General features: G+C 56.3%; 7 protein-coding genes across 13 annotated transcripts in view; 4 read left to right on the top strand and 3 right to left on the bottom strand.

Moving 5' to 3' along the window:
* STXBP2 (syntaxin binding protein 2) overlaps positions 1 to 5,484 on the top strand; it is an 8,165-nt gene extending 2,681 nt beyond the window's left edge. The window contains exons 6-19 of one of the 2 annotated variants that reach the window (XM_046638392.1): positions 1 to 67; positions 470 to 618; positions 818 to 902; positions 997 to 1,127; positions 1,226 to 1,333; positions 1,617 to 1,674; positions 1,821 to 1,886; positions 1,986 to 2,066; positions 2,422 to 2,560; positions 3,071 to 3,180; positions 3,951 to 4,046; positions 4,638 to 4,723; positions 4,849 to 5,006; positions 5,334 to 5,484. The exon at positions 1 to 67 is cut by the window's left edge and continues 37 nt beyond it. In XM_046638392.1, the coding sequence (XP_046494348.1) occupies positions 1 to 67; positions 470 to 618; positions 818 to 902; positions 997 to 1,127; positions 1,226 to 1,333; positions 1,617 to 1,674; positions 1,821 to 1,886; positions 1,986 to 2,066; positions 2,422 to 2,560; positions 3,071 to 3,180; positions 3,951 to 4,046; positions 4,638 to 4,723; positions 4,849 to 5,006; positions 5,334 to 5,419 (1,420 nt within the window). In that variant the 3' untranslated portion in view covers positions 5,420 to 5,484. Of the gene's footprint in view, positions 68 to 469; positions 619 to 817; positions 903 to 996; positions 1,128 to 1,225; positions 1,334 to 1,616; positions 1,675 to 1,820; positions 1,887 to 1,985; positions 2,067 to 2,421; positions 2,561 to 3,070; positions 3,181 to 3,686; positions 3,924 to 3,950; positions 4,047 to 4,637; positions 4,724 to 4,848; positions 5,007 to 5,333 lie in introns of those variants that run through there. The other variant, XM_046638393.1, reaches the window with a different exon arrangement.
* Positions 5,485 to 14,214: 8,730 nt separating this feature from the next.
* Positions 14,215 to 15,685, top strand: RETN (resistin). 2 transcript variants are annotated; one of them, XM_046638115.1, is made up of 4 exons: positions 14,215 to 14,341; positions 14,518 to 14,645; positions 15,016 to 15,093; positions 15,417 to 15,685. In XM_046638115.1, the coding sequence occupies exons 1-4, from the start codon at positions 14,229 to 14,231 to the stop codon at positions 15,551 to 15,553; spliced, it is 456 nt and encodes a 151-aa protein (XP_046494071.1). In that variant the 5' UTR covers positions 14,215 to 14,228; the 3' UTR covers positions 15,554 to 15,685. The 2 variants fall into 2 exon arrangements, 1 of the variants encoding a protein (XP_046494071.1); XR_006885078.1 differs by having other exon boundaries at positions 14,329 to 14,341; positions 14,942 to 15,093; positions 15,417 to 15,486.
* A 4,545-nt stretch (positions 15,686 to 20,230) lies between these two features.
* Positions 20,231 to 22,990, top strand: MCEMP1 (mast cell expressed membrane protein 1). Its single transcript, XM_046638081.1, has 7 exons — positions 20,231 to 20,362; positions 20,641 to 20,730; positions 21,295 to 21,423; positions 21,618 to 21,668; positions 21,759 to 21,905; positions 22,191 to 22,253; positions 22,365 to 22,990. The coding sequence occupies exons 1-7, from the start codon at positions 20,275 to 20,277 to the stop codon at positions 22,376 to 22,378; spliced, it is 582 nt and encodes a 193-aa protein (XP_046494037.1). The 5' UTR covers positions 20,231 to 20,274; the 3' UTR covers positions 22,379 to 22,990.
* Positions 22,991 to 23,730: 740 nt separating this feature from the next.
* TRAPPC5 (trafficking protein particle complex subunit 5) lies at positions 23,731 to 25,945 on the top strand. 3 transcript variants are annotated; one of them, XM_046685950.1, is made up of 3 exons: positions 23,731 to 23,785; positions 24,980 to 25,122; positions 25,334 to 25,945. In XM_046685950.1, the coding sequence occupies exon 3, from the start codon at positions 25,343 to 25,345 to the stop codon at positions 25,907 to 25,909; it is 567 nt and encodes a 188-aa protein (XP_046541906.1). In that variant the 5' UTR covers positions 23,731 to 23,785; positions 24,980 to 25,122; positions 25,334 to 25,342; the 3' UTR covers positions 25,910 to 25,945. The 3 variants fall into 3 exon arrangements, with proteins under 3 accessions (XP_046541906.1, XP_046541907.1, XP_046541905.1); XM_046685951.1 differs by lacking the exon at positions 24,980 to 25,122 and having other exon boundaries at positions 23,733 to 23,785; XM_046685949.1 differs by lacking the exon at positions 23,731 to 23,785 and having other exon boundaries at positions 24,966 to 25,122.
* Positions 25,946 to 27,866: 1,921 nt separating this feature from the next.
* On the bottom strand, positions 27,867 to 35,565 carry FCER2 (Fc epsilon receptor II). 3 transcript variants are annotated; one of them, XM_046685815.1, is made up of 11 exons: positions 35,447 to 35,565; positions 34,286 to 34,408; positions 33,950 to 34,003; positions 33,384 to 33,437; positions 32,771 to 32,833; positions 32,504 to 32,566; positions 32,309 to 32,371; positions 32,127 to 32,216; positions 29,953 to 30,104; positions 29,712 to 29,818; positions 27,867 to 29,526 (listed from the first exon to the last, which is right to left on the bottom strand). In XM_046685815.1, the coding sequence occupies exons 1-11, from the start codon at positions 35,466 to 35,468 to the stop codon at positions 29,388 to 29,390; spliced, it is 930 nt and encodes a 309-aa protein (XP_046541771.1). In that variant the 5' UTR covers positions 35,469 to 35,565; the 3' UTR covers positions 27,867 to 29,387. The 3 variants fall into 3 exon arrangements, with proteins under 3 accessions (XP_046541771.1, XP_046541769.1, XP_046541770.1); XM_046685813.1 differs by lacking the exon at positions 35,447 to 35,565 and adding an exon at positions 35,125 to 35,192 and having other exon boundaries at positions 29,953 to 30,452; XM_046685814.1 differs by lacking the exon at positions 35,447 to 35,565 and adding an exon at positions 35,125 to 35,162 and having other exon boundaries at positions 29,953 to 30,452; positions 34,286 to 34,405.
* A 16,619-nt stretch (positions 35,566 to 52,184) lies between these two features.
* LOC124251795 (C-type lectin domain family 4 member G-like) lies at positions 52,185 to 55,406 on the bottom strand. The gene is made up of 9 exons (XM_046684673.1): positions 55,352 to 55,406; positions 54,919 to 55,020; positions 54,506 to 54,559; positions 54,256 to 54,318; positions 53,983 to 54,087; positions 53,597 to 53,686; positions 53,233 to 53,381; positions 53,004 to 53,119; positions 52,185 to 52,721 (listed from the first exon to the last, which is right to left on the bottom strand). Exons 1-9 carry the CDS (start codon positions 55,404 to 55,406, stop codon positions 52,583 to 52,585), a joined length of 873 nt encoding a protein of 290 aa, XP_046540629.1. The 3' UTR covers positions 52,185 to 52,582.
* Positions 55,407 to 65,064: 9,658 nt separating this feature from the next.
* Positions 65,065 to 65,971, bottom strand: part of LOC124251793 (C-type lectin domain family 4 member G-like) — a 3,257-nt gene continuing 2,350 nt past the window's right edge. The window contains exons 8-9 of the mRNA XM_046684670.1: positions 65,924 to 65,971; positions 65,065 to 65,616 (exon numbers count right to left, since the gene is read on the bottom strand). The exon at positions 65,924 to 65,971 is cut by the window's right edge and continues 68 nt beyond it. Coding sequence (XP_046540626.1) covers positions 65,475 to 65,616; positions 65,924 to 65,971 — 190 coding nt within the window. The 3' untranslated portion in view covers positions 65,065 to 65,474. The remainder of the gene's footprint in view (positions 65,617 to 65,923) is intronic.

The following is a 65,971-nucleotide window of genomic DNA, read 5'->3' as shown; positions in this document are numbered from 1 at the left end:
CCGCCTGGCAAAGGTGGTGAAGACGTTGAAAGAGATCCACCTTGCCTTCCTCCCCTATGAGGCCCAGGTACAGTCCAGCCTAGTCCTGGGCAGGGGGTGGGGGCCCGTGACCAAATGTCCCAGGTCAGAAACAGACACTGAGACCCATACAGGGGACACTGAGTCAGAAAGGAGAGAAGCTAGCACAGAATGAGCTCTTACCACTGTGGGCACCTGGGCTTCTGTTCCCCTGGGGACCTGCAGGGGGCAGTGTAGAGCCCCCTCAGCGTTGTCCCACCCAGGGGGAGGGGGTTGGGGTATTTCTCTACCTCCTCCTCCAGGCGTTGGTTAGGGGCTGCCCAGGCCTGGGGTGGGGTGGGGGGGTGTAACAGGCCCCAGAAACCTGGAAGGGGAAGCCCCCCAAGGGAGCGGCAGGTGCTGGCAGCTGGAGTCGGGCAAGTGTGTACCTCTTGGCACTGTGTCTCCCCAGGTTTTCTCCCTGGATGCCCCCCACAGCACCTACAACCTCTACTGCCCCTTCCGGGCGGGGGAGCGGGTGCGGCAGCTCGAGGCGCTGGCCCAGCAGATCGCCACACTCTGCGCCACGCTGCAGGAGTACCCAGCCATCCGCTACCGCAAGTGGGGACCCCATCCCCGTGCCGCCCCCTGACCTTGACCCCCTCCTGCGTCCAACCTTTAATCTCTCTTCTGACCCCAGCCCTGGTCTTCACCCTGGTCCCTCACTCCCATCCCTAACCCCATCCTTGACCCCTAGTCTGTGCCTGGCCCTCCCTGACCCCCCGCCCTGAGGCCCCTGTGTCTGCCCACCCACCCCCAGGGGCCCAGAGGACACAGCCCAGCTGGCCCACGCCGTCCTGGCCAAGCTGAACGCCTTCAAGGCAGACACTCCAAGTCTGGGCGAGGTGAGGGGGCCTGCTGGGGGGTTGAGGGGTGAGGCCCCAACCACAGCCAGGGTCAGTGTCCTCATCCCTGCCCATTCCCCATCCCACCCCCCAGGGCCCTGAAAAAATGCGCTCACAGCTGCTAATCATGGACCGGGCAGCCGACCCCGTGTCCCCCCTGCTGCATGAGCTCACATTCCAGGCCATGGCCTATGACTTGCTGGACATCGAGCAGGACATGTACAGGTGGGCGGACCCCGGAACCTGCCCCCGACCATCTCCATGGACCTGGGTCCCTGGTCCTCAGCTAGTGCTCCCAACCCTCCTGTCCCCCCCGCCCGCAGGTATGAGACCACAGGGCTGAGCGAGGCCCGTGAGAAGGCCGTGCTGCTGGACGAGGATGATGACCTGTGGATGGAGCTGCGGCACATGCACATTGCGGACGTGTCCAAGTGCGTGCACGTGGTGGGAGTTGGGTGGGAGCCACTCTGCACCGGTCCCCACCTGAATCCCCCTCCGCCATTGTGGCCTTCAGTTCTGGCTGAGCCACCCGTCCACAAGCCACACCCCTCAGCCAGACTCCTGGGTGTGTCCCCAGTGTGTGCTTGCACGTGGCCTGGTACAGGGACGTGTGTCCCCCGGCTCCCATCCCCCGGCCGTGCGACCCCCACTGCCTTCAGATTCTAGTCTTGGCACCAGCCCCCCAAACTCACCTCTGCCCGTCCTCCCCACCAGGAAGGTCACAGAGCTTCTGAAGACGTTTTGTGAGAGCAAGAGGATGACCACCGACAAGGTAGGGGGCGGGCCTGCATCAGGATGGGCAGCCTGGGAGGAAAGTCCCCACGCCTCCAGAGCAGGGGCCAGGCTCAGCCTGGATCCGGAGCCTGGAGTGGGACCTCAGGTGGGCAGGGCCTGGCCTCACGCCTGTCCTGTCGCCAGGCCAACATCAAAGACCTGTCCCACATCCTGAAAAAGATGCCGCAGTACCAAAAGGAGCTGAACAAGGTGAGCGCGGGCGGGGAACCTGGCCTCCCCTCCTTGCTCTCTTGCTCTCGGCCTTGACTCAGTCTCTGTTCCCCCCAACTCCCACCCCCCACCCCGCAGTATTCTACGCACCTACATTTAGCCGATGACTGCATGAAGCGCTTCAAGGGTTCCGTGGAAAAGCTGTGCAGTGTGGAGCAGGTGAGGGTGGCCTGGGCCTGGTGTGGGACTTTGTGAGGGGCGTGGTCTTGGAGAGGCGTGGCCTGTGTGAGGGGCGGGGCCTGTGGACAGGAGGCAGGGACCGTGAGGGGCGTGGTCTTGGAGAGGCGTGGCCTGTGTGAGGGGCGGGGCCTGTGGACAGGAGGTTAGGACTGAGGGGGCGGGGCCGTGGAGAGGTGTGGCTTGTGAGGGGCCGGGCCTGTTGGTAGACAGGGCTGGAAGCTTCCAAGGCCCGGTAGTATGGTAAAGCAGAGCCCAAAGGTCTTGTCAAGGACCTTGGGGATGTCCCTGCCCTGCCCCCTCCCCCCACGTACTGTCTGACCCCCACGCCCCGCAGGACTTGGCCATGGGCTCGGACGCAGAGGGCGAGAAGATCAAGGACGCCATGAAGCTGATCGTGCCTGTGCTACTGGACACGGCGGTGCCAGCCTATGACAAGATCCGGGTCTTGTTGCTCTACATCCTTCTACGGAATGGTGGGTGTGGGGCCTGGGGGGCCTCCGGATACCCCCATTCACCAGAGTCTCCAGTGATCCTGGGAATGGCTTAACCCCACAGTGCCTCTGTCCTTGGCATGCCCCCACTTCTCAAGCATGCCAGCCCCCACAGATACCTCTCTGGACTGTGGGACCCCCCCCCCATTGCCCTGGGGGACCCCTCATTGATATAAGGGCTCCACTGACATAGATGCCCCAAATCTATGACGCCTCCAAACTTAATTTCCTCAACTAACTCCAGAGGATCCCCCAGTGTACCTGCTCTGGGCTCACCATCCAGAATTCTAGCATCATGACACCCCTCACACTAGCCCCGGTGGCTCTCTCGGTCCTGAGGACCTCCCACCTGCAGGATACTCCCATCACAGCTGGGACCTCCTGACGGCACTCTCAACCCCCTTAACCCAGGAACCCATATGGCCACTTCCTGGTCCCCCCATCTCCCCCATGAGAATCCCACCCACCAAGCCTGCCCCTCCCCCCCTCCAGGTGTGAGCGAGGAGAACCTGGCCAAGCTGATCCAGCACGCCAACGTGCAGGCGCACAGCAGCCTCATCCGGAACCTGGAGCAGCTGGGGGGCACCATCACCAACACTGGGGTATGCTGGGAGCAGGCTGGAGGGTCAGAGACGGGGCAGAAGGCAAATGTGGGGGTGGGGCGGTTTCTGGGGTGGAGAGGGCGTTGAGTCAGAGCCTGGCCCTGTAGGGCGGAGGGCATGTCACGGGGCTGGGGTACACAGGGTGTGGTGTGGTTCTAGGGGGAGAGAAAGCACTGAGTGGGGTCTGGTGTGGGGACCAGGGGGCACCGGGCTGTCCCCAACCGTGGGTCACGCAATAAGCAGAGGAGTGACCCGTAGTCAGATCCCGGGTCCTGGTGGTGGTGCGGTGTGGGGAGTGTGGTCTGAGCCCCAGGGGCAGATCACGGCATCACCAGCATTGGGGTGCACAGCTGACCTGGGCTCCTAGATGTCTCCCAGGACCCCCCACCCACCCAACACAGACACACACACACACAGCAGCTTCTGGGCTCACCTCCCCTGACTCAGCCTCCACTGCTGAGGCACCCCTCTCGGGTCCCCCTTGTCCATCCCCCATCTCTCTCCAGGTCTGTCTGTCACTCTGTCCCCCACCTCTCGATTCCCTGTTTCTCTCTGTCCTCTCGTCTCTTTGTCTCACTGCCCCTGTATTTCTCCCTCTCTCCCTCTCTCCCTCTCTCGTTTCTCTCCCAGTCTCTCTCTCTTGTTCTCTGTTCCATTTCTCCATCTTTATCTGAAAACGCCACCCCGCCAACCTGCAAGCCAGAGGAGCCCCCAGCTCCAGCTGTGACCCCCCACCTTCCCCCTAATTCCCCCACCGGCCCCGCCTGTAGGGCTGTGGGACCTCAAGCCGGCTGGGGCGGAGGGAGCGCTCCGAGCCTACCTATCAGCTGTCCCGCTGGACCCCAGTGATCAAGGACGTGATGGAGGTACTGCCGGTGCGGGGTGGGCACCGGGAGGCTGGGGGCTGGGGCCTGACCTCTGCCTGCCCCCGCCAGGTCCTGCCTGATCCAGGCAGTGGCTCAGCCCCCTTCATGCTAAGCCCCAGGGCTTAACGGAAAATCCCTCATTATGGGCATCCCCCGGCATCCGAGCCGCTCTGCCAGGGGGGGTACCCCAAGTCCACACACGAGGAATTGGGATAGCACAGGGCCCCCCCGCAGGGGAACCTCGTTTCCTCTCTACCCACCGACCTCCTCTTCCGTCCCCCTCTCTTCTCTTCGCCCTGCCCCCCACTGACCCCTGCCCATTGTGGGAGCCCAAAGCAGCAGCAGCAAAAAGAATCAGGTTGGGGGCCCAGCCTCCTGCCTGCAGTCCCTCTGAGGTCCCAGCAATCTTGGCACCCCATCCCCAGGGACCCTAGGGGCCCAGACTCCGGGGTCCCCAAAGGGCTAGAGATGCAGATGATGGCTCCTATTTGCCAGGATCTTGGCCCCTGAACACAGCGGGTGGAGGGGGCTCCAGACTCTGGGCCCCATCACCCAGAGCTTCTCTCCTGAGCCTCCCTCTCCGGCCCCCAGGATGCTGTGGAGGACCGGCTGGACCGCAAGCTGTGGCCATTCGTGTCTGACCCTGCCCCCACGCCCAGCTCCCAGGCTGCTGTCAGGTGACGACCCGGGGACACGCCATGCCCCACGGCCCCCACCTCTGCACTCCCAGGCCCATGTCAGGTGGCGGGGGAGGGGAGTCTCCTGGCCCCCTCACTGACCTCTGCCTACCTCCCCTGCACAGTGCCCGTTTTGGCCACTGGCACAAGAACAAGGCGGGCGTGGAGGCACGGGCGGGGCCCAGGCTCATTATCTATGTCATGGGTGGCGTGGCGATGTCAGAGATGAGGGCCGCCTACGAGGTGACCCGGGCCACCGATGGCAAGTGGGAGGTGCTCATTGGTGAGTAGCCAGCACTGGGGTCCTCAGGGGGTTGGGCTGGACTCCTGGGTTTAGAAGGATAGGGGCTGACAGCTGGTCTCCTGGTCCCCAAAGCCTGGAGCCTCTGCAGGGCTAGTGTCTGGGGCCCCTGGGTGAGAGGACGTGGCTGGACACCTGGGTTCTGAGGGGTTTCTGAGCCCCCAGGGGAGGGTCACCTGGGGGCTGGATCCCTAGGTTTCTAAGGGGTCTAGACTTCTGAGTCCTCAGAGTCAGGGCCTGGTTTCCCGCAGCCCCTGGCTGGGGGTCCCGAGGTAGTGGCCCAGCTCCCCGCCCTCCCCTCTTGCCCAGGCTCCTCACACATCCTTACCCCGACCCGCTTCCTGGATGACCTCAAGACGCTGGACCAGAAGCTGGAGAATATTGCCCTGCCCTGATCCTCCTGCCCCCACCCTGACCTGCCCCCCTCCCTTTCTAGAGAAATAAACTCCCTCCTTTTTTTCTGCCAGCCAGTGGCCACCTCGCTTTCTTTCCCTGGGACCTGTACTGGGCCAGCCTCCCGTGGGTCCCATTCCCAGACCTGGGCCTCAAGCCCCACCACACCCTATTGTCCTCCCAGAGGGCATCTGAAGCCTGTGTGCAGGTTATGAACTTGGGCTGGGGTTTGAACACTGGCTCCAAGGTGGACTAGCTGTAGGCTTTGGCCGACCCTCTGGGTGCCCCATCCCAAACGCAGGGGCCAGTAATGGCAGCTGCTTTGCAGAAGAGAGGAGATGGTGCCAGAAGGCAGATGGCCTGGGAGCGTGACAGCAGCTGCTCCTCTCTTGTCACTAGAGTTATCTTACCCACTCCAATGGGACTGTGAGTTGTATTATTAACAAGCAGAGCAGGCCCTGTGTTCCGGCCCTCCCCAGCCCCCAAGGACTGTCCCTTTGGGTCCTGGAGCCACACAAGGCCAGGAGTTTTCTCCAGCTCCTGGGATCAGAGTCTGCATTTGTACGAGGACAGGCACACAGCAAACCATGCCTGGTCGCCTCCCCAGAGAGTGAGCATTCTCCCTGTTCCTCCTCCTCCTCACCCCAGCAGGTTCAAAGGAGCTCCTAACTGCAGGACTTATCAGAGCCTTTACTGGGTGTCTCAGTCTGTTAGGGGTGCTGGAGCAAAGTGCCATATTTCAGGTGACTTAAACAGCAGAAATTTCTTTCCTCACAGTTCTAGAGGCTTGAAGTCCCAGATCGAGGTGTGGGCAGGGTTGGTTTCTTCTGAGCCCTCCCGCCTTGGCTTGTAGACAGACGGCCGTCTTCTCCTTGTGTCCTCACATGGTCTCCCCTCTGTGTGTGTCTGTCCCCTCATCTCCTCTTATGAGGACACCAGTCAGATTGGATCAGGGCCCACCCTAATGACCTCATTGTAACTTAATTATCTTTTAAAAAACTATCTCCAAATGCAGCCACATTCTGAGGTCTTGGGGGTTAGAGCTTCAGCATGTGACTTTGGGGGACACCAGCCCCTAACACTCAGCTAGAATGAGAGGTGAGTCTCACAGCATGAATAAGACAGACGAGGACCCTACTCTCTGGGGCACAGACCCACAGCCAGGCAGACAATCCTCAGCAGAGGGGGCTGCAGGAGCCCAAGACACCCTAATCCACCATGTCTGGGGGCAATCAAGGAAAGCTTCCTAGAGGAGAAGTCCGAGTTGAGAAGGAAAATGAAGAAGAGTCAGGGAAGGGAGGGGAGGGTGCGGTGGAGGCAAAGAAGAGAGTGGACTGGAGCCAGAGGGAAAGGTATTGAGGGGCGACAAGATCGGGGAGCCACAAAGGCCCTCAAAGCCAGTGAGGATTCCGCTCCGCTGAGGCCATGGGAAACCACAGGAGGGATCTGAGCAGGGGCAGGTGGGGGTCCGAGTCTAATGCTGGCGATGAGGCTCTGCTGGGAGGGGCCCTGAGTGCATACCACCCCCGCCCCTCAGTGGAGCACTGCCTGTTTCCATTCTGTCACCTCTGGGGAGGTGGCCCATCCAAGGCTGGGACCAGGGCCCCGAGACCCTCCTTCCCCGCCCACTGAGGACTCCGGCCTGATTTTGAGTTCCCCTATCCTGAGAATTCCGGGCAATCTGAAGGGTACTCTTCCCAGAAAAAACGGCACACGCAGTTTTGCAGGTGGGGGAGGCGCCACCCCCTCTGATGCAGCCCTTCCGGGATTTACGGGGCCCTCCCAGCAGGGCCGAGAGATGGGCGTGCAAGGTTGTCGAGCGGATGCGGCGCCGCAGAAGAAGGGGGTCGGCGCGGACCGCTGAGACGCCCGCCCCGGACGCAGGGCTCCCACCCCACCCCCACCCCGGCCTCGACAGGGAACCCGTTGCGAGAGAGATGGTTTTAAAGTTGCGCGTTTCGACTCGCCTCCCCGGGGCCCGCGGGTAGGGAAGCGCCGTGCGCGCCAGGGGGCGCCGGGGCCCGGTTTTCCGGTTTCTTTGATCTTTCGCGTCGGTCCCTGGAGCTTGGGCGCCCTAATTAGAGACGGCGGGGAAGTGGGTCACGGGTGGCTCAGTGATTCTCGGCGGCAACGACAGCGATGCCTAAACCGCCTGGGCCTCTGCCCCTTACGGATACCCGGACGATGCTGCCATGTCTCCGTTTTAAGGACATTTGGTTCTGCAGATACTCGCGGGCCCCTATGGGCCAGCGCAGCCGGCAGGATCCGGCCGTCACGGTGTCCCAGGCTTCGTGCCAAGCCCTCCACGCGCGCGACACAGAACCCTCCAAACCCGCCCATGAGAAGAACCAGCCTCCCTCCCCCCTCTCTGCGTCCTGCGGGGTCCCCTCCCCACCTCGGGGTCTCCATGAGGTCTCCTCGCTACATTGGTGGATCGTGCATTGGCGACTTGGGGAGGGGTGGTCCCCGCCGTGGTCCCCGCCGACTGGCCACATGAGGGGGCTTAGCAGCCATGGATGCTGCCACCTGGACCCATTCGCTCCTGAGAATTATCTGCAACTTTATCATTCCTTCTGCAGGAATTAGCTGGGGTTCTTCTCGAAAGAACCGTCCCTCTGCTGCCAGTTGGTTTGTACAGAAAGTAACCTCCTGATCCTTTTTTTGGTGTATCTCTTGGGGGCTCCCCAGAGCTCCTCAGGGAGGCCTGGGGTGGGGACAGACCTCAGGGTCACTGGTGGTCACACTATAAGCATATAGGAAACACCCAGGAATCACTGGCTGCCATATAATAAATATTAATAAATATTCATATACGCTGTAATCATTTATTATTAATATATTATTATGTAACACCATAACAGGGTCTGGCCCTGGGCTGGGGGCTGGTCCCCAGTGTGTGCAAAGAAGGAGGGCCCCACCGAGTAAGCAAAAAGAATTCTCCAAGCTAGCATGAGTGCTTTGGAAGGTCAGAGGGCACCCCTGGGAGAAGCGAGCTCCGATGTCCTCGGGTCGGGAATGCCTTACGGGGGGTGGGGGGGGTGTCTCCACCGGGGCTTCTCAAGAAGCATATCTCATCCATCTAATGGGAGGGAAAGGCTTGTGGTCTTGAACTTGCTCGACTTAAAAAAAAAAGTGAGGGTCCAGGGCATGCTGGAGCTGCCAGTCGGGCCAGGAGGGGTGGAAGGAGGCAGAGAGAGAAGGGCTGGGGGCCTCCAGGGGAGGGGGCTTAGTGGCCCCGGGGCAGAAAAAGGAAGCGACCATGACTCCGTGAGCCCAGGAAAGCTCGTGGAAGTGAGAAAGTGAAGAGGGTGAGAGGTCAGCATCCCAGAAACCAGCATCCAGGAAGAAATGCAAGCTTCCTTTTTTTTTTATAAAGTTGCTCAAAATCTGAAAACATAAATTAACCAATAGCTGCTGCCAAGAACATTGTGAAAAGGCCCCTGGAATGAAGAAATGGCCCTGTGAGTGGGAAGGTTCCGCTCCTGAGGGGACAGAGATGGGGTCCCCAGTGCTGGGGTGCTGGGGAAGAGGAAGTCCTGGCCGGGCCCCCCCCCACATCTTGAGTGACCACAGTTCCCTTTGAGGCCTCTCAGAATCTCAATCCCTGTTGGTGGCTGGGGAAATTCTGGAAAAGAATGATAAACAAAGGCAACATTTATGAAGTACTTTCTATATGCCGTGCCCCATTCTGTATAATCTACGCGGATTCACATAAAGGACTTGCTTAGTGAGATAAGGCAGACGGAGAAAGACAAACACCATGTGATCTCACTTCTATGTGGAATCTATCTGTCTCCCCCCCAGCTTTATTGAGATATAACTGGCATATAACATTGTGTGAGTTTCAAGTATACAACATAATGTTTTTTGGTTTTTTTTTTTTTTGGTGAGGAAGATTGGCCCTTAGCGAACATCTCTTGCCGATCTTCCTCTTTTTTTTTTCTCCGCAAAGCCCCAGTACATAGTTGTATATCCTATTTGTATGTCTTTCTAGTTCTTTTATGTAGGATACTGCCACAGCATGGTTTAATGAGCAGCGTGTAGGTCCGTGCCCAGGATCCGAACCAGCAAACCCCAGGCCGCCGAATTGGAGCAGGAGAACTTAACCACTATGTCATCAGGCGCACCCCCTAACGTAATGACTTGATATATGTATATATTGCAAAATGATTCCCACAATAAGGTTAGTTAACACCTCCATCCCCTCACATTGTTACCTTGTGTGTGTGTGTGTGTGGTGAGAACTTTGAAGATCTACTCTCTTAGCAACTTTCAAATACAGAGGACAGTATTAACTATAGTCACCATGCTGGACATCATGTCCCCAGAGCTTATTCATCTTATAACCGGAAGTTGGTATCTTTTGATCAACATCCGACCCCAGCTCCTGGCAACTACCAATCTGTTCTCTGTTTCTATGAGTTTGGTTTTTTTTTTAAAGATTTATACATGGAATGAAAAAGCGCTGTACACCTTAAACTTACACAATTTCATATGTCAATTATACCTCAATAAAGCTGGGAAAAAAAGTCCTCAGTTAATCCTCCCCATGGCCCTGTGAGGTAGTCATTAAGAATGCTCCCATTTCACAGATGGAGACACTGAGGTTCAGAGGTGCTTAGCCACTTGCTCAAGGTCACACAGCTGGTAAGTGGCTGTGCTGGGACTCAATCCCAGGAAGGGGGCTGCAGCCGCCTCAAGCATAACCACCACAGCATCCTTAAATCTCCTCAAGCATCTGCTTTTGTTGCTTGGGTGTGCTGGGCAGGAGAGGGAGGCAGGTATGGCAGGAAGGGGCAGGGGAGGCAGCTCATCCTGGGTGGACAGGGCCCCAAGAGTCGGGCTGGGTGGCGGGGGGGGGGGGTCCACAGAACTGGTCCTGTTCCCCTTTATTTTGCCCTCCGCATGTCCCCCCTGGCCCGTGTCCCCCTCACCCTGTGGTATGGATCGGGGGAGAGCCTTGGTTAGAAGTAAGGACTACGGCATCGGACGAATCCGGGTCTGAAGTCTCCCTTTTGAAAATGAGGCAGCCTCGCCCAGCATCAGTCCTCCCATCTGTAACAGCGCACATGGCTCTTTCCGGAATTCTGGGAGGTGGTGCTCGGGGAGCATTGGCAAGGTGGCTGAGGCTGCCGGGAAGCTGTGGCCAGACGCTGCCCCGCCTCCAGTCCCTACACCATCCCTTTTTATTGACAGTTCCTCAGTTGGGGGGAGATGCAGGTTACCTCATAACCCCTCCCCCTCATTTCTTGATTGCTCCAGGTGAGTGGGGACATGGGGACCTTTTCTTTCGTAAACTTCTGCATTCTTTGAATTCCTTTTAAAATGGGGACATTTTAGTTCTGTCCTTACTTTAAAAGCAAAGAGCGGTATGAATATTCTCAAAAGAACGTCACCTTTTTCTTTTTTTATAAAGAAAAGCGGAGACAGTGGCTGTGACCATCTACAGACCCCGCCCCCCCAACACCACCCCCTCTGCCACACACTTCTTGGGGCTGAAATGTGCAGGTCCTAGAGCCAGACCACCCGGATTTAGATCCCAGCTCCTATGCCAACTGGCTGTGTGACTCCAGGCAAGTCACCTAGCCTCTCTGGGCCTCAGTCTCTCCTTTTGTAAAGTGGAGACGGTAATCATATCTACCTGACTGGGTGGTGGCGATTAAATGAGATGATATGTGTAAATCGCTCAACACAGGGTTAAGTGTTCAACAATAGAGCAGATACGATCATGTCAGAACCGGCCAGAGAGCCCTGAAGGGGAAGATTGTAAGGAGGCAAGAGGCTCAAGGAGCCAGGGGAACATGGAAAGACGGGAGTGGGGCTCTGCAAAGGAGAATCTCAGAGAGTTAACGCTGGAAATCGCCGTCATTTTTACTACCCAACCTCAAGACTCTAGACGCTCCTTGCCCCAAGGCACAGTGTGGTCCCACTGGGTCCTGCTAGAGCCACCTCCTGTCCTCTCCCAGCCTTCGCTGCTGGCAGCTGCTCAGAATCCCCTTCTGCAAGGGTCGATCCCCCCGCCCCCCCCCCCAACACACCCCTGACCCCCCAGGTCGGAAATGTTTACCTAAACCAGGCTGGGCTTTCCAGCTGTTGGTAAAGAAATCTAGCAGTGTTCTAACCGACAGGAAGCAAGCGTCAATGCTTCCTTTCTGATTTGGCAGGGGCACCTGTCATCGCAACATTGTCACCACGGCAACAAGTTATCATCTAGCGAGCAACCAATCAGAAGCGCAGGTTGCCTCTGCAGGTTAGTTTCACAGGAAGTGGCGACACTTGCCAGTCTCCCAAAGGATACAAGCCCCCTTTGTTCAAAATAACCCTTCAAGGACGGGATGTATATTAACAGAGAGGAGAACAAGCTGGTTACAGTTATGAATATTCACAAGGTTTGTAAAGCACAGGAAAACCAGTTGTGCCCGGCAGAAAAGTGCCCTCTCTGTGTGGCTTCAGGACACTGATTACTTTCAGATCTTTGGGAACCCCCTTTTTTTTCCAATTGTAATTTAAATTATAGACATTTGGTGGTGGTTACACAACTGTATGCATTTGTCGAAACGCACAGAACTCACTTAAAAAGGGTGGATTTTACTGTATGTAAATTACACTTGATTAAAAAGAAATACTTGGGAAAAACCAAACATTCATGCAGCAAGCGGGTATATACACTTGTCTAAATGCACCCAACGGAACACAGGATGGATGCATTTTATGGTAAGGAAATTATACCTCAATAAAGTTGATTTAAAAAATTTTAAGTACATGATTGTCCTGTTGTACTTATGGAAGTTTACTAGATAGCATTAGATGCAAAATTGAGGCCACTGGAGCTCAGTTTTACTGGTAGAAATCAGGAGGAATCAACAGTTTTTTTTTTTTTAGGGAGAATTATGGCACTACGGCTCTTTCCTGTTACTGAACTAAAGGTTTTCAAACTGAGCCCCCGGGGAACCCTAGGGGTTCCACACATGCCCTCTGCTTTTCACCCGACCTATAGTCAGGGGTGCCCACTTCCTCTGCATCCCTCAAAAGATTTTATCTGAAAAGTCCTGAGACTGGAGTGGAAAGTCTGAGCTCTCAAAAAATGATTTTTGCCACCTGCCAAGCTACCTTGTGCCCAAGCTGTGTCTGGGGGTCTTCAAGAAAGGGAACCCATGGAATTCATTTATCCCAACCAGGCTATCTGCCTTCCCACCCCACGAGTTTTCTTTCAGTTCCTCAAAACTGGTGCACTCTGTCCTACCCCAGGGCCTTGGGACATGCAGTGTCCCTCCATCCAGAATGCCTTCTCTGGCTTGTCCTCCTGGGTTACTCTTGTTCCAACTTCCGCTCAGCCATCCCTTCCTCCACAAAACCCTTCCTGGATTCCTCCAGTGGGGGCCCCTTTCTCATCAGTGTCGCCCACTCTCCAGGAAAAACCCATCCTCATTTCCAACAGCACTGATTAGCTGCGCTTGGTTGTTTTGGTCCTTGTTAATAAGTGGATTTGTGTGGTCCGTTCCCTTTTGCTTGCCATTATGTTGGTGAGAATCATCCAGATTGTTGCATGGAGCTGTAACTGGTACATCGCTATTGATCAGGGGTGGGCAAAATTTTTTTTCTGGAAAAGGCCAGACAGCAAACACACTCAGCTTTACGGGCCATCTGGTCTCTGTCACAACCACTCACCTCTGCCAAGGACACGCGGAAGCAGCCCCAGCCACTGTATGAAAAAGTGGGTGTGCCCGTGTTCCGAGAAAACTTTATTTATGGACCCTGGAATTTGAATTTCATATCCTTTTCATATGCCACTGAATATTACAGTTTTTTCCAATGATTCCAAAGCGTAAAAACTGGTGGTTCCTTAGAGTCAGACATAGAATCATCATTTGATCCAGCAAGTCCACGCCTGGGTATATACTCAAAAGAATCGAAAGCAGGGTCCCAAAGAGAGATGTGCACACCCATGTTCACAATAGCCGAAAGGGGGAAACAACTCGATTGTCCATCACCGGATGAATGGATAAACAAAATGTGGTCCATCCGTACAATGAGTTATTATTCATCCTTAAAAGAGGAAGGAGGTTCTGACACATGCTATGACACGGATGAACCTTGAGGACACCGTGCTCAGTGAAATAAAGCGTAAATGTTCTATGATTTTACAGCTTTGAGGTATGAATAGCCAAACTCATAGAAACAGAAAGTGGAATGGTGGGTGCCAGGGGCTGGAGAGGCGGGAATGGGGAGTCAGGGTTTACCGGGGACAGAGTCTCCATTTAAGATGATAAGCAAGTTCTGGAGATGGGTGCTGGGGATGGTGGCACCGCCATGTGAGTGTACTTGATGCCACTGACTGGCTGCTTCAAAATGGTAAATTTTACATTCTATGTATTTTACCACAATTGTAAAAATCCGTTTGTACTGGAAACAAAAATCCAAAGTGTAAAAGCCATTCTAAGCTCGTGGCTCATCCAAATATAGATGGTGGGCTGGATGTGGCCCACGGGCTATGGTTTGCCACCTTCTGTTGTAGATTGTTTCTTGAAGGAATAAACCCCGATTTTATTGATCCATTTTATTGCTGACGGGCATCTGGGTATGAACTGGGGTGCAATTCTCACCCAGGGACATTATTTTGGTTATGTTTGCATCCTCCACCCCTACAGGCAAATCATCCCCCAGGTACCACCTCCTGGTCCAGTCCCAGCCTCGATGTGGGAGAGGACGGCTCTTGAAAGGAGAGACTGTAGCAGAGAGGGGGGCAGGCTCCCCACCCGTGGGCCTCTGAAGTCTGCCCCACGGGCTTCCGCTTGGCCCCAGGTGTTGGCCATGGACTTATTAGCCAAGACAGGAAGCCTCACGCCCAGAGGCCTTAAAAAGGGAGATGTGGCAAGGGCGGGAAGTTCATGCCCAAGGTTTGGCCTGCTGAGTCCACCAAGAGGGTAAGTGACAGCTGCTCCTGGCCCTGCCTCGACCCCAGCCAGGGGACCCGGGGCAGAGCTGGGCGTCCAGCCCCGTCCTCCACAGGGACCCAGGACTCCAGATCCCACTCGCTCTGTGGCCCTGACCCGCCCCAGGATGGGAAGGGGCTGAGCCAGCTGTGGGTTCCCTCTCACAGCCCCTGCAGGATGAAGGCCCTCTCCGTCCTCCTCCTCCCTGCCCTGGGACTGCTGGTATGCGGTGAGACGCTGTGCCCCGTGGATGAAGCCATCAATGCGAAGATGGGGGCTGGTATCAGCTCGCTAAGTAAGGACCTTCACATTCAACCTGAGCACTCTTGACCTGGAGTGAAGAGCATCAGGCCAGCCCCAACCCCAACCCCAGCCGCAACCAAACCTCAAGTTCCAGCCTAACCCTAAGCAAACCTCAGCCTCAAACCCAACCTAACCCCAACCCAGCCCCACCTTTGACCACAGCCCCAAACCCTTCTTCCTCTAAAACACTCAAGTCAAGACAGAATCCAGCGAGGTAGTGAGCAACCCACCACCTGGGCATTCCCCAGGGGAGTTTTCCTGACCCCATGCCTCCCTCCAACCCGCTAGGGCCTGGGCACCATGAGAATGGGGCAGGGACAGCTTGGTCTCACAGTGCACCCCTCCATCCCTCCCGGCTCCAGTTCTTGGGGTAATAAGGCGTGTGAACCTGGACTGCAGGAGCATCAGTAACCGCGGGGACCTGGCCACCTGCCCCAGAGGTGAGTACAGAAGTCCACTGTCCAGGCTCTCACCTCTGTCCCCAATACCCTGGAACCACCTCCCCCCATGTCCAGCCTCTGTTTCTCTAGGATCCTGGACTCCCAGCGTGTACTCCCCTAGACTCCTGGGCCGAACCCCCAGCCTGCTCCCTCCTCCCCATCTCTGGGACCCCATATCCCCAGGACACTGATGTCCAAGCCCCCAGTCCCCCGCAGCCCACACATCCGGCTCCCATTCTCTGCCATGGGAGCCTCCAGCCCCGTGGACCCCTACCCCTGCCCCGGGCCCAAGGGGATCAAGCTCCCTCCCCCGACTCCCGCAGGCTTCGCAGTCACTGGCTGCACGTGTGGCTCCGCCTGCGGCTCGTGGGACGTGCGCGCCGAGACCACCTGCCACTGCCAGTGCGCGGGCATAGACTGGACCGGAGCGCGCTGCTGCCGCATGCAGATCGCCGCCTGAGGCCGCGCGTGCGCGGCGCGGGCCAGAGGGGTGGGGCCAGGCCTCGGGGGTGGGGCCAGGCTTCTGGGGGCGGGGCCAGGTCCCGGGGGGGGGCGGGGCTGGAAGTAAACCCTGAGAATATGATGGAAAAGATGTGGGCGCTGTGCTGTGTCTTTTGTGGGGTGTTGGGGGCTGAGCTGGCGTCTCCGAAAAGAGCGGGGCGCACAGACAGCGGAGGGAGGCGAGGAGGGGGGGTGACCGCGACTTTCTTCTGCGCCATCCCCTCTCCTCCCATGTCCCTTACCTCCACCTCTGAGAATGGGGCTTCAACTTCCTCTAATGCTACCCACACCCGAGATCCCGGCCTCCTTCAGGAAGGGACGTGAAGGTTACCTTTGAGCCACCTTGATGGTCACCCTCGGGTCTCGGGCCTCCCGGGAAGTTGCTGGGTCGTTCTCCCCCACTTCCCACAAGGAGGCTTTATCCGGGGTCTGGCTCTGGACGGCACAGGGACCCCCTTCCCCCACCCCACATACACTCCAGGGCCCCAAGCCCCCAGCAGCCCCAGGGCCAAGGTGCATCCCTGAATCATCTCTCAGCCCAGAGCCCTGAGCCCCCACGCCTCCCTACCCACCCGTGTCGAGGGACCCGCAAGCCGCAGGCAAAGCTGGGTTGTGGACAAGAAAGAATCTTCACAGGGGCCTACCTGAGGCCACGCGCCACAAGTTCACGTCTTCACACGTGCGGGAGCGGTTTCGCGTAGTTACAAGCTGCGGCACCCAGGGGCACGTGCGCCCTCGTGAACGCTCAGATATGGAAACTCAGGGCAGGGGACTTTGGTTGTTGGCGCGTGCCTGGTGCTTAGAAGACCACATAGTGGGAGGTCAGGAAATGTCTGTTGAATAAATAGCCACATAGGTGCACACCCTACACATACAGTTACACATGGCCATGTGCACACACAGTACACAACCCGCTTACATGGTCACGCAGAGACACTATGCCCACAGACACACACCTGGACACAGGAAGGCACCCCGAAGCACACACACATGCCCTTTGTGGGGGAGGGGGTCGGGGACACAGGGACACATAGATGCCCCAGAGAGACTCTCATGCTTCCAACATCAAGTCCCCATCTCAGCCTGGATGACACTGGTTCCAGTCTGGACTTTGCCCTTGAAGGCAAACCCCTAGCATCCCCCAACTCAGCTCCCTGGGGGCACAAATCCAGGTGATTTAAGGTTTAGTTTCTCCCTGGGAATCCTAACCCAGGAGTCTTAATATCCAGCCCTTGTGAGGGCTAATCTTCCTCAAGCAAAAAAAAAAATAAATAAAAATAAAAAAGAGCGAGGAAGATTGGCAACAGAGTTAGCTCAGGGCGAATCTTCTTCAGCAAAAAAACCCCCCCAAAATCAAGCCCCTGTGAGATGCAGACACAGACTTCAGAACACATGGTGCCCAATCTTAAAAGGGACCTCAGACTTAAATGTCACAGTTCCAGCAGCAGACTCCAGGGGCTGATGAACAGGTGTTAGGGTGGGGTCCTGTTGTTGGGGATGTTCTGGACTCCTCTCCCACTGCCACCCACTCCGTATGATGGCACAGCCCCTTGCCTGATCCCGGAGGCCATGAGCTGAGATCATGAACACTCTTGGGGCCTGTGGAGCCCACCCAGAACCCGACTCAGAGTTTTCCCTCCCCGGTCCTCCCTCCTTGCCCCACTGCGGCCATGGGGTTGGGGTGGGGCCACTGAGTCAGAAGTATGTCCAGGACCCCCTCTCTCTTCTTCATTGACGTAGAGGGGGGAGTCCTCCCTTGTCCCTAGACCCTGATGTTAATGCCTTTAACTCCAAGTTCCACTCAATTGTCCCCTGTTTCTGGACCCCACGAAGGGTCTTCTCAGAGCCCTCAGTTCCAACACAGTCATCCTCCTGTCCCAGGGTGCAGACGTAGAGATCATATCTTACTGCCTATGTGACCTTGGACAGGCAAGTCCCCTTCTTGAGCGTCTGTTTCCTCATTCATCAACAGCCCAGCCCCCTGTGGTAGCCAAGATTCTTCTAGTTGCAAGTGCCACAGACTCCACTGCAAGCTAACTTGAGCAAAAGTAAAAGGAAGTTTCTGGATTATGTAACGGAGAGGCCCAGGGTTAGAATAACAGACTCAGGTATGGCTGGATCCAGGGTCTCAAATTATGTCTCCAGGACCTGACTCCTTCTTCGGTCTGATTTCCTCAGTGCTGCCTTCATTCTCAAGCAGGTTCTCCCCTATCACAGGCCCTGGCTTACATCCTTCCAGCCTGACAGTGCCAGTGAAGGCAAAAAAGGAAAGAATGCCTTTTTTTTTTTCCCCCTGGTTAACCCAACAATCGTGCCAAGCTTGAGTTTCATTGGCTGAGTCTGGCTCATTTGCCCGCCCCAATGCCAAATCTTAGACCCTGATGGGCTGGGCCTGGATCCTAGGCCCATTCTAAACCAATTCCTGGTTTAAGGTTGGCTGGACTTGAGACATATTGTCTTTCTTACAGGAAAATCGAGACTATTACCCCATGAAAGTGGCTGGTCAGGAAACTTCACGGAGCCCTGTCAGGCCACAGTGACACGGTTGACGTGGGCTTCCGGTTTCGTGGCTCCCTTTTTCCCCCCTCTCCCTCCCCCCTCCCCGAAGTCGAGAGGGCTGGAGCCTGGTCTAAGCCCCGCCTGAGCCAGAGAAACGTGCAACGCTGAAGCCCCGCGCCTGCAGCCGTCCATCAGAGTAGAGTCAGCTCCCCATTGGTCCGTTTCCTCCGCGGCTGCTATATCAAAAGGCGGTCTAATGGCTCAATGGGGGAGAGAAGTTAGCATCGAATTACCACTAAACCGGTCTGCCTTGAGCTGACAAGATGAGCAATAACTGAGGAAACAAAATATTATCTTCACCAGATCTTGGGGACCATCCCAAAGTTATCTTGAATTAAATCACCTATTTTAAGCCTAAAACATACTTCCTGCACATAGAAAGTCTTTTACTTATTTTTTTTCCAAAGGGAGAAAACTGCAATTCTCTCGAAAAGCGCTGTCCAACGCGGCAGCCACCGAACACTTGAAATGTGGCCGAATTGAAACGCATCTTAAGTGTGAATACACATTTGATTTCAAAGACCTAATACCAACCCCCCCCCCCCAAAACAGGTTAAACATCTCAATTTTTAAGTATCGTCTACATCCTAAAATGATAATATTTTGGGTATATTATGTTAAATAAAATATATTATTAAAATGAATTTAGCCCGTCTCTTCTTATTTTTTCAAGGTGGCTGCTACAAAATGTTTCAACATGTGGTTCACATTGTATTTCTTTGAGAAGGCACTGCTGTAAAGAGAAAATTCCCTATGCACTTTGTGTTATTTTTATCCCCAGTTTTCAAGGTCACATAGACACAGGGAGAGCATTAAGATACCCTCTAGATACTAGGAACTCCTGAATATGTATATTTCTCTAGGCATTAAGCATATGAATGAGCGTGCGCTGTGTATACTGAGCAGATGGGTGACTCAGGGTGTTCGGGAGTGTGTGTGAGTCTGGGGAAGCGAGCAGATGTGTGGATGAGCGTGGGTGTGTTTCTGAGTGTTTCTCCGTCTGGGGTCTCCTGGTTGACGGGAAGCTGTACTTCCGGGATTGGGTCAAAGCCAGGGATGGGGGCACGTGTCTGGCCTTAGTCCCAGATGTGGGTGTGGAGTTCCAGTGGTTAGCCGGTTGCCTCACATCTGTTCCTTTCCTCCAGGGGATCTTGAAGAAGTAGAAAGTCTTGGGGTGGAGCTGAGGGGCGGGACTGGGGTAGGAGGGAGGAAGGTGTGGGGGGCCCCGGAATCCTGTCTTCAAGGCTGGCTGCCTCTACTCTGAGAGGTGGGACTCTGAGGTGTCACAGCCTCTCTCTTGAGAGCGAGAGAGGAGACGGGAGGATGAAGTCCATCCAGGTAGACACACACACACACACAGCGCTTCCTGTGAAGCTCCTGACCATCCTTTTTTTTAAACAAAAATTATTATTATTATTTTTAAGGTATGCTTTTTGGTGAGGAAGATTGGCCCTGAGCTAACATCTGTTGCCAATCTTTCTCTCTCTCTTTTTTTTCTCCCCAAAGCCCCAGCACATAGTTGTATATCCCAGTTGTAAGTCATTCCAGTTCTATGTGGGATGTCACCACAGCGTGGCTTGATGAGTGCTGTGTAGGTCTGCTCCCAGGATCAGAAGGAGAGAACCCCGGGGCTGCCAAAGTGGAGCACACAAGCTTAACCACTCGGCCATGAGGCCGGGCCCCTAAAAAAATTATTTTTATTGAGTATAATTGACATATAACATTGTGTAAGTTTAAGGTGTCCAACGTGTTGGTTTGATCATTTATATACTGCAATATGATGACCACTGTAGCATTAGCCAGCATCTCTGTTACAAGTTCCTAACTAATCTATTCTATCTCCATCATCTATGGACCCTTCTTGGTCCTCCCTGAGACCAAGGGTCTCCTAAGTCCCATCTTGATCTGGGGGGGGGGGGGGGGGGGGGGGGGGTGCGGCGGGGGGGGGGGGGGGGGGGGGGGGGGGGTGGGCGGTGAGGATGCTCCAGGGTGGGAGGGTCCTGGATCCCTGAAAAGAGGAGGCTGGCCTCTCCTTCCTCCCCACACCCCAACCCGGAGGTTTCCTCATCTGCCGCAACACCTTCCGGTGGGTGGGGATGTGTGTGGACAACTTGGTGCGCCATGGAGGCTGAGGAAATCTACATGAACCGGGAGGTCAAGATGCAGGCGGCAGCCTTCAAAGAGAAACGGGGGGCCCCAGCCAATAAAGGTTAGGCACTTCGGGGGCGGGGAGGGAGGGGAGAGACCAAGAGGGAGAAGTTGAGCTGGGAGAGAGAAGAACCTGAACGTGGGGACTAGAGAACTCCTTCCCCTACCCAGAATGTGTGTGTGTAGATCTTAGCCCCCCCACATCTTATCTTTTACCTCCAGAAATTTCTTGTGTGCAGGGGTTTGGTGAACCAAGATCTCTGAGCTCCCCTCCACCCTCACCCCCACCCCAGAACTCCAGGCAGCTTTCCACAACCCCCCCTACTGACCCATCTACAGGTGCAGGTGACCCCAACTATGAAAATATTGTCTTGAACTTCAGAAACCGGGACCAGCCAAAGAGTGCCCATTCATCGCCCAAGAATCAGGGTAAGTAGTCAGTCACCAGCCCACATCCCACAGGCTTGGGAGGGGCACATGGGAGGGCACTGCAGGGATGAGGGGCAGCATGTGGAGGTCAGGGTCAGTGGTGTGGGGTGTGGTGGCATCAAGGCTTGTGTGTGACAGCGGTGGGGGGCAGCTTTGCAGGTGGCAATGATGATGGTGGTGGTGATTGGGCTGGTGGAAGTGTTGGTGAAGGTTTGGGTGGTGGTGATGCGGAGTAGGTGACACTAAAGTGGATCAGGAAGGAATCACTGAGCGCTGATGAGGGTGCTGATGACGCCTGTTGATGGGGACAATGCTGGCAACAATGGGCATGGATACTGGTGGATGTTGGTGATGAGAGTGGTAAGGGGGGGCTTCATGGTGATGTCTGGTGATGGTGGTGGTCAGGGTGCATTTTGGTGGCAGTGTTGTTGATGGTCACAGCTGGTTATGGTACTGGGAAGAGAGGGTGTAGGTGACAGAGCCGTTGATGGCGTTCGAGTCAGTGCTGATGGTCCACGTGGCGGTGTTGGGCCCTGGAGGTCACTTGAGCTGCCTCTGCTCCAGTCCCCTCCCGGTCCAGGTCACTCTTGAAGTCTTCCCAGGTCCCCCACTGGTTACACACAGCCCTCCTGAGCCTGTACATTCTCCTCACCCTGGTCTGCATCATTCTCTTGGCCTTGATCCTGGTGAAGAGTGAGTGGGCTTGTTTTTTGTTGTTTTTGGTTTTTTGGTGGCAGGGCCAGGGGCTGGGGAAGGGCAGAGGGGTCCTCAGGAGCTGGGGGGGGGGGGCCCAGTGTTCCCACTCTCCCTTCCCCCACCCCTGCTCCCAGGACGGTAGAGCTGGGGCCCTTCAATGGTTTTCCTGCCTCTCCCCGTGTCCTCAACAGATTTGGAGACAAGCCAGGAGCTGCTGCACTTGAAAAGAGAGCTCTCCAACGGTGAGGGGAGGACCTGGGGCAGGCCCGAGGGGGCGGGGTGGGGGAAGGGAGGGCAGTGGTGACATAGACATCTCCACTCCGCACCCTCAGTCTCCCTCTTGGTGCAACAGTGCCAGGAGGAACAGAAGCTGAGCAGGGAAGACATCCTGAAGAACATCATAGCGGTCAAGAAGAACATCGGCATGGTCCAGGACAAAGTCCAGCACATGAATGACAATCTGAAGGGCCTGTCAAAAGGTGCCTTTACAGACCTTCACCAGGCAAATCTATCTCCGTGCCCAGTGTCAGGCTGGGTGCTGGGGATCGTGGAGGGGACAGCAGGGGTCCCGCCCTCCCAGAGGGCAGGGTTGGGAGGGGTGATGGATATCACCCTCTGTGTAACTTAGAGGGTATTTAAATGCTGCTGGGAACCCCAAGTACATGGGCTCGGCAGCACCCCAGGCTGGATGTCACGCAGAGAGGTCTAATAAAGATGGCGGCCTGTCTGAGGCCCCATTTCAGCTTTTCCTTCCACGCCCCTAGATGTAAGTAACATCACGACGAACGTAAAGAAAATCTTTGGGGAGCTGGAGAAGCAGGCAAACAGTAAGTTGGGGCCACGGGAGGTGGGTGACTGGGGAGCCCCGGATTCGGCCCCAGTTTCTCTCCGAGGGGCGGGATCTGCCTGACGTCAGGTCCCCACCTGCTTCCCCCCAGAGCCCACACCTTGATCAATGACATCAAAGCCCTGGCTGCCACATGGAGGATGGGGCGGTGCCTTCCCTTGAAGATGGAAAATGGGGGCCCCAGCCTGGTCTGAACCTGTTCTTCATTCCCACATATAAAAAAATCACGTGTCATGGTGAATGCGTGTTGTCGAGTTGTGGAATTGCGTGTGTGCCTGTGTGCGTGTGTAGGGTGGTTAGCATTTCATGGAGGGCGAGCATTTTGGTGCGTCCCACAGGAAGGGGTCATGGGTACATATTAAATGCAGGAGTCACAGCGAGTGTGGGGGCGTATTGTGTGTATTGTGATGTGTTGTGAGTGTAATGCACATCACGGTGGGTGGCTGTGTCACCACAAAGATAAGTCACTGTGAGTGTGGGTGCTGGCAACGTGTGTTGCCCTGTCGGTGTAAATACACAAGTGTCCTGTAGTATGTTGTATGTACAAATGTGTCATGGCGGAGGTGTGTGTGGAGCACACTGTAAGAATGTATCGCTGTAACTGTGGGTGTCATGGTGTGTCATTACCCGTTCCCGCACGAATGAATATGTGTCAACGTGAGTGAGCCTGATTATATCACTGAGGGTGTTTAGAGCATGTACACGTGTGTGTCTATGTTTCTGCACTCACATTTTGTGATTCATGAAGATAAAGGCCAAGGGAAAACAATGTGGCTCTCAGATCTGTTATTGGGGCCACTGGGGGGCTTTGGGACCCGGTGGGGCAGGGTCTCCAAGTGTTGGAACTTGGGGAATGGGGAAAGTCACACAGTAAACTGTGGGTGCAAGAGGGTGTGTGAGAATGAATGCCCCTGTGGGTCCCTGTGTGTCCATGAACATGGCCTCAGGAAGTAAGTGAGCCCCCGTGCCCTGGAGGGGGTGTCCATGAGGGTTTGTGACCTGATACGCATAATGTCTCCCTAAGTGTGCATGAGCCCGTGGATATATGAGCTTCTAAGCATGTACCCACGGGTGTATGTGTGTTTGTGAGCGTATCTGTCCACTGAGCATGTATCCATGAGTGCACACGGCCCTAAGTGTGCTATGCCCACGGCTCATGGATGTGTGTGCCCCTAAGAGAACGTGTGCCCAAGGACATACGTGCGTCCCTAAGACAAGAGAAAGTGTGCCCAAGGGCATAGGTGTGCCCCTGAGACAAGGAGACATACGCCCAAGAGCACACACGTGCCCCTGAAACAGAGACGTGTGCCCATCGTCAGGCGTGTCCCACTGAGCACGGGCTACCGAGACCAGGGAGGCACCACGGACACGCGCGCCCCCGCGCGGCCGCTCTCGGGAATCACTGCGCGTGCGCGCCCCGCCCACAAGCCCGTCCGGCCGCCGCGCCTGCGCACGCGCGGCCTTTTACGGCGCCGTAAAGCAGCTCGGCCGAGCCGACGGCTGCAGTTCTCGGTGAGACCCCAGCGTTCGCGTTCCCGCCCCGCCTCGTCCGCCCCTCCGACCGCTCCCCGCTGGCCTGTGGGTCCCGGGCCAGGGTCTCGGCGTCCGCGAGCCCCGCCCGCCCACTTCGGCCCACCCGGGGGAACCGCGAGGAGGGTGGGCTCCTCCCGGGTTCCGGCGCCCGGGTGCAGGCCGGGGCTGGGGTCTCGGGGCCCCGCCTTCCGCGGCTCAGCTCACCAACCCCCATCGCAGCCCGGGGCAGGGGTGTCGACATTCCCCTCCCATCCCGCGCCCTGGGCCCTCCCCATGGAGGCGGCGGCGGCCAGGAGTCCCCGGGACCCCGCCCCCGCCGGTCCGCTGGCCTCCCCATCCCCCACGCGGACCTCGTTGCCGCCATCTCTGCACCCCCAGACCCCTCCGGCCTCTGGCCCCGGCCCTGCATGCCAGGGGCGGGCTTCTCAGCTCCCCCTCGCGACCTCACCCTTGGCGGCGGCTTCACACCTGAGGGGGCGAGGTGGGGGGGCGGAGGGAGGGAGTCTCAGCGCTCGCTCTGGGGACCCCTTTCCGTTTCCCCCCGTCTCCCCTCCCCGCTGCCACTCCCTCCGGAGAGCCACAGTGTGGAGGTCTCGGCGCCCCCTGGGGGTTTTCCCCATCAGCCTCCTTCCAGTCTCTTCCCTCACCGATCGCTGCGGCTATATTCGCTGGAATGGGGCGACCACAGCCTCCCCGCCCCCTCAGGTTCCCCCAAACTCCGGGTCTGACAGTCCGCCCCCTCCCTCTTGTTTCCCACGGTCCTGCTAGCTACCTTGCTGGAGAGCATGGGAATCGGGGGCTCCCAACGCCTCTGCGCCCCCCCTTCCAGTCTTTGTTCCGAATGCAGGCTCATCCGCGGCCCAGGGGGGCGCGCTTCGTGCGTGGGGGCGCGGGCTTGGAAGGGTTCCCAGCGTCCCCTCTGGTCGGCCCCCTCGTCTGTATCTCGTCTGTGCCCTCAACCCTCCTGGCCTTTGGTCTTGACACCCCCCCCCCCCCCCCCCCCCCCGCCGTTTCTCTCTGCCTTTCCGCCTTGGGAAGTCAGCGCTGCTGGAGCGCACGGCGGGGGAGGGACAGTTGCCCGTGTCCTCGCACAGTCGCCCATCCTGGTCCCCTCCCTGCCCTAGGTCTGACGCCCCCCTCCCCCATGCATTAGTTTTCTAGTTACTCCCACAGGTGGCGGAGTGGGGCACGAAGGTGCTTTTCACATACGAGGAATCACCTGGAACTCGAGGGCCGGGGTGATTTCCAGCGTCCCCTCTGATTCGCCTCTTGTCTCTGCTCCCCGCTTCCCCGCCTGAGCCGTCTCCTCGCTAAGGGTATAAGCCCACCCGTTCCCCAGTTTGTCCTTCCCTGACTAGGTGTAATGGAGGCGCCTTTACGCGCAGGTAGATGCCCCCTTTCTTTGCCATCATCTCTTCCCACGTGGGAAGTCAGCGATAGAGCACAGGAGCGGGGTGGGCCGGGGCGGGGGGGTCCCAGGGTTCTCCCCCGCGCCCCTGACCCCGGTGTTTCCTCGCGCCCCCGCAGGGCGGCGGCATGGAGGCGCGCTTCACGCGCGGGAAGTCGGCGCTGCTGGAGCGCGCGCTGGCGCGGCCGCGCACGGAGGTGAGCCTGAGCGCCTTCGCGCTGCTCTTCTCCGAGCTGGTGCAGCACTGCCAGAGCCGCGTCTTCTCCGTGGCCGAGCTGCAGGCGCGCCTGGCCGCGCTGGGCCGCCAGGTGGGCGCGCGCGTTCTGGATGCGCTGGTGGCTCGCGAAAAGGGTGCCCGGCGCGAGACCAAGGTGCTGGGCGCGCTGCTCTTCGTCAAGGGCGCCGTGTGGAAGGCGCTCTTCGGCAAGGAGGCCGACAAGCTGGAACAGGCCAACGACGACGCGCGCACCTTCTACATCATCGAGCGCGAGCCGCTCATCAACACCTACATCTCCGTACCCAAGGAGAACAGCACGCTCAACTGCGCCAGCTTCACGGCGGGCATCGTGGAGGCCGTGCTCACGCACAGCGGCTTCCCCGCCAAGGTCACGGCGCACTGGCACAAGGGCACCACGCTCATGATCAAGTTCGAGGAGGCGGTCATCGCCCGAGACCGAGCCCTGGAGGGCCGCTGACCCCGCGGGAGATAAAGGTTGCGGAGCGCCCCCTTCCGAGTGTGTCTTGTGTTTTGTGTGGGGGGCCTCGGAGCTCCACTCCACGCCGGGACCCAGGCAGGTTTATAATACACTGGGGAGGGGCCGGGGGCCGGGTCTGACCCAGTTAGGCTTTCAGAGAGGGGTGGGGGTTAGGGGAGGCCAGGGGCGGTGCTGGGAAACCCAGGCAGAAGGAGCAGCTGGTGCGGCTGGAACGGGGAGAAGGCCGGCGCTTTCTGGGATCACAGCTGGAGGCCCGGCTGGGGCGGGGTGGAGGGCCTCCCTTAGACCGGGGAGTGGCGCACCTTTTGTGAAGGACCCGCTAGTCCCACAATTTATGCCTGCCCGCCTGTCCCTCTGTCCAGCTTCGGTGTCACAGCAGGAGATCAGCGATGGGTGTGGCTGTGTCCCAGCAGCGCAGGACGGGGGTGGTTTGCAGACCTCTGCTTTAACCCCTTGTTACCCTTGCTGCGGTAGCAAGATCCCGGGCGCGGCCTGTGCACCTCGGCGACAAGCAGGGCCCCTGGGCACAGTCTTAAATCTCGCGTGGCTGGGCCCCAGCCCCAGAGTTTCCGATTCTGCAGATCTTGGGTGGGGGGGCCGAGGATTTGCATTTCTAACAACTTCCTAGGAACTGCTGTTGCTCCGGGGGCCACACTTTGAGAACTCTGACCCTGGTTCTCAGGGCGGAAATGGGCGGGCTCATTCGGAGTCACCTGGATGCTTAAAATATCCTGAAGTGAATGTCTAAACCCGTGATCGGCGTCCGAACACGTGTTCCTTGTTAAAAAAGGAAAATATTACGCTTCAGGTGACGCTTCCTCTCCTTTTTGTTCCCCACTCTCCGCCCCGCTCACTCCTCTTCAGGGTAACTCCTGCCAGACTTTTGGGGAAATTGTTCAAGATCTCTCTCGCCAGCCCTCACCCCCGCCCCAGGACCTGAAAGGGAACCCCAGGGGCTCCGGCTGGGTCCCCCTCATTGCTTATGAGAAGGGTTGAAGGGGATGGGGTGGGTGCAGGTTTTCGATTTGCCGTTGGGGTGCTCCATCTGGCTGCCTCGTGGAGGGCGGCACAGACGGGGAGACCGGGGACAGTTTGAGTCACCCAAGCAGGAGGTGACGAGCCAGGGGGGCTTCAGCACGTTGTGAAGACCAACAGAAGAAATAAAACCACTGAGCACCCACTGTGTGTGGCGCCGGATGGTCAGGACATAGCTCTGGGCTGGGGGAGGGGAGGGGGCCCAAGGGAGCTGGTAGAGGGGATGGCCAGGGTGGCAGCCTGCACTGGGCTGGGGGGCAGGGCAGAGACGGAAGCCACCGGCCTGGAGGAGGGAGAGCTGAGGGTGGGGTGCTGGGAGGCCAGATTTCAGAGGGAACTGCAGGAGTCTGGGTCTAACAGCCCTATCAGGGACCCTGGCAAGAGTGGCTTCCAGGGCCTGCTGCTGGGGGACAGGTGGGGCAGATGGCAGGAGCGAGAGGCGGAGGGCAGGGGCAGCGTGGCCAGCTCGGTCCACAGGCCCGGGAGTGAAGGATGCCAGAGAGAAATAGGGCCGGAGGGAGGAGGTGGGGCCGGTCCCCAAGGGAGGGCTTGGCAGCTGGGAGAGGAGGGCCTGGGGTCTGTTTCTGCCTGCCGAGTATGAGGAGGGACTTGGCGGAGAAGGAGAAAGTTTGGGACAAGCTGCAGGGCCGTGGGGCTGGACCCCGGTTTGCGGCAGGGGAGGACAGGGAGAAAGAACAGGCGGCTGTGCTCCTCAGGGTCCCGTCACGGTGGTTCTGGCTTAGGATGCTTTGGGCTGCAAGTTAGGCCTCCACTGAAGCCCCGTGATGGGGGGTGAGGGGGGGGACCCAGGACCAGCCCTTGGTGACCCAGGCAGGCAGCATCCCTCATTTCACAGGGCACAGAGCAGGTTCCAGAAGAGTCATCTGCCTACAGTCACGTGTTAATTAATTCAACAAATATTTATTGAGCGCCTACTGTGTGCCAGGCGCTGGGGACAGCTGAGAACCAAACAAAGGCAGGCACCTGCCCTCCTGAAGCTTGCATTCTAACCCGTGGACACAGGCAGTGAACAGACCAGTGAATTACACATCTTGTCGGAAGGAGAAGGGTGCCGTGGTGGGAGAGTACAGAGGAGTAAAACGGACTGGGAGTCAGGGCTGTCATTTTAAATGGGAGGGAGGGAGAGCTCAGGATAGGCCTCACTGAGGAGCTAGCAGGGGAGGCAGCATGTGCAAAGGCCCTGGGGTGGGAGTGAGCCTAAATGTTTAAGGTATAGGGAGGTGGCTGGGGTGGGTGCCGGATGCGGGGAGGAGAAAGAGAAAGTGAAGTTGGGGAGGTAAGGCACGTGGGAGGGGTTCTGAGATCGCAAAGGACCCTGTAAGGCTTTGGCTTTTCCTCTATATTGAAAGGAAACTTCTAGAAGATTTGGGGGCAGTGAAGAGGGAGACCAGAGGGAGTGAGGATGGGGGCCACGCCAAGGCAGTGGGTGGATTCTGAATGTGTCTGGACACCACGGCCCATGGCTCTCCTTATGGGTTTGGAGGGGGCAGTGAGGGAACGAGGTGGCCAGGGTGCCCCCAGTGCGGGCCTGAGTGACTGGTAGAGGGGAGCCTCGAATACAGTGTGGAGGGCTCAGGTAGGCAGTTTTGCGCTGGCCGGGAGTTCCGGGGTGGGGAGCTGGGGGACACAGACATCTAGGGATGGGCAGTGAATAGAGAGCACAGGTGACCTGGAGTCCAGCCCATCTTTCGCTCCAGAGGCCCAGTCCTGTCCCCACCCCGTGCTGGGCCCTGGGCCTCCCAGCTCCCACCTTCCACACCTGCAGGCCCCTGAGGAGGGGGCCAGGCTGAGGGGCCCCCGTCGCCCTGTCTTACTGATGCAGGCCGGGTGGGGAGGACTGGCTGCCTGAGCGGGGGACTCTGTCGTGTGGTGCCCGGACACGCGCGGCGTCTGGGGAGGGCACGGGTGGGGGTTCACTCCTGACTCCAGCAGACGGCCAGGTCGGGGCGACAGAGGAAGCACACGGGTCGGGGCCACTCCCTGGACGGCTGGGCTGCCAGGAGCTGTGCCCCAGTGAGGAGGGGGCTACTAGCCTTCAGGCTCGTGGGCAGGGGTTCTCGAGGTGGGATCCTCAAGCCCTTAAAGTCAGGGAGGTGGCAATGGCCAGCTGGCCTGAGGAACAAGGGACAAGCCCTCCGGGGCGTTGGCAGGAGCTGAGGATGGGTCAGCTGCTTCCATTTGGGGTGTACGAAGTATCACCAGGACCCTTCAGCCACCAAAGAGGTGTCCAGGCCTTGGGCGGGGGTCCTCAGGGTCCTGCCATGGGCCTTGCTGTTCCCGTGTTTGAGATGGGGGAGTGACACAGAGGGGCGCTCCTGGTGGGCGGGCAGGGGGCTGTCAGGGTCCACGACTCAGGACAAATCCCCGTGGACCCAGGGGGGCCGAGGTGGCTGGTGGGCAGTCAGCACGTGACCAGCCGGTCACACACCCAGCCGTCCAGGTAGCTGCCACAGAAGGCGTCGTTCCAGTGCCCGGAGGCCCGCATCATGACGCAGTCCTCCCCTTGGCCCCCGTTGTTGGGCTCCCCCGGCTGCCAGTTGCTGTAGCACAGGGCTTCAGGTCATTGGGGTCGGGGATGGGAACGGGGCTCTCTGCCCTCAGCCCAGACACATCCCTGTGAGTCTGGGCCCTGCCCGTCATCCTTGGCCATCTCCCTCAGTTGCCATCCGGAAGCGCCCCCAAGTCCAGGCCTGGGGCCCCCTCCTCTCCATTGGCCCCTCCTCACCTGTAGTCCAGGGGGTTCTGGTCCATCCAGACAAACTCCCCTTCTATGTTCAGGTCCCGAAGGCCAATCCAGGAGCCTTTCTTGTTGGCGTGGCGGGTCAGGAAGTCCTGGGGAGCAGGACAGGGCTGGAGGACTGGGGAGACGTGTCTGGGTCCCCCCGCCACACGACGAGTTGGGCTGGGGACCCCCTCCTCCCCCTCCCCCACAGCACCGGCGGCACCCTCTGCGGAGCCCGGCCCACCTGCTCCTCCTGGCTGTGGATGCTGACCAGCCGCCCGTGCAGCTTGCTGCAGGCGAACCGCGCCTGGATCCACCGCTTGGGGCCCTCCCCGAAGTAGTAGCACTTCTTTTGGAAATGGACCCAGTCGTCGGGGCACGTGTTACACGTGGAGCCTGGGGTGGAGGAGAGGCTCAGGGGGACAGCGGAGGAGGGCACCATGGCGGACACTGTGGTGGGAACCGTGGTGGGCACTGTGATGGGAACCGTGGCGGGAACCGTGGTGGGAACCGTGGCGGGAACCGTGGTGGGAACCGTGGCAGGCACTATGGTGGGAACCGTGGTGGGCACTGTGGTGGGAACCGTGGTAGGAACCGTGGTGGGAACCGTGGCAGGCACTGTGGTGGGAACTGTGGCGGGAACCGTGGCAGGCACTGTGGTGGGAACCATGGCGGGAACCGTGGTGGGCACAATGGGCAGAGTGGGTGGCAGCATCTTTCTTGGAGTCGCTCCTGGCCTCCGGGCTGAAAGCAGACCCACCCCAGAGCCTAGCAGAGTCTCGCAGTTTGCCTTCTTCCCTGGAGCTCTGATGCCGACGTGCTAGACCGGCTGCACCGCAGGAGCAGCTCAGCCGCCAACATCATGGCCACGAACTCCACCCTTGTCAGGAACACCTTTGTCACCAACATCATCCCCCAGACACCCATGATCACCAGCAACATCTCTCACCACCACCAACACCGCCTTTAGGGGCCCCACACCAGCCACGTCTGAATCACCAGTGCCGGTGGTCATGCTGAGGCTGAGACCACCAGCATTACTCTGCCGGTGTCCTGTCCTCACCAGCTGCTCCAATAACAGCCCTGGCCACCATCGCTGCCAGCACCCCCAAAACCAGCGCCCTTGGCCACTGTCTTGGAAATGGAGATGATTTTCTTGTTGGAGCCCATGGGGAGGACTGGAGGGCTGGAGCGTGGTCTGTCTCCTCTTACCCCGACCCCAAGAAACCTGTCAGGCGCTGTCGCCACCCTAGCATTCCCGGGTGGGAGTTTAAACGCACTGTTACTGGATCCACTCACTCGTGATTCGCTGCAGATTTTCTTAGAGTGAATGTGGACCGAGGGCTCCCTGGCTTTGGGGGAATTGTTCTAAGGGGCCTGGAGTCCACGGCAGCTTGAGGACCCCCTGGGGAAAACAGAGCTGGAGGTGCTGCTCACACGTGAACTGGGGAACCAGCGCGTGGCCCTCTGGGGGTGAAAACAGGAAGAGAATCTCTCTGGGTCCTTCAAGGGAACTTCAGGGAGGGTGACCTGCCCACGTGTCACGTGGTCATTGAGAGACAGCCCCCAGAGCTGGGCTGAGACCCCAGGCCATGGGACTAGACTTGGTGAGGGGTGGGGTGCACTCAGGGACCGAGCAGGAATTAGGAGGGGCCCCATCACAGTGAGCGAGGCTCAGATCCCTCTTCCCACCCTCCCCAGAAGGACCACTGTGGGGTTTCTTCCTGGGATTCCCACAGCCACCCCACGTCCCAGGGGACAGCTCTCCACACCCAGCACTTCCTCTTCTCCCCAGTTGGGGCAGCTGGGGCTCCACAGAGGGCAAAGATCAAATATCCAGGGTGGGCTGGGGTGGGGGGGACCTCAGAGCAGTGACAGCCGGGTCCCTACCCCAGGATAAAGGCACAGGGATCGAATCTGCTCTTTCTGCAGCCTGCTGGGGCCTCCCCCACGCCCCCCGTAACTGCCAGCATCCCCTCCATCACTGCCACCCCTAGGGAAGACGCCACGGTCCCTGCTGTCCCCATCGCTGCAGAGGTGACTCCCCTCCGGCCCCCTGGCTGGATCAGGCAAGCTTCCCCCAGGGCTGTGGCTGAGGGCACCCTAATGATGACCGTCTGCTAAGCCGAACTGGGCAGAAGAGAGAGAGTGAAGAGAACCCAGAGATGGTAAATGTGGGGCAACTTTTACCTGGAGAAGGGAAAAACGGTGGGACCCCCCCAAATCGGTGGAGGGAGCAGCTGGACTCAGAAAGGGCATTCTCGTGGGGCCCCCATCACCCCTGCCACACACATAAATACACACCCATCCACGTTGTCACACATACACCTCTACTGTGTGTTTGAACATACAGTGCCCACACCTGTGCAGTCACACGCACACACCCACACAGCCGTGGGCCCAGACGCTCACACTCACCGTTGGACACGCGTAGCTCTATCCACAGCTTCGCCACTTCCTCCTGGAGCCTGTCCAGTGTGTGCAAGGCTGCGCGTCTCTCATTCAAGCCTGGCGTGGGTAGGGGTTGGAAGGGGGCTGTGGTCAAGAGACCCACTTGCGAGCCCCCTTCCTTGCCCCTCCCCTCCTCTCCCCAGGCTCACCCTGGGACTGGAGGTCGCTCAGGTCCTCGCGAAGTCCGTTCAGGTTCCGGGAGAGCTCCGAGTCTGATGAGAGCGGGTATGGGGGCAGGAGCGGTGTCAGGGATGTTGTCTGTGGGCCGAACGTCCCCGAGCTTGGTCCCCAGCTTCACCGCCCACCATGGCCCCAGGACCCTGCCCCCAACCCTGATCTCTCACCCTGAGATTTCATTCTGTTCTGCTCATCTTGGATTTTCTCCATGCTCTGCGACATCTTGGCAGCTGGTTGGGGGGTGGTGCTCAGTGGCAAGCACGTCATCAGAACCACACCCCCATTACCCCCCACCAGCCCCTCGGCCTCTGACCCTGGGTCTTTGGGGTCACCTGCTCGTTTCCCAAGTCACAGGTGGCCTAGAGCACTTGATCCACGTGTTATCCAGGTTCCCCCTGACCCCTCCTCTCAGGCCCCAAGCTGAGGCTGCTCACCCTGGGATTCCTGGGCCACCTGCTCCCCCTTGTGTCTTTCCAAGTCCTTGGAAACCTGAGAGACTGGGGCGGCAGGAGGTAAGACGTGTTATCAGGACCCAGGAAGGCAGGTCCTTGGGTCGCCCCCACCAGCCCCAAGTGCAGGCCCCCCCACCGCCACCCCACCCAGTCACAACGGCCGCAGCTTTTGTTTTGAATTTGGGGGGGAAATGTACTCAGGAGAACTCAGGCGAGAATCGAATGAACTTCTCCCCCCCAGGATGGAATAGAAAAGTAGCAGGCTTTTACTAAAAGTTCCCTGGAGGGGTTCTAAGTGCCTCGCGGGGTCTCAGCTGGTTTCTGCCTCGTGACACTGAGCCGATGCCCACCTTGCAGGGGAGGAAGGCGAGGCAGGGAGCCGTTGGGGCAGCTTCCGTTGGGCACGTCTCAGAGCCCGCCCTCGCAAGAGTCGCGGGGTCTTCAGCCCCGGGGAGCGGGGAGCACAGGCTGACCCTCAGTTCCCAGGGGGGACCCTGGAGCCGTTTCTCCCACATCCCACAGCCATCAGGGGCAGAAGCAGGACAAGAGCCGGGTGCCCCCGAGCCCCCTCTCTCCCCCCTTGGCTCCTCCCTACCGTTCTGGGCCGCGGTCTTTTCCAGCTGTTTCAGCTTCTGCACAGTCTCCAAGTCTGGGGAGGAGGAGAGGAGAGGGGTGAGAAAGGATTTTTCGGGTGCCCCCCCCACCCCCACCCCACACGGTCACAACGGCCGCAGCTTTTGTTTTGAATTTGGGGGGGAAATGTACTCAGGAGAACTCAGGCAAGAATCGAATGAACTTCTCCCGCCCAGGATGGAATAGAAAAGTAACAGGCTTTTACTAAAAGCTCCCTGGAGGGGTTCTAAGTGCCTCGCGGGGTCTCAGCTGGTTTCTGCCTCGTGACACTGAGCCGATGCCCACCTTGCAGGGGAGGAAGGCGAGGCAGGGAGCCGTTGGGGCAGCTTCCGTTGGGCACGTTTCAGAGCCCGCCCTCGCAAGAGTCGCGGGGTCTTCAGCCCCGGGGAGCGGGGAGCACAGGCTGACCCTCAGTTCCCAGGGGGGACCCTGGAGCCGTTTCTCCCACATCCCACAGCCATAAGGGGCAGAAGCGGGACAAGAGCCGGGTGCCCCAGCCCCGTCTCTCCCCGCTTGGCTCCTCCCTACCGTTCTGGGCCGCGGTCTTTTCCAGCTGTTTCAGCTTCTGCACAGTCTCCCAGTCTGGGGAGGAGGAGAGGAGAGGGGTGAGAAAGGATTTTTCGGGCGTCCCCACCCACCCACACCCCATCTGCCAGTTAGGGATGGAGGGAGGCCTTGCATATACCATGTGGGAGACACGGGGCGGGGCTCCTGGGGGTCAGGGGCACGGGGCTGCAGGGTCAAGGTGGGAGACACGATGGGAACACTGGGCTCTGGGGCTGTGTTGGGCTCCCCAGGACCTGGGAGCGGGGGGCTGGGAGGGAACACGGGAGGGAGGCCGCAGGGGACTGGGGGTGTCCTCACGCCACAGGAGAAGCAGGGTCAGCAGCCCGGCCCACATCGCGGTGGTCACCAGTCCCAGCAGTGCGAGCAGCGTCCCCCGCTGGCAGCACTGCCGCCGCCTCCTGGGAAACTTCGGGAACTCTACTGGGAGTAGGGGGAACACCGAGGGGCACAGGGTGAGGCTGGGCTCTGGCTCTGCCCGTCTCTGCATCGCCCAGAGCCCCAAAGTCCTGGGAGCCTGCCCAGAACCCACACTGAAGCAGAGGGTCTCAGTGGACCCCCAGCCTCCTCTGCACACCTTCCCCTCGCGCTGCCGTCTTTCATGTCCATCAGGCCCCCCCAGCCCCGACCTTTGTCTGTCCATCTCTGCATCTGTGCATCTCTGGGTGTGTCCCTCCACCCATCCAGCCCAATGTCTCTGCTCCTTCTGCCCACACTCCAGCAGTCAGCAAGCCAAACTTGGGGCCAGGTCACTGTCCAGAGAGACAGGCCTGGGGCCAGGAGCTGAGACCTCCTCCTCCAGGGGCCACCACCTCAGGTGAGGCGGCCGACCCCCACCCAGCTCTCACCTGAGACCCTTCTCCCTTTTATGGGTTCTCTTACGCCCCCACTAATGCTGGGCCCCAGCCTCACCTCCAGAAGGCCGCTTCTCCCCTCCCCTCCCACCCCCAGCCCTCGCCCTCACGCCCGTCCCCCACTCTGAGCCTCTCCCCCAAACACAGGACACCGGGGCTCAGTTCCTCCCCGTATCCAAGCTCTTCCCCAGATGTCAGGCCTCCCCCAGGCCTCACCCCAACTCATGGGCCCCCCAAGGCCCTGCCTTGACACCCCACCGCGGGCCCCAGGCCCCCTCCCCTCACCCTGGCTATGAGGATCCATCGTGTTGAGTCCCACTTGGCCTCCGACTCTATCGGGCTCCCAGCGCCCCAGCTGGAGCTGGTTTTTGTTGGGAGGGTGTTGAGTCAGAGAAGGGCGGTGCCCTGGCTTCCCTCTCCTGCCGGGCTCTGTGCCAGGAGGCCCGTTGGAGCTCACCTCCCCCCTGACGCTGGGCCTTTCCTAGAAGTTCACTCTTCTTTCCAGATGGGGACCCAGGAGCCTTTCTCCTCTCCAGGGTGGAAGGTAGGAGGTCAGGGGGTCAGAGTTCTTGCTTTGGCCAGTGTCAGCTCCTGAGAGCCCTCTCACCTGAGTATGCATGTTCCTCCATGGCAGCCCTGCTTGGATTCTCCCAGTGACAGAGTGCTCACCACCTGTCAAGGCAGTCCACTTGACTGGCACAGTCACAGCTCTGGCTGGGATCTGGGATCTAATGAGGGTTAGGGTTAGACGTCAGGCTCTAGTTACTGGCACAGGCCAGCAGCGGGGACTTGAGGACCCCAGGGTCCCCCAGAGTCCACAACCGGGAGTCAGTGTTGCTCCTGCAGCTGGCATGGAGGGTCACAGGCCTTGAGACCAGAGGTGGGAACCCCAGAGCCCATCACGTGTGAGGTATACAGCAGGTGGTCCATAAATGTGCACCTGTGTGATCTTGGCAAGTGACTGAACCTCGAAATCAGTTTCCCTCACCCATAAAATGACAACATTCGTAATACCTACACCGTAGGGTGGTTGTTGGCTCTATGTGAATGTGTAAAGTGCTTTGAACAAGGCCTGGCACATGGTGAGCACCAAAAGTAACCTCAGTTCTTGTCACTGTTGCTGCCTGTGTAACCTCAGTCCGGGACTCAACGTTTCTGAGCCTCCGTTTTCCCCTCTGTAGGAGGTGGGTGATGACGGTACCCAATTCATGAGACCGTGGTAGGATCAAATGAGATAATAATGTATTCCTGAGGCTTTGGGTGCGTGGCTGCACACAGAGGGTCTTCAGGTCCTCAACATTTATCAGGCATCTACTCTGTGCCAGGTCCTGCTGGGAAAAGCAGCGACTCTGTCACCCAGGCCTCAGCTTTCTCCTTTGCCAACGTGCCCAAGGTGTCTTTAAAGTCTCTTGGCTTGAAAGCACTGATGATGAGCCAAAGAGCTTGGGCTTTGGGGTCAGACAAGCCTGGGGGGTCATTGGCTTCCTCCTTGCTGTGTGACCATGGGCAAGTTGCTTCCCCTCTCTGAGCCTCAGGGAAGCAGAGATGTGGGCTGCCAGGCTCCAAGGAACAGCATCTCAGACTGAGTCTTGCACTATCCTGGAGGGAGCCAGAGGGGTCACCGTCCTGTGACAGGGGAGACAGCCGGACATGGCTGAGCCCAAGCCGGCCAGACTCAGAGCTGAGTCTTGGCTGCTCCCTAGATGAACAACTCAGCTTTCTCATTTGTAAATTGGGGGTAAGTGACAGCGCTGGCTCCACAGGACGCTCAGTCAACCTAAGGGTGGGATGCTGGGGGAACTGAGGGACTGAGAGTGTAATTTATCTACGTCACACAGGGGTGGACATGATCATGGTCACCCCTAGTGCACCCGCTAGGCTCAACTTTGCTCAGCCAAGCCGGTTGACTGGCTTTCACTTCCCCAAACCAGGTCCCTGCCTGCCTGGCGAGGCTGTCCACACCTGCCCCCTGCCCCCTGCCTTTCTCTCGCACAGACCTCTTCCTGGCCTCCCTCAAGACTCAGCCTGATGTCGTTCCCTCCAGGAAGCTTCGATGTCCAGTTTCCACCGCCGACCCGACACACACACACAGAGCCACACGTGTCCACACTCAGGCACACGCACACTGACACACCGTCGCACACTCACACGCACCGTGTGCTCACACACGCTCACTCACATGAGTTTCGAGCGCGTCGTCCTCCTCCTAGTCTGTTGGGGCCGTTGGGCGACGCCGGCAGGGGCCACAGGCCGTGGTGACAGGTCTAACCTGGAGAGACAGTTTCTTCTGAAAGCAGACCCACCCACAGCTTCTATTTTCACAGACCTAATTATGGACTTGCCCATCCACGCATGGCCTCCTCAGATGCCCCCCACAGCCCGGTAAAGTCCCTGCTATTATTATCCCCACGTCTCAGGTGAGCAATTCGAGGTTCAGACACGCAAAGCCACCATCCCAGAGTGCTTTAGGACGGAAGTGGCAGAGTCAGGATGCGAAGCAAAGTGACTTCGCACTGAATCCTTATTCCACCATGGCAGGGAAGAGGGAGCGAGAGAGGAGAGAGGAAAGGAGGGAGGGAAGAAGAAAGAGAGAGAGAGAGAGAGGAAAAGAAGAGAGGAGGGAGGAAGAGAGGGAAGAAAGAGATCATGAGATGACATTGATCAGACATTGACGATTCGTTATATGGTTTAATTAAGTGGCACCGTGTGCTGGGCACAGCTCTTAGTGTCAGGTGCATTGACACGTGTGATGTTCACAATCGCCCTGTGAGGTGGACGCTTTTGTCATCCATGCCGCCTTCTGGATAAAGAACGTGAAACGCAGAGGATGTTGAGTAACTTGCCCAAGGTCACACAGCTCATCCATGGCAGAGCCAGGCTTTCCACCCAGGCAGTGTTGGTCCTAACCACTGTGCCACTTCAACTTGCATTCACAGGAACTCCTTGACACTTCACACACTCTGCTTCTCCTCCCCTCAGACATGTCCCCTGATCCTTAACCCCCTCCCCGCTCTCGGCTGGGGGACGCCCATGCTGACCCCCACTCCTGGATGGGCCGCCTCCCCACCTCAGGCTTGGCACCCTGCCTCTCATGCCAGAAGAAGCCCACCGGTGCCCCCATGTCCCACCTCTCAACCAGGACTGACCTGGGCCAGCCACTGGCTGGGGAGGGGCCTGGCTGGAAGGTCCCCAGGACTTTGCACTCCAGGACAGAGGGGACTGTCTATCACACTGTGTCCCCAGCGTGGGGACAGGTAGCCATCAGTCCCCGTCTATTGAATGAATGACGCGGGTGGGCTGAGGCTGCTTGTTCTGGGCCCCCGAATATCTCTCTGAACCTCGATCTGGGCTAGTTGTGGGGGCTTGAACCCATTGCATGGTCTGGCAAGTGACAGAGGATGACCATTTTAAGCGAGGAATAGAGTTGTCAGGTGGGCATCAGAGAGGGGTCACTGGGGGCTGCTGAGCGGACAAAAGACAGCAGGAGGTCTGGGTGGGGTGGGGACCCTGGGGGGGCTGTCATGGGGGCCAAGGGGGAGTGGGGACACTGAGGGGGCTGTCACCTGGTCAGGGGGCCAGAAGAGGTGGCCTGGGGCAGCAGCGATGGGGATGGAGAGATGAGGTTGGTTTGAGAAGAGACGGGCTTTGGTGATGGGTGGGATGTGTGTGTGTGTGGGGGGAGGGGTTACTCAGAAAATGCTGTGGAAAATGCCCGGCTGTCCCCCGGAGCGTCTAGGTGGACAGTGGGGCTGTCCTAGTGATGAGGACACAGGACAGGACTTGGGACAGAGGATGGGGCTGGATGGCATTTGGTGTTCTGAGTTTCTGAGCGTTCTAAGATCCAGGTGGCCCCACCCTCAGCCCCACTGGGGCCCACTGGCCCTGCAGGTCCTTCCAGGCTCCACGGCCGTGCGGTTCTCGGTCCCTGCCAAGACAAGAGGATGCTTTGGGGGTGAAATCTTGACCCCTGACTCTGCGGGCTGCCGGGACCCTGTGACGCGATGGCCTCCCCCACTCCTTGCGGTGTCAACCTACGTCTCTTGCTCAGTTTAGGGGAAAAACAGGAAACCGTGCGGATGTGGGCCTTGATCTGAAGGTGTCGGTTCTCCTTTCAGGTTTGGGATCCTTGAACCTCGGGCTGCACCGAGCGCATAGCCAGTCCCGAATCCCGACTCAGCAGGAGCGAGTCAGGGACCTCGCAACCACCATGAAGGATCCCCAGGCGGGATCCCACCGCCTCCCCAGCCCTGCCCTACTCGCCCCCAGCTCACCCCTAGCTCGCCCCTAACGATGTTCCATTTCGAAACCCCAACCTGCGCTCCGTGCGGCGCGTAGCCGCCTCCACCGCGCTCAACACAGCACCTCAGCACCTGGGACAGGGCCCCGCGTGCTGCAGACGTGAGGAAGGGACCTCGCGATCCTGACCCCAACCCGATCCGGCGCAGCCCCGGGCTCACCCCGCCTGTTTAACCTCTCCTGATGTGGCGAGAGGGAGAAGGGAAGGGGAAGTGTGTGTGTGTGTGGAAGACAGTCGGTGTGTCAAATCCAGGAGGGCTTCCAAGAGGAGGTGCCCCTAAAGCTGTTTCTCTTTCTCCACGCTGTTGACATTGGGGCTGGATGATACCTTGTTATGGGGGCTGCTCTGCCCTGTGTAGGGTGGTGGGCAGCATCCGTGGCCTCTACCCACTAGATGCCAGCTGCACCTCCCTCTTCCACCTAATCGTGACAACCAAAATTGTCTCCAGACATCACCAAATGTCGCCTGGGTGGCAGAGTCACCCCTAAGTGAGAACCTCTGCCTCAAACCATGATTTAAAGGAGAAGATACTGGCTTCAGGCTTCAACACACTTTCGCTCTTTCTCTCTGTCCCCATCTGTCCCTCCATCTGCTGTGAACAGATCACTTGTCTCCCCCATCATTCATTCAACAACCATTTCTTTTTTTTTTTTTTTAAGATTTTATTTTTTTCCTTTTTCTCCCAAGCCCCCCGGTACATAGTTGTATATTCTTCGTTGTGGGTCCTTCTAGTTGTGGCATGTGGGACGCTGCCTCAGTGTGGTTTGATGAGCAGTGCCATGTCCGCACCCAGGATTCGAACCAACGAAACACTGGGCCGCCTGCAGCGGAGCGCGCGAACTTAACCACTCAGCCACGGGGCCAGCCCCTCAACAACCATTTCTTGAGCATCTACTGTGTGCTGGGCTCTGGGAACAAGACAAAGTCCCAGCTCTCGTGAGGGAGGAGACAAAACTTTTTGTTTTTAATCGTGGTAAAATATACATAACATCGAATTTACCATTTAATCATTTTCAGTGGCATTAAGTGCACTCACATTTTGTTGTGCAACCATCCCCTCCATCCATCTCCAGAACTTTCTCACCTTCTCAAACTGGAGCTTTGTCCCCATGAAACGCTGACTCCCCATCCTCGGCCCCCAGCCCCTGGCCCCACCATCCTACTTTCTGTCTCTGTGCATGTGACTCCTCTAGGGACCTCCCGTGAGTGGAATCACACAGGATTTGTCCTTCTGTGACGGGCTTATTTCACTGAGCATCATGTCTTCAAGGTCCATCCCGGGGCAGCATAAAAACCGGGTTGAAGTCCACAAATCCACAGGACAATTGCTGTTGGTGGAAAGCAGGCTCGGGGGTAGCCGGTGGGGGTGGGGGGAGAGCCGGTTCAGACCGGATGATTCAGAAACTTGAGGGACGTGGGGTGACGTCTGAGCAGACCACTCTGGGAGAAGCAGAGACGGCTGCTGGACTTTTCTCCTAAATATTTCCTGCTGCCACAGGTCCCCGCAGGGGACTTTGTGACCTCGAAGTCATCGGCTGGTACCCTGCCCCCCGCCCCCAGCCAGGGGAAATCCACGTCTTCCTCTCCCAGAGGTCCCCGGACCTGGAGGGGAAGACAGAGAGGGGCCAGCAGCCTTGTGGCCTCCCCCAACCTTGACCATGTGGCTTAAGCAGTCTCCCCCCTTCTTGGGCCTCAGTTTCCCCCACAGACGAGGGCACTGGACTCCTGGCCCTGGAAGCTCAGGGGTCCGAGTGTCCCCTCCCCGGCCCGCCCGGATGTCTCACAGTCTCTCACAGCGGCCCCCCCCACTGTGGGGAAGTGAGAATTCTGAAGAACTGGAGTTGAGCCCAATCGACAGCTGCTGCGAGTCACTAGGGTGAGGGGTGGGGGGGGTTGGGGGTGGTGGGGCCCCCAACACGCAGACACACGGACACACACACCTGGAGTAATGCCACGCCATCACTCACAGAGTCACACAAATACACAGAGACACACACACACACAGATTGACGGGCACCCCGCTACCGAACCACAGACAACACACCCAATACACACACAGACACCACACAGTAAGAGCACAAACAGACACAACCCAGAGACATCTATACAACACATCCACAAAGATATAGACCGCAGGGGTCAGTCAAACTACAGACACGCACAACCAAATAAAACCACACGCACACACAATAGACATATACAATTCATACACACAGATACACACAGAAGTACAGACAAACATATGGAAACAGATGCAACACAAGCAACAAGAAACACACACCAACACACAATACAACAAAACTACAGATTCAACCCATGGACATCTACACAACACATACACAAAGATAAAGACCACATGACACAACCACACCACAGATAAACATACACACACACACAGACAACACAATAAAACCACGGACACCCACAGCACACACACAGGGACACACAGATACCAACAGATACATCGAAACACACACAAGTACACACAAGACACACGGACAGTACACACAAAACACACACATGACGTGAACACACAGATTCAACACCACACAATCCAACTACAGAAATAAGGTCAACACACCCAATGTGCTCACAGAGCTACACACACAACACAATCGCATACACAAACACACATATAAATGCAGAGAAACACATGCCAACAAAATGCACAGACATACAGAGACACACAACACAGTATGCAACACACGCTCAGACACACAGACACACAGACGTGCACGCTCACACAGACACACGCATGCACCCTCTGCCGGTCTTCTGCAGAGCTGTTTCGTGGGGAGGTTAACGACAGAAGCCGGGCTCCTCCACCAGCCATCCTCCTGCTGGACTCGGCTCTCTTTCCCCTCTGCCGGCCTCAGTTTACCCCCAGGACCTCTCTCTGCCTCTCCACCAGCCTTCGGCTCCAATAACACCCAGTCCTCGCTGACTTCCTGCATCTCTCCCTTCAGCCCAGCCCCACCTCCTGAGCTCCATTCGTTCCTGCATTGATTCACCCACTCATTCATTCATTCATGCATGCATTCATTCAGTGAGGCACTGGACACTGTGATGGGCGCTTGGGGCTGTAATAGGGAGCGCGGCAGACAAAAATCCCTGCCCTTGGGTCTGACATTCTGTCCGGGGAGACGGGCAAACGTCCGATGGTGGCGAGTGCCGTGAAGTGATGTGAAGCAGTGGGAGGAGGGAGACAGAGGGGCTGCTTAAAGAGAGGGTCAGGGAAGGCTCTCCGAGTGAGTGATGCTTGAACTGGGGCCCCTGAAGGGAAGGGGAGAGCCAGCCTTCAGAGATCAGGGGGAAGGGTATCTGGGCAGAGGGAGCAGCAGGTGCAAACTGGAACAGGATGCAAGGCCCTGTGTGGCGGCCCCTCCCTACTCCATGGTGGCGAGCTGGGGACCCTGCATAGTGTGTTGGAGCAACATCTGGGAGGCCAGTGTGACTGGAGCAGAGTGACCCCAGATGGTATCCTTGCCCCAAGCTGGGCACAACATTGGCCACGACCACCCGGCCATGGGCCAGAGCCCCGGGCATCCCCCTGCCTCCTCCCTGGCCCTACCTTCCACATTCTTCATCTTCTGATGGGTCCTGTCTCTCCTTTTCCATGACGCCAACCCCAGCCACCATCCTCTCTCCTGGACAATGGCAGCAGCCCCCTGTCTGGTCTCCTGCCACCCCCTCCTCAGTCCTTTCCTCGCACAGCAGCCACCTGACCACATCTTCCGCCTGTTTACAACCTTCCATGGCTCACTTCTGCTGTGGGCCCAGAGTGCCAGCTTCCCTCACCTTCAGTTCAAGGCCCCCGCTGCTGGCCTCTCCAGCCGCACCTCCCTCCACTTCCTACAAGCACACAAAGGCACTTCCCCAAGCGCCCAGGCTCACAGAACTCCACAAACTGTGCTCTCTCGCACGCACCTCTGGGCCTTTGCACGGGCAGGTTCCCATGCCCAGAGTGCCGAGCTAGCCTGCAGCGCCAGTTTGCCTGGAGGCCTCCCTGACGGCAGAGGCGGGCCAGGGGCTCCTCTGAGCCCCGCAGTTCTCTGTCCACCCCTGAGCCCAGCCCTGAGCTGCACTGGATCGGTCTCTCTTGGACTGGAAACTCCCAGAGGGCAGGACTGGGCCCCGTTTCTGGAGGGGCCCTGAGCTCACAGCCACATACACCTCCAGCCACATGCACCCCTCCCCACTCACCTCTGACCCCTCACCCCTGCAGAGAGCAGGTCAATAGGAAGAGGGAGGGTGTGTGTGGAAGGGCAAGAGGCTGACTCTGTGTTTTCGCCTTCCTGGAGCCTCGAAGTCTGGAGCTTGGCTGGTTTTGTTTTTGTGTGTTGTTGGAGGCTGGGGAGAGGTTGGAGGGGGGCTCATGATGAGGGGGGACACAGAGGTTGGCTTGTCCACAGCCTTCCTTCTGGAGGGCCTCGCAGGCCCGCTGCCCACTCCCTCCAGCCCTCAGACCCCAGCACCGCAACCCCCCCCCCCCCCCCCCCCCCAGGGCTCAGGGGGCTGAGCCAGTCCATCCTGGGATTCCTGAGACCATTCCCAGCCTGCGCTGGAAGATTTGGGGATTTCTCTCCGAGAATGCCCGAGGTTCAATGAGAGGATGGGATATTGTGTGGAGACCAGGCTGGAAGATGGGTCCCAGTCTCTCAGAGATCCAGAAATCCTGGACCCCAGGCTCCACCCTCAGGGACTCCCGTTCTCGCCTTCCTGGAGACCCTGAAATCCAGCCCTCCAGGCCCCCAGCCCCTCAGAGACCCAGGCCCAGGCCAACAGGGACCCAGGAAGCCAGGACTCCATGCCCCACCCTTAGAAATCCAGGCATCTAGCCTTTTGAGATCCAGGACTCCAGGACCCCCGTCCTGACCCTCAGGGACCCAAAAATCCAGGACACCAGCCCCGGAGGGACCCAGGAAGCCAGGATCCCGGTCTTGACCCTCAGGGACCCAGAATCCAAGTTCCCAGGTCCCACTTTCAAGGACCCAGGCCCTCAGCCCCTTAGGGACTTCGGTCTAGGGTCATGTGCTTTTTCTACTCCATCCAACTATTCTGCCTGCTGGTTCCCTAGGACAGCCAGGACCATAGGAGTGCTGTCCCCTGCTGGATGCACCTGGTCACTACCCCCGAGTGGTGACCGCCCCCCCCCGCCCCCAATTCTCCCACATGGGTTGTTGTGTGTGTAAAGCTGTCCACACAACACTGGAGAGGAAGAAGCACTCACTAAACGGGAACATCGTTAGCCCTACTTCCTGAAGCCGAAGCCACATTGGGCTGCGGCCCCGTGTGGCTGCCCGCTTGCCTGCCTGCATTGTTCCTCCTTCACTCCTATCAGCTACATCTGCTCGCTTTTCTGCTTTCTGATCCCCCTCGCTGGTCTTTCCTCATCCTCTGGTCTCTGCTCTCTGTGGGTGGGGGAGGGGGACCAGCCAAAGCAGCCCCTAGCGCCGCAGACCCCCCTATAATGGTCTCTGTGGCCCCCTCTTTGTGTGAACGTGTTTGCTTGTTCATTGCCTGAACCCCACTAGATCATGAGCCCCTGGAGGGCAGGGACAGTGCCCATCGTCACCACCTAGTCCCCCGCCCAGGGTTCAGGGCTGGGCGCACAGTAGGTGCTTTACAGGCATCGTATATGTGTGAGTTTCCCATGACTGCTGTAAGGAATGGTCCTGACCTGGTGGCTTTAAAAACATCAATTTACTGGCTGGAAGTCTGGAAGTTAATGTCCCCAGCACAGATCTCACTGGGCTGAAGTCGAGGTGGCGACAGGGCTGAGCTCCTTCTGGGGATTCTAGAGAGGACGCGGCTCCTTGCTTTTTCCCAGGTCCCAGAGGTGCCCACATTCCTTGGCTCGTGGCTCTCTCCTCCATCTTCAAAGTGAGGAGTGTGATGTCATCCCGTCTCTCTCCGCCTGTGCTTCTGTTGTCACATCTCTCTCTCTCTGACTCTGACCCTCCTGCCTCCCTCTTCTAAGGACCCTTGTGATGACATGGGGCCCCCGGGGAATCCAGGATCACCTCCTTATCTCCAGATCCCTAACTTCATCTCACCTGCAAAGCCCCTTTTCCCACAGAAGGTCAGGGGCTCATTATTCAGCTGCACAACGCCCTAGGAGGTAGATGCTGTGGCTGGTGTTATTCCTACTTGATAGACGCAAACACTGAGGCACAGAGAGGCAAAGACACATGCCCAGGCTCACCCAGCACATAAGTGGCAAGCACAGATTTCAGACTCAGTGCTTTCTGTTGGCGTCTGCTGAATTCACCTGTTCCAGTCATCTGTGACCGGATCTGGGGACACAGAAGAGGGGAGAGTCCAGCGACGTTGTGGAAGACGGGGAAGGGGCCGCCAAGGGCTGGAGGAGAGTGTGTCCCTTCCACCCTGGGGGCTTCCCCAGACTCCTCAGCCAACCTGGTAAGACACCTCGGGCTCCCAGGGGGTTTCCTGGGATAGTAAGGAGGAGGCATGAGGCTGGAAAGGACAAGCAACTCTGTCCCAAGGCCATTTCCTTGGAAAGTGGGGTGACGGGTGGGGCCGGTCTGTTCAGGAAACACTGGCTGGGCTTCAGGGTCACCACTGACTTGCTGACTTGGTTCCAGAGACCATGGTCATGTGGTCACTCAGAGGCCTGTTGGCGGGGACCCCCACTGGGAAAGAGTCGGAGGGAAGCCTGAAGGGGCCTCTCCTGCCCCCACCCCCTGCCGCCCAGCACAAGCCTCCTTGGCCTCTCCAAGGCAGATGCTCTTTCCCTCACCCTCCCAACCCCTCAGGCCACAAGTGTGGGGAAGAGGGGGTTGCTTTTCCAGAATGTTCCACCTCCGACCTCTCCAGGTGGGCACACCACCTTCTGTGCCTCCTCACCGCCTCCTGCTCTCTCCGCCAGGCTGTGAGGCCCAGACGGCAGCACCCCCAGCCTGAACCCCGACATTTCATTATGACAATTTTCAAGCAACCAGGAAAGTTGAGTTTTAGGGTGAAAAACCCACCCTTAGATTCTACAATCAATATTGCCTCTACTTCCTTCATGACGAATCTGTTTACCAATCCACCCCTTAATCCATCTTATTTTTTAATGCATTTCAAAGTAAGTTGCCAACAGCAGTCCACTTCCCCGTACACACGCCGGCATGCAGAACACAAACTAGATTCCAATATTGGTTGACCACCCTTTTTACTTTTTTCCTTTTGAGGAAGATAGCGTAGGATGAAATGCACAGATCCCAAGAGTGTTTTCTTTGAGCTTTGACAAATACATTCACCCGTGGAACCCAAATTCCCATCAAGGTACAGAACACTCCCATCGCTCCAGAAAGTTCTTTCAAGGCCATTCTCGGCCAATCTCCACCTCAGCTCCCAGGCAATCATGCCTGTTGTGGAACTTCATAGAAATGGGCTCATAGAGTCTATACCATTTTGTGGGTGGGCTGCTTCTGCTAAGCCCAAGGGTTTTCAGGATTCTCTGTGGCCAGAGACCCCAACCTCTTGTCCTCCATTGGAATGCCACTGCCCCGCATATAATAAGAATTTGTGGGTGAGAATATGGTTGCTTTGAATGAAGAAATGAAAGAATGAATGCATGAATGCATGAAATGGCTCCTTATTCACGGGAGACTTGATCTCACTTCTTCCCTCCGGCTTCTCTCTCCAATCTCCTCCTTGGGCTGGTTCAGAGGCTGTAATTCCAAGTAGCAGAGTGCCCCCCTCTCCTGCTTCCCAGCCCCTGAGTCTTATCTTCCCGTGAAAACACGTGTTATCAGGCCCATGTTCCCGCCGGCTTCCTGCCTCCCCTCATGATCTGCTTCAACTTCCAGCTGCATTTCCTCCCCTCCTGCTCTTCTCTAGAGAAACCCCCCCGGGCCTGTTCCAGAGCTGCTGAAGGCTCTCTTGGGTCAAAAATACCCACCCTGAGCCACCAGGGCCTCAAGACATTGTTGATGGGGGTGCAAAATGGTGCAACCACTTTGGAAAGTGGTTTGGCAGTTTCTTATAAACATTCCCCCACGATCTGACTCACTCCTAGGTATTTACCCAAGAGAAGTGAAAAATGAAATCCATAAAAAGATCTGTACAAGAGTGTTCGCAGCAGCTTAATTCATAGCAACTCACATTGGAGACAATGCCGACATCCATCGGCGGGTGAATGGAGACACAGATTGTGGTCCAGCCACACAACAGAGGAAGGTTCATCAATGACAAGGAACACACTGTAGATGCACACAACAGCATGGGGGAACCTCCCAAAAAAATTCTGCCTGGAGAAAGAATCCAGGCACAAAAGAGTCCACACTGTGCGAGTCTATTCATATGACATTGGAGACATGACAAGTGTGGTCCATGGTGATGGGGAGCAGCTGAGCGGTGGCCTGGGGCAGGGGTGGGGTGAGGACTGTCTGAGAGGGGCAGGAAGGAATTTCAGGGGAGGATGGAAATGTTCTACGCCTGCAGTGTGGTGGTGGCTACACCGCTGTACATTTCTCAAAACTCATTGAATTGTAAACTTGAAATGTGTGCACTTAAAAAATTATTGGGGCTGACCCAGTGGCGTAGTGGTTAGGTTCACATGCTCCACTTGGGTGGCCGGGGGTTCGCAGGTTCAGATCCCGGGTGTGGACCTAGCACTGCTCATCAGGCCATGCTGTGGTGGCGTCCCACACACAATAGAGGAAGATTGGCACAGATGTTAGCTCAGGGCCAATCTTCCACACCAAAAAAAATTATTAATTTTAATTGTGGAGTAAAATACAGATAACATAAACTTCACATCTTGACCATTTTCAATTGTACATTTCAGTGGTGTTAAGTGTATTCACATTGTTGTGGAACCAGTCTCCAAAATCTTTTCATCTTGCCAAACTGAAAGTCTATGCTCATTAAACACCAACTCCCCATTTCGCCCTCACCCCACCTCAACCACCATTCTACTTTCTGTTTCTGTGAGTTTGACTACTCTAGATAACTCACGTAAGGGAAATAATGAAGTATTTGTCCTTTTGTGACCGGTTTATGTCACACAGCAGAATATCCTCCAAGTTCATCCATCCTGTAGCACGTGTCAGAATTTCCTTCCTTTTTAAGACTGAATAATATTCCATTGTATGGATGGACCACCTTTTGTTTATCCATCCATCCACCAATGGACACCTGGGTTGTTTCTCCCTGTTGGCTGTTGTGAATAATGTTGCTATGAACACGGGTGTGCAAATATCTTTTTGAGACTCTGCTCTCAATTCTTTTAGGTATAGACCCAGAAGGGAAATTGCTGGATCGTATGGTAATTCTATTTTTAATTTTTTGAGGCAGCGCCATACTGTTTCCCATAGCGGCTGCACCATTTTACATTCCTCCCAGCAATGAGGCATTGCTGGTTCAAATTTCTCCTCGTTCTTGTCGACACTTGTTACTTTCTGTTCGCATTTTTTCGCAGATGCCATCCTAACGGGTGTGATAAATGGGTGCCTTTTATTGTATGTAAATCATACCTCATTAAGCTGGAGGTTAAAAAGAATTGTAAAGCAAGAATTATAGCCAAGACAATCGCAAACCAGGACAATTTGAGACAAACGGAGACACATGGCCACTCCAGTTAATGTAAGTTACATGTGTGTTGTCAGATTACCAGCAGGTAACTGCCACGTTAGGGATGTGAAAAGTTTATTACTGATGTTTCCAGTGGGTTTTGTTGAGTTGAGTTGCATCTATGGGGGCGGACATTCACTCACTGACATGTTAAAGTGAGTTACGGGATCATCACAGGTGGCAGCTGTGTTATACGTGGTTCCTGCTGAGTATGGGGAGCTCCAGGGCAGCCCGTGAATTAGTTTCCTGTGGCTGCTGTAACAAAAGACTTCAAACTCAGCGACTGAAAACAACACAGATTCAGTACTCAGGTTCTGGAGGTCGGAAGTCTGACACTGGTCTCACTAGCCTAATGTTAAGGTGTTGGCACGGAGGCATCTTTCTGGAAGCCCTACAGGAAAATCCATTTCCTTTCTTTTCTTGTTGTCGTTAAGACTATTTTTGGGGAGCAGTTTTAGGTTCACAGCAAAATTGAGCAGAAGGCACAGAGATTTCCCACGTGGCCCCTGCCCACACACACACACAGCACACAGGCACAGCCTCCCGGATTATCAATATCCCCCACCAGAGTGGTACCTTTATTACAATTGATGAACCTACACGGACACGTCATCATCACTCAAGGTCCATAGCTGACATTGGGCTTCACTTTTGGTGTTGCACATTCTATGGGTTTGGACAAATGTGCAATGACATGGATCCATCGTCACAGTATCATACAGAGGAGTTTCACTGCCCTAAAAATCCTCTATGCTCCACTCTTCATCCCCTCCTCCCTGCTAACCCTTGGCAACCACTGATCTCTTTATTGTCTCCATCATTTTGCCTTTTCTGGAATGTCACAGAGTTGGAATCATACAGTGTGCAGCCCTTTCAGATAGGCTTCTTTCACTTTTAATGTGCATTTAAGGCTCCTCCATGTCTTTTCATAGCTTGATAGCTCATTTCGCTTTAGCACTGAATAATACCCCATTGCCTGGGTGTCCCACAGTTTATTTACTCATCCACCTGCTGAAGGACATCTTGGGTGCTTCCAAGTTTTGGCAACAATGAAGAAGGCTGCTGAGTACATCTGTGTGCAGGTTTTCGTGTGGGCAACTTTTCAACTCCTTTGGGTAAAGATCAAGAAGCTCCAGTCTTGGATTGTATGGGGAGAGTGTGTTTAGTTTTTTAAGAAACTGCCAAACTGTCTTCCAAAGTCACTTCACCATTTTGCATTCCCACCAGCAGTGAATGAGATTTCCTGTTGCTCCACATCCTTGCCAGCCCTGGGTTTTGTTAGCGTTCTCGATTTTGGCCATTCTCATAGGTGTGCAGTGGTTTTCCTTGCCTTTTCCCACCTCTCAAGGCTGAACGCCTCCTCGGCACCTGGTCCTCTCCTCCATCTTTAAAGCCCAGCAATGGTGGATCAGGTCCTCCTCATGTCACATCACTCTGACCATCCTTCTGTAGCCACGACTCCCTCCCTAGTCTCTTCTGCCTCCTTCTTTCCCTTTCAAGGGTCCTTGTGATGACAAGGGGCCCACCTGGATAATCCAGGATCATCTCCCCACCTCAGGGCTCCTAGTGTCATCACATTTGCAAAGTCCCTTTAGCCATGTGGTGACATTCCTAGATTCAGGGATTAAGATGTGGACATATTTGGGGGACCGTCCTTCTGCACAGAGGGGCCCATCACAGTAATCTCACAATTGTTGCAGGGGTCTATCCCAGATGCTATGGGGCTCTCTCAGAGAGCTCAGGGTCTCCAGGAAAAGGGGTCTGTCTTTGAGACTGCTCACCTGGCCCAGCCAGGCTCTCAGGGAAACACGACAGGGCTTCTCTGCGTACCGGCTCCTTTCTGGACCATCCATGAGCCTGTAGACTACAGTCTTTCTGGCAAGACCTATGTTCCAGGCCAACAAAAGCCAACTGAAGGTCAAGGTCTGTTCCAGGATTAGGGTTAGGTTCCAGGGACTCCTTTCTTCCCAGGGACGCTGAATCTGGGAGGGAGGAGGACCTGGGGCTGATAGTCCAGACGGGGGGAGCTTGACCCTGACCCTCTCATCCAGGGTCTTCGTGTACCTGCTCTATGCTGGCACGTTACAGCCAGGCAGCCAGCAGTCGATACCTGTGAGCTGACCAGGAGTGCAGACAGCAGGATGGGGGTCCCCGCTCCAGCCACCTTGTTCTCTGGGCTCCTGACCTGGCGCTCCCTTGGGCCCTGGATCCCACGGTCTGAGCCTGGGGTACCAGGAGCCAGAGGGCTTTCTCTGAGCACACTAGGTCCTTGGTGGATCCCACAGCAGCTCCTGCTTAATTCCGGGGTCTAGTCCTTCTGCCTCGCCCACAGCCAGCACTCACTCAGCTGAATCCCTACGAGAAACCCCTGGACCATACTGCCCGCCTGCACTGCCCTATACCTGTCATTACACCTTCAGCCTGACTGCCTGCTCTCAACCTGACAGGCAGAAAGTCTGGCCGTCAATGTGTCTCTCTTGCGTTCACTCCACCAGGAGTCTCCACCTGAGTGTTAGGAAGTTGGACCAGAAGATGTGACTCCCTCAGATCATCATTCACCCAGCTCACCAAGCACATAGGCTGCCAGGCAGGTGCTCAGGCTGCTGCCCCACCTGTGAGTCTGTCATTGGTCACGTCTTGTGTGAGGCTGTGTAGTGGCCCCTGAAAATTCCACGTCCTAACCCCTGGAACACTGACTGTTGCCATCTATGGCAACAGAGCATTTTACAACTTTTTTTCTTTTTTTTTTTTTGAGGAAGATTAGCCCTGAGCCAACATCTGCCACCAATCCTCCTCTTTTTGCTGAGGAAGACTGGCCCTGAGCTAACATCCGTGCCCATCTTCCTCTACTTTATATGTGGGACGCCTACCACAGCATGGCTTGCCAAGTGGTGCCATGTCCACACCAGGAACCGAACCTGTGAAGCCTGGACGGCCAAAGCGGAATGTGTGCACTTAACCGCTGTGCCACCCACCGGCTGGCCCATGGCAAAAGAGCTTTTGCTGCCAACTGCTGCACCACCGGCTGGCCCATGGCAAAAGAGCTTTTGCAGCCCCCCCCGCCTCAGGGCCTTGTCATCTCCACAATGGGGTGCCAGTCTCCTCAAGGAAAGGGGCCCCCACTGCAGCATGTCAGCACAGTCCCTGTCCCTGAGGACAAAGGTGGCTCCTCCAAGGGCATCACCTGTCACGCCTTCATGCATTTCTCCATTGAGTCACTAGTCACATGGTTCCTGTGTCCAGCTAGACCAGCATGAGGGGGTTCTGGGGGGTAAGGACTATGTCTGACTCATTCCTGTGTCCCCAGAGCCCCACTGCCCTCCTGGCCCAGTGCAGGTTACCCCTGGGTTTGGGGACATCATAGGGCTTTGAGGTCGCTTAGAGAGTTTGGGGTCACTCACAGGGACACCAGATCTCTAGAATAAAGCTTAGAACAGCTCGCCAGAGCCCGGAGCCAGAATTCATTTCTCAAACTTTTATTGATCCCCCTAGGGCTACAAAGACAGCTCACAAAAGCCCTATCTTTGAGGCCTCTCAGGCTGGGGAAACATGCAAGCGCCCCAAAGAGCTCCTTCTCAGACACCTGACCTTGGCTAGGGAAGGAGGGAGGGTGAGATCAGGGACCAAGGAGCTGAGATTTTGGATGAGGTGACGGCTAGGCTACGTTAGCTCCATGTGTGAGGGGTTGCAGTCAAGCTGGAGCGGAGGTCCCAGAGCGCAGCCCCTGGACCGGGGTAGGCAGCGTGATTGTCGGTAGTGGTTGGTGGGGGAAAAAAAATCGATGGTGGTGGGCGGATCCTTGACGTGAGCTGCTCGGACAGCGCGCGTGCGGCGGTGGGCGTGGCTCGGGGGCACTGGGCGGGGTCAGCAGCTCTGCCTCTTCTCGCAGATCCAGCTGTCCCTCTCGCTGTTGCACGGTGCGTCGTTCCACATCCCCGTGCGCAGCATCATGACGCAGTCCTCGCGCCCCTGAGCGTCATTGGGCTCCCCCTGGTTCCAGTAGCTGCAGGGGTTTGGCATGGGTGTTGCTGGGGGTCTAGACGGAGGATGGCCCTGGGGTCCAGGCTTCCTTCCCAGGGTCTAGCCTGTTTATTGCCCAGGTCTAACCTAGACACCCTGAGGGTCCGACCTAACCACGAATCCCGGATATAACTTTCTAACCCCCAGACTTTAACCTCAGCCAGTTCCTGGACCCGCTTGCCCATCCTAACTGAGACCCTGAGATCCGGGCAAAGCATTTCTCCTCCCGTCTGATCTGTCCTCCTCCCCGTGTACCTTCTCTCACCTGAAGCTGAGCGAGACTCCGTCCACCCACTGGTAGCTCTGGATCTTGCGCGCACGGCGCACCGCCCTCAGGCCCAGCCAGTAGCCGCGACCTCGCGTATTCCGACTCAGGAAGCCCTGGGTGGGAGGGGAGATGAACCGGCCCTGTGCGCCCCGCTCTCCCCGCCCACCTCCAAGGCCACGACCCCTCCGTGCGCTCCGCCTCCCGCCTCCCGCTGCGCCCTGCACACCTGCTCTTCCAGGCCGCGGACAATCACCAGGTGCGCGCCGGCGCCCACGCACCTGCGCTGCGCCTCGTCCCACGTGGCTGTTATCTCGGAGAAAAAGTAGCAGGAGCCCTGGAAGGGCAGCCACGACGCGGGGCACTGCTCGCAGGAGCCTGCGGGGTGACGAGGGTCAAAGAGGGGGATTGCTCCCAGGTGGAGAGCACGGAGAAGAGCACGGGGGAGGGATGGGACCCTCGGGCCCCGGGCAGGGTCACAGAGAACAGGCCAAGGTCAAAGGGCGGGTCCGTGCGTTTCAGGGATCCCAGAGGTCCACGAGCAGGGCCCCCTTGTCCCCTCCCCCCTGCCCTCCCTCCTCAGTCTTGCTCACTGTTCCTGAGCCGGGCCGCCTCCAGCGCCCGCAGCAGCTCCGTGCGGATGTCCTCGCGGTCTCTACCTGCTTCGGCCAAGCCCTGGGTCACTGCGAGGTCAAGGAAGCCAGATTATAGCTGGGTCAGGGCCAGGAGCAGGGTCACGATTAGGTAAAGTCAGCATTCAAGTCTGCGGGCAGTGTCACCGTCAAGAATGACATCGCGGTCAAGGACTGTCGTAGCCGGGTAGGGTCCAGTTGTGGTTGAGGTTGGGACTTGTCGTCAAGGTCAGACTCCAATGGTCAGGGTCAGGATCAGAGGATAGGGTCGGGGTAACAGAAGGGTCAGGACGTGAATCGACAGCCGCGCGGAGGGATGAGGGGTCGTGGCGCTGTGCCGCCCTCACCGCGCTCGCTGAGTTCTTTTAGGGCGCTCTCCTGCTGGAACAGCTTTTCCCGCGCCTCCCCAAGCTCGGTGCGAGCGGTCTGCAGCTGCGCCTGCGTCCCCTGGCCTGGGAAGGGTGGGAGGATGGGGGCGCGACATCTGACACCAGCCAGCCCAGCGCCCACCCACCTACCTCAAACCCAGCCACAAGTTTCGCCCTCTTGCCTCCTGGGATCCTGGCCACAAGCCCCGCCCCCAGCCCACAAGCCCCGCCCTCTCCGCCCTCAAGTCTTACAGCAGCTATTGCAGACCGAGACCTTCTCCTTCAAGGCAGCCAGCACCGCCGTTTGCCTGGAAGCTGAAATGACCCCCGTCCGCCCCACGCACACTAGGTCACACCAGGGCACTCACGGGACACGCTTCCCCACTCCTGGGCCAGCCCCAGGGATCGCCGTGTCCCCACTCAAACACTACCGGTCTCCAAGGTCCCCGGCGCTCCAGCCCCGCACACCCCGGGGACCCAGGAGCCCCCATTCTGCACGCACCGTTTGTCCTCAGCAGGTCCTGGTGGCCGAGCAGCACCCCGCGCTCTGTGGAGGCTGCAGAGAAAGGCTCCTGCAGGCGCGCCCCGGGGGACCCGGGAACTGTCCCTTCGCCCAGGGGGCTGGGGCCCCCTGTCTTGGGAGGGACAGAGGGGGCAGGCAAACGTCCAGCGCCCATGATGTGCACTCACGCCGAGGGGAAACAAACACCCGGGAACATGAACACACATTCATGCATACACATGCACACACATGTGGATGCACACAGTCCGAAGATGTACACACTGTTCACACGTGTTCACACTCAGACCCAGGCAGGGGTCTGGGATCCAGGACCCAGCTGGTGCACCCGGAGTAGAGAGGTCTACGTCCTCATGGGGGCCAGACTCCGCTACCCCCATTATGCTGTCACTCACCCTTGGAAAATAAGACGGTCAGAATGAGAGCCCACAGGACTGTGGCCACCATGAGAGACACGACCAGGAAGAGGAGTCTCCTTCCCCAGCGTCCCCAGGACCCTGGGATAACACAGAGAGAATCCTGGGTCCCTCCTGCTCCGGGACCATCCTGGTTCCCTGGGCCCTGAGGACCGAGCCCAGGACACTTGGGTTCCTCCCAGGAAACTGGGAATCAGAGAGGTTAAGTAATGTGCCTATGGCCGCACAGCTGCCAAGTGGCAGAGTTGGAATTTGAATTGAGGTCCAGCTGGCTCCAGGACCTGTGGTGTCTCTCCTGCACCCACTTCTTGGGCCTCCTCTTGGCTGTTCCTGTCCCCTCCCCCATCAAACCCCAAACCACTGGCCAGAGTGTGACCCACGGGGGATGGTGAGGCAGTCCCATTGCTCATACCTCCAAGGGCCTCCTCGAGCCCGCCGCCCCACCTGCAGTACGGGGCAGTGTCCATGATGAACTGACTCCCAGCCCAGGGCTCGGATATAAATGGAGCCCCCTCCCTCCCTCACCCCACCCACTCTTCCTTCCTTCCCATCTCCTGAGTCTTCATTCCTGGTACCAGGGACCCACTGGCCAGTCACAGCGCTGGGCCCTTTCTGGGAAGGGCTTGGCTAGGGGTAAGTCTAGGGTGGGGGAAGTGGGAGTTGGAGGTGGAAGGGGGTTGAGAGAGTGGAAGGGTCGGGAGTGTGTGTGTGTGTGTGTGTGTGTGTGTGTGCAGTTCCATCCTCCGTGGCCTGGGAGCTGCAGCAACATCTCCAGGCTGGTTTTGGGGCCTCACTCTGGAGCTTGGTCCCATGTCTTAGAGGCCTGGGGCTGGCCTTCCTCTGAGAGAGACACGCTGAACAGGCCACGTTCTGGCCCCTCCCTGCTGGTTCCTGAGAAAGCCCCTCAGCCGTGGCCCCCCAGGCCAGCTCAGCTTCCGTCCTCAGCTCTGCTGCAGGGGCCTGCCAGAGGCTGGGTCTGCCCCGCCCTTAAATCAATCCTTCTCAGCCAGAAGGGAGAATACGGACATTTGTTGGATGCCTGTCAGCTAAGCTTCTGGATTCTACCATTGGGTGGGTGACGGGTGTGTGTGTGTAGCTACTGGAAGCCTCAGTTTTTCTCCTCTGTGAAAAGGGGGCCATGACAGGACCTCCCTCCAAGGGATGCTGTGATGAAGGCATGAGGTCATTCATGATGCCCTGCACCACCCCAGGCACAGAATCCACTAATATTCATTCATTCTTTGGACAAATATTGAACACCTGCCATGTGCCAGGATCAACCTAGAACCTGGGCATCCATCAATACCCCAAATAAGCAAATTCCTTCCATTTTGCAGCAAATGTTCTGGTAGGGGGTGGGGATAGACAGACAGTAAATAATGAACAGAATGAAAAGTCAATTGTAGAGCGAGTGGTTCTCACCCGGGGCGATGATGCTCCCCAGGGGACACTGGGCAATGTCTGAAGACCTTTGTGGTTGTCACAGTTTGGGAGCGGGGGTGCTCCTGGCATCTAGTGGGTGGAGACAAGGATGCTGCTCAACACCCTACAATGCAGAGGACAGCCCCCACAACAGAGAATGGTCAGCCCCACTGTCAATCATGCCGAGGGGGAGAATCCTTGTATCATATATTAAAAGTCACAAGTGCTGTGAAAAAAAAGAAAGGAAGAAAAGTCAAGTAGGATGAAGGGCTTAGAGTGCTGGGGCTAGTGCAGTGGCCAGCGGGGAGGGTGGCCAAGGTGGGCCTTGCTGAAAAGGCAAAATGTTATTTTTTATTGAGCCCTCCCTAGGTTCCAACCCCTTGCAGATGCGTTAACACAGCCCACTGTCTGGAACCCTCTCAAAAACCCTCAGAAATAACAAACATTATCCCCATTTTATTTAGAAATGAATTACAGATACAGACAACAGATAACCACACATGCACCACAGGCACATGTACTCAACCTATAGACATCTACACAACCCGTACGAGAAGACCATACAACGCAACCAGACCACAGATAAACATCCACACCTGCACAGACACAACACAATAAAACCACAGATACACACATGGGTACACACAGACACCAGCAGGTACATAGAACACACACAAGTACACAGAGAACACATACAGAGAATACACACAAAACACACACACAACATAAACACAGATATGGACACCACACCATCCAAGAGATACAAGATAGACACCCAATGTGCTCATAGAGACGCATACACACACACGCACACACACGTGCGCGCTCATACAGACGCACGCATGCGCCCTCTGCTGGTCTTCTGCAGAGCTGTTTCATGGGAGGGGTTGATGGACAGAAGCTGGGCTCCTCCACCAGCTGTCCTCCTGCTGGACGCGGCTCTCCTTCCCCTCTGCCGGCCTCAGTTTCCCCTCAGGACCTCTCTCTCTGCCTCTTCACCAGCCTTCGGCTCCAATAACACCCAGTCCTCGCAGACTTCCCGCATCTCTGCCTTCAGCCCAGCCCCACCTCCTGAGCTCCATTCGTTCCTGCATTGATTCACCCACTCATTCATTCATTCATTCATTCATGCATTCATTCAGCGAGGCACTAGACACTGTAATGGGCACTTGGGGCTGTAATAGGGAGCGCGGCAGACAAAAATCTCTGCCCTTGGGTCTGACATTCTGTCCGGGGAGACAGACAAACGTCCGATGGTGGCGAGTGCCGTGAAGTGACGTGAAGCATGGGAGGAGGGAGACAGAGAGGCTGCTTAAAGAGAGGGTCAGGGAAGGCTCTCCGAGTGAGTGATGCTTGAACTGGGGCCCCTGAAGGGAAGGGGAGAGCCAGCCTTCAGAGATCAGGGGGAAGGGTATCTGGGCAGAGGGAACAGCAGGTGCAAAATGCAAAGGGCAACAGCCCACAAGGTCCCATGTGGGTGCCCCCTCCCCACCTGTATTGTTCCCCTTTGCTGGCCTCCACCTGTACCCACTCAAATTTCTGCTTTTTGAGCCCTCTTACTGGTCCTCATTCCCTGGGTCTCTTCTCTCTGAGGGACGAGACCCTGGCTCTAGCAGTTTATGTCCAGAGACCCTGGCCTCTTGTTCTCCATTGGGTACCAGAGCCTGGCGTATAATGAGCGCTAGAGAAGTGTTTGCGGGTGACAAAATGATTGCACTGCATGAAGGAAGGAACAAATGAACGAATGAATGAATGAATGAATGAAATTGCTCCTGGTTCATGGGAGACTTGATCTCACTTCTTCTGTCCACTTCTCTCGCCAACCTCCTCTCTTGTCTTTCTTCAGAGGCTGTAATTCCAAATGGCAGAGTCCCCCCGACTTCCTGCTTCCCAGCCCCCGAGTCTTATGCTCCCATGAAAACACGCGTTATCAGGCCCATGTGCCCGCCGGCTTCCTGCGTCCCCTCACGATCTGCTTCAACTTCCAGCTGCATTTCCTCCCCTCCCGCTCTTCTCTAGAGAAACCCCTCTGCCTGCTCTAGAACTGCTGAAGGCTCTCTTAGGTCAAAAATACCCTTCCCGATGGGGGCTGGCCTGGTTGCCGAGTGGTTAAGTTCACACGCTTAGCTTTGGCGGCCCAGAGTTCGCTAGTTCTGATCCTGGGCACAGACCTACACACCGCTCATCAAGCCACGCTCTGGCAGCGTCCCACATAGAAGAACTAGACGGACCTACAACCATATACTGGGGATTTGGGGAGAAAAAAAGAGGAAGATTCGCAGAAGATTGGCAACAGATGTTAGCTCAGGGCCAATCTTCCTCACCAAAAAGCACACCTTTAAAAAAAATAATACCCTTCCTGAGCCACCAGGGCCCCGAGACATTGTTGATGGGGGTGCAAAATGGTGCAACCACTTTGGAAAACTGTTTGGCAGTTTCTTATAAAGTTAGACACTCACCGAGTAACTGACCCACTCCTAGGTATTTACCCAAGAGAAGAGAAGACTGAAATCCCTAAAAAGGTCTGCACAAGAGTGCTCATAGAAGCTTAATTCATAGCAGATAATGCCAACATCCATCAGCAGGTGAGTGGAGACAGATTGTGGTCCAGCCACACAACAGAGGAAGATTCCTCAATGAAGAGGAACAAACTATGGATAACCACAAAAGCATGGGGGAATCGCAAAAACATTCTGCCTGGAGAAAGAATCCAGGCATAAAAGAGTACACACTGTGTGAGTCTATTCATAGGACATTGGAGACATGACAAGGGGAGTCCATGGTGATGGGGAGCAGCTGAGCGGTGGCCTGGGGCAGGGGTGGGGTGAGGGTTGTCTGAGAAGAGGCGGAAATTTCAGGGGAGGATGGAAATGTTCTACGTCTGCAGTGTAGTGGTGGCTACACCGCTGTACATTTCTCAAAACTCATTGAATTGTAAGCTTGAAGTGGGGGCATTAACAAAATTCTTTTTATTTTTCATTGTGGTATAAAATACACATAACATAAAATTTACATCTTAACCATTTTTAAGTGTGCAGTTCAGCGGTGTTAAGTGTATTCACATTCTTGTGCAACAAATCTCCGGAATTTTTTCATCTTGAAAAACTGAAATTCTGTATTTATTCAACAACTCTCCATTTGTCCATTCCCCCAGCTCCTGGCAACCACCGTTCTACTTTCTGCCTCTTGTGAGTTTGACTAATCTACATCCCTTGTGTAAGTGAAATAACACAGTATTTATCTCTTTGTGACTGGTTTATTTCGCACAGCCGAATGTCCACAAAATTCATCCATGTTGGAACACGTGCCAGAATTTCCTTCCTTTTTAAGGCCGACTAATATTCCATTGTATGGTGGACCACCTTTTGTTTATCCATTCATCCATGGATGGACCCCTGTTGGCTATGGTGAATAGTGTCACTATGAACATGGATGTGCAAACATCTTTTTGAGATCTTGCTTTCAATTTTTTCCAGTATACACCTTGAAGGGAAATTTCTAGATGATCTGGTAATTCTATTTATAATTTTTTTGAGGCGCCCTCATACTCTTTTCCACAGAGCTGCATCATTTCACATTTCCACCAGCAACACTTGAGGGTTCCAATTTCTCTACATCCTTGAAGACACTTATTAATTAATTAATTAATTAATTTCTTTTTTGATAGACACCATCCTCATGGGTGTGGAAATTAATAAAAGAAACCCTAACTAAATTGCAGTCAGGAAGGCCTGTAGGGGAGGGCCTGTCATACATCCTCAGTTACACCAAACAAGAAGAGACGTGGGCTTGCATCTTGAACAGGAAGTAAACCTACTTTCCTACTGAAGGAAGATTTCTCCCTCCACCTGGGAACAGCCCAATGAGAAACACCACAGCTCAGCCAATGAGAAATGCCACAGCTCAGCCAATGAGAAACACCACAGCTCAGCCAATCAGAAATGCTGCAGCTCAGGCAATGAGAAATACCACAGCTCAGCCAATGAGAAAAGCCACAGCTCAGCCAATAAGAAACGCCACAGCTCAGGCAATGAGAAACGCCACGGCTCAGCCAATGAGAAGCTGTTGTGGCCCTGAACTAATTTCTGCCAATGGAATTTCCTTTAGAACAGCTCCTCCCTACTCCCGCTTTTTTCTCCATAAAAGCACCTCCCCTCCTTTGTTTGTTGGATTTGCCCATGGTTTGCCATAGCATGCACATCCCATGAATTGTAATTCTTTTGGCTATTCATGAATAAACTCCTTTTGAGGCTTTTCAAGTGAACAGGGGTGTGATAAATTGGTGCATTTTACTGTATAAAAATTATACCTCTAAACTTGATTTAAAAAATAATTTTAAAACAGGACTTACACCTAAGACAAGTGCAAACCAGGACCATTTGAGACAAACGGAGACACATGGCCACCCCAGTTAAGGTAAGTTACATGTGTGTATTGTCAGATTACCAGCAGGTGACTGCCATGTTGGGGGTGGGGGTGTGTGTGAAAAGTTTATTACAGGTGTTTCTGATAGTTTTTGTTGAGTTGAATTACGTCTATGGGGGCAGACATTTACTCACTGACATGTTAAGGTGAGTTACAGGATCATAACAGATCGTGGCTGTGTGGTAGGTGGTTCCTGTTGAGTATGGGGCAGCTCCAGGGGAGCCCTTGCATTAGTTTCCTATGGCTGCTGTAACAAACGACCTCAAACTTAATGGCTTCTCCAACACAAATTCATTACTCATAGTTCTGGAGGTCAGAAGTCTGACACTGGTCTCCCTGGTCTGAAGTCAAGGTGTCTTCATGGTACATCCTTCTGGAGGCTTTGGGAAATATCTATTTTCTTGACTTTTTTCTGTTGTCGTTAAGACTTTATATTTTTAGAGCAGTTTTACATTCACAGCAAACTTAAGCAGAAGGTCCAGAGATTACCATGTGTCCCCTGCCCGCACACAGGCACAGCCTCCGCCATTGTCAACATCCTCCACCAGAGCAGTACTTTTCTTACAACTGACGAACATACAGGGACACATCATGACTGCCCAGAGCCCATAGATGACATTAGGGTTCACCCTTGGGGTTGCACATTCTATGGGTTTGGACAAATGTATAAAAACACGTATCTACCATCACAGTATCGTGCAGAATAGTTTCACTGCCCTAAAAATCCTCTGTGATCCTATTCCTCCTACCTCCCCCCAACCCTTGGCAGCCACCCACCATTTTACTGTCTCCGTTGTTTTCTTTTTCCAGAATGCCATGTAGTTGGAATTATATAGTATGTAGCCTTTTCAGAGTGGGTTCTTTTGCTTAATAATATGCATTTAGGATTCCTCTTGTCTTTTCATAGCTAAATAGCTCCTTTCTTTTTAGTGTGAATACTAATCTATTGTCTGGATGTCCCACAGTTTGTTTATCCATTCACCTGTTGAAGGACATCTTGGCAGCTTCCAAGTTTTGGCAATTTTCAATAAAGCTGCTATAAACATCACGTCCAGGTTTTCATGTGAACATAACTTTTCAACTCCTTTGAGTAAATTCCAAGGAGCACGATTGCTGGATCTTATGGTGAAAGTAGGTTTAGTTTTATGAGAAATGGCACAAGTGTCTTTCAAATAAGCTGCACCACCTTGCATTCCCACCAGCAATGTTAAGACTTCCTTTGCTCCACATCCTCACCAGCATTGGGTGTTGTCAGGGTTCTCGATTTTGGCCATTCTCATAAGTGTGCAGTGGTTTTCCTCCCTTTCCCAACTTCTAAAGGCTGAACGCCTCCTTGGCTCATGGTCCCTCCTCCATGTTTAAAGCCCAGCAATGGTGGATCAGGTCCTTCTCATATCACATCACTCTGACCATCCTTCTGTAGTCACGACCCCCTCCCTTATTCTCTCCTGCCTCCTTTCACTTTTACGGCTCCTTGTGATGACACGGGGCCCACCTAGATAATCCAGGATCATCTCCCCACCTCAGGGCCCTTAATATAATTGCATTCACAAAGTCCCTTTTGCCATGCGGTAACATTCATAGGTTCAGGGATTAAGATGTGGACATATTTGGGAGACCGTCCTTCTGCCACTTAACTCTGGGGTCTCTTCCTTCTGCCTCGGCCACAGCCAGCACTCACTCAGCTCCATCCCCACGAGACACTCCTGGGAGCCTTCCGCCCACTGTGATGCTCTCTATCTGTCACTACCACTTTGATCTGACTGCTGTCAACCTGTCAGGTAGAAAGTCTTTCTCTGTGGCTCTTCCATAGGCCAGGGGTCTCCTTCTCATTGTCAGTGAGTTGGACTAGAACGTGCGAGTCCTCCAGACCATCACTCACCCAGCTCAGCAGGCACACAGGCCACCAGGCAGGCCTTCTGGCTGCTGCCCCACCCGTGAGTCTGTCTGTCATTGGTTACGTCTTGTGGGAGGCTTCACAGTGGCCCCCAAAGACGTCCACGTCCCAATCCCTGGAACCTTGACTGTCGCCTTCTTATGGCAACAGAGATTTCACAGATGTGTGTAAGGATTTAGTATTGTGAAGATTTTGTATATTAAAGAATCTGGTGGCTGTTTGTCCCATTCTTGGAAGGGAGTACTCAAACCCTTGGGGTTTCCCAAGTGATAGGAGTGCCTTGGTTCTTCCTGGGGCCCTTGGACCACACCTGAGTTTATACCGAGGAGATGGCTCAGGGTGGGGGCTGGTCATGCCAGAAAGACCAACCATGAGGGATGGGCCCTTCAGCCACCCAATCTCTGAGGAGGGGACGGGGGCTGGAGATGGAGAGCAATCACGTGGCCAATGATTCGATCCACCATGCCTTCCTAATCAAACTCCAGTAAAAACTCTGGACACGAAAGCTCAGAGAAGCTTCCTTGCTACTGAACAGCTTGATGTGGCAGGAGGCTGACATGTCCTGATTTCCTGGGAAGAGGACACAGGAGCTCTGAGTTTGGGACCTTCTCAGCTCTCACCATAGCGGTCTCTTCATTTGGCTAGTCCGGATTTGTGTCCTTTGTAATAAAATTGTGCTCATAAATATACTGCTTTCTTGAGTTCTGTGAGTCATTCTAGTGAATTATGGAACCCAAGGGGGTTGTGAGAAGCTCCAAATTTGTAATCAGCTCCTCGGAAGGGTGGCTGGTCTGAAGACTTCCACACTTGCCGCTGATGTCTGCAGTGGGAGTGGTCTTGTTAGGCACTGGGCCTTCCTCTGTAGGCAGTGTCCACAAGAACTCAGGGTGGTTAGTGCCATGACTGCATTTCAGTGTTACAGACCAGCCTGGATTGTCTGAGTGGACCTTAATTGCAATCACAAGTGTTCTTATAAGAGGGGAGGCAGAGGGATAGCTGACACAGAAGAAGAGGGGAATGTGACCACTGAAGCAACATGCTATCCTACTGGCTGGAGCTGGAAGAAGGGCCATGAGCCAAGGCAGGCGAGGAATGCAGCTCCAGAAGCTGGAAAAGGCTAAGAAAAGGATTCCTCCCTGGATTCCAGAGAGAACCTGGCCGTGGTGACACCTTAATTTCATCCCAGTGAAACTAATGGACTTCTGGTCCCCAGAACTGAAAGAGAATGAATGTGTGTTGTTTCAAGCCATTAAGCTGGTGGTCACCTGGTACAGCAGCAGTAGGAAACACACACACTCCTCCAGCTGACTGTCTGGAAATCCACCACTGTGGCCAACGGGTCATGGGGTGTGTTATCTGTCCAGGAGTCAGGCGGCTCCTGGGTCCGCTCAGTGCCTGGCTCGGGGCTGCAATTGTCGAACTCCAGAGAAGGGTTGGGGGTTGTGTGGTCACAGCACTGAAAGGTGCCACCTGGCCAGGTGTGTGGATGGTGTTGTCCCTTCTTCCTTCTCTGTCAATACTCTCAGGGATGCACAGCCTGGGGGCTCCCTGCAGCCTTTGCTTCTGGACTCCATTCTGCACAGAACTAAAGGTTGCTAGCTTGTCACTCCCCTCCACGGAATCCCTCTCCACCGGAAATTCTAGGAGAGTCCCCAGGTCCCCAGATGGAATCAGGAAACTCTGGGAGTGCAGGGTGAATACAGATCAGAAGTCCCCAGTTGACAAAGCCAGGCTCTGTGCACCCCGTACCCATAAATGGCTCAGCCATCTAACACCTTCCAACACCTTCCAGTACCTTCCAACAGCCTCGGCCTGCAAAGCCCACCCTGCCCAGCTCCCTGTGCTGAGATCTCATTGTGCCTCGAAGTCCGTCTTTGCTGGGATGCATTTCCCGATGCCCCACCCAGTGGTCACAGAACCTGGTGCCTGAGACAGAAGGGCCCTGCTCCTTGGATCCAGCCGGGTCCTCTCCCATCTGCCTCAGGGCCTTGTCTCAGGCTGCCTGTCATCTCCACAAGGGGGTGCCAGTCTCCTCAAGGAAAGGGGCCCCCACTGCAGCATGTCAGCACAGTCTCTGTCCCTGAGGACAAAGGTGACTTCTCCAAAGGCATCACCTGTCACTCCTTCATGCATTTCTCCATTGAGTCACTAGTCACATGGTTCCTGTGTCCAGCTAGACCAGCATGAGGGAGTCCTGGGGGGTAAGGACTAGGTCTGACTTATTCATGTGTCCCCAGAGCCCCACTGCCCTCCTGGCCCAGTGCAGGTTACTCACTGACTTTGGGGGCATCATAGGGTCAAGAGGTCACTTAGAGAGGTTGGGGTCACACACAGGGATAATCAGAGACCCTGCAATAAAGATTAGAACAGCTCGCCAGAGCCAGGAGCCAGAATTCATTTCTCAAACTTTTATGGATGCTCTCTAGGGCTGCAAAGACAGTTTCCAAAACCCCTGTCTTTGAGGTCTTCCAGTCTGGGAAGAAATGCAAGCAAACTAGACAGCTCCACCCCTCAGTCACCTGACCTTAGCTAGGGAGGGAGGCGGGGTCAGATCACGGGCCGAGGAGCCCGGATTTTGGAGCCGGTAAAGGCTAGGTTAGGTCCGTGTGTGAGCGGTTGCAGTTAAGCTAGAGTGGAGGTCCCCGAGCGCAGGCACTGGACCAGGCTGGCTAGGGCAGGGCGGTTGGTAGGAAAAAAAAAAAAATCAGGGGCGGTGGGCAGATCCATGAGGAGGAGCAGCTCAGAGAACGCACGTGTGGTGGAGGGCGTGGCTCGGGGGCACTGGGTGGGGTCAGCAGATTTGCCTCTTCTCACAGATCCAGCTGTCTCTCTCCTTGTCTTCACACCGTGCGTCGTTCCACATCCCCGTGCGCAGCATCATGACGCAGTCCTCGCGCCCCTGAGCGTCATTGGGCTCCCCCTGGTTCCAGTGGCTGCAGTGGTGCAGTGGTTTGGCATGGGTGCTGCTGGGGGTCTAGATTGCGGATGGCCCTGGGGTCTGTCCTCCCTACTCAGGGTCTAGCCTGTTTATTAATTGGGTCTTACCCAGACACCCTGAGAATCTAATCTATCCACAGATAGAACTTTCCAGCCCTGGGACATAATTTTCTATCCCCCAGAATTTAACCCTCAGCCAGTTCCTGAGGTCTAGGCTGCCCATCCCAACCGAGACTCTGAGATCTGGTCAAACCACTTCCCCTCGGGTCTGATCTGTCCTCCTCCCCACGTCACTTCTCTCACCTGAAGCTGAGCGGGACTCCGTCCACCCACTGGTAGCCCTGGATCTTC

This window comes from Equus quagga, chromosome 14 (assembly GCF_021613505.1).
Source record: "Equus quagga isolate Etosha38 chromosome 14, UCLA_HA_Equagga_1.0, whole genome shotgun sequence".
In the NCBI taxonomy this organism is placed as follows: Eukaryota; Metazoa; Chordata; class Mammalia; order Perissodactyla; family Equidae; genus Equus; species Equus quagga.
The sequence above is the reverse complement of the archived record's forward strand: the minus strand, read 5'-3'. Positions and strand labels throughout refer to the sequence as shown.

What these genes read in the sequence shown, in the direction of transcription:
- RETN (XM_046638115.1), top strand. Translation starts at nt 14,229, where the DNA reads ATGGACTTATTAGCCAAGACAGGAAGCCTCACGCCCAGAGGCCTTAAA. An exon ending in CTGCTGAGTCCACCAAGAGG is followed by an intron (nt 14,342 to 14,517) that starts GTAAGTGACAGC and finishes TCCCTCTCACAG; the next exon opens with CCCCTGCAGGATGAAGGCCC. An exon ending in CCTGGCCACCTGCCCCAGAG is followed by an intron (nt 15,094 to 15,416) that starts GTGAGTACAGAA and finishes CGACTCCCGCAG; the next exon opens with GCTTCGCAGTCACTGGCTGC.
- MCEMP1 (XM_046638081.1), top strand. Translation starts at nt 20,275, where the DNA reads ATGGAGGCTGAGGAAATCTACATGAACCGGGAGGTCAAGATGCAGGCG. An exon ending in GGGGGCCCCAGCCAATAAAG is followed by an intron (nt 20,363 to 20,640) that starts GTTAGGCACTTC and finishes ACCCATCTACAG; the next exon opens with GTGCAGGTGACCCCAACTAT. An exon ending in GAAAAGAGAGCTCTCCAACG is followed by an intron (nt 21,669 to 21,758) that starts GTGAGGGGAGGA and finishes CCGCACCCTCAG; the next exon opens with TCTCCCTCTTGGTGCAACAG.
- TRAPPC5 (XM_046685950.1), top strand. Translation starts at nt 25,343, where the DNA reads ATGGAGGCGCGCTTCACGCGCGGGAAGTCGGCGCTGCTGGAGCGCGCG.
- FCER2 (XM_046685813.1), bottom strand. An exon ending in GGTGGCCCAGGAATCCCAGG is followed by an intron (nt 32,567 to 32,770) that starts GTGAGCAGCCTC and finishes CCCCCCAACCAG; the next exon opens with CTGCCAAGATGTCGCAGAGC. An exon ending in GAACAGAATGAAATCTCAGG is followed by an intron (nt 32,372 to 32,503) that starts GTGAGAGATCAG and finishes CGCTCTCATCAG; the next exon opens with ACTCGGAGCTCTCCCGGAAC.
- LOC124251795 (XM_046684673.1), bottom strand. Translation starts at nt 55,406, where the DNA reads ATGGACACTGCCCCGTACTGCAGGTGGGGCGGCGGGCTCGAGGAGGCC. An exon ending in TCCGCGGCCTGGAAGAGCAG is followed by an intron (nt 53,120 to 53,232) that starts GTGTGCAGGGCG and finishes CCTCCCACCCAG; the next exon opens with GGCTTCCTGAGTCGGAATAC. An exon ending in GGAGTCTCGCTCAGCTTCAG is followed by an intron (nt 52,722 to 53,003) that starts GTGAGAGAAGGT and finishes AAACCCCTGCAG; the next exon opens with CTACTGGAACCAGGGGGAGC.